Below are 60,948 nucleotides of genomic sequence, written 5' to 3' on the forward strand. Positions count from 1 at the left end.
GACAGGACTTGAGGGATCCTTCTGCAGGCCCAGTGTTGAGATGTGGGGTCTTCTGGCCGTTAAAAAAAAATAAATCTTTACTCAGGCTTCAGGTCCAAAGAAAAGGCTTGCATTTATTTGCACAAAAATAAAATGTACAGAACAAAAATGCTGATAATTCAGGGGATAGATTGCAGCTACCTTGGAACAAGCAGCTCCCCTGTGGTCAGATCAGACACTCTGACCTAGAGACAATCCATGTACACACAGGTGTCATTAAATACCCAACTATTTCCCTTGAGTTTTAAAGGGATACACCCCTGGGTTGCACCTTTAACAACAAACATCACACAAAGATATATTTCTTACTTAATATACATAATGCCACAATACAATATAATACACAATATAAAAATAAAAGGGGAGTTTACAATATACACAAAGTAACCAAAGTTAGAAATGCAAACATAAACCACATGGCTTCAGCTCAGCATCACCTGGCAGTAATCAGATGCAGCTATATAACCCCAGCTCACCCTCTGCTCAGGTTTTGCACACACAGGTAAGATCAGGTAATGCTGAGTGGTGGCTGCTGAACTGGTTTGTCTGGTGAAACAATAGTGGACAGAGACAAAGGTTTGCTGGCCAGCAGGAGGAGAAAAAGAAGAAAAGTTACAAACACACAGAGAAGACAAACAGTTCACCATTCACCCCTCAACATTCCTCCCTGCTTAAGTGGAAGCTTGCCCTTCCACAAAGTAGTTCTCTTGGACTTGGGTACCAAATCGGGATAAGTGATCGGCATTCTTATGCCGACTCCCTGGTTTGTACTGTACCAAGAACCGGTAAGGCTGTAAGCCCAAGTACCAACGTGTTAGACGAGCATTGTTACCCTTCATTGTATTCAACCAAAATAAAGGATGATGGTCAGAAATTAACACAAATTCTTTACCCAATAGATAATAACGTAGACTTTCTATGGCCCATTTTATGGCTAAACATTCCTTTTCTATTGTAGAATAGTTTAGTTCTCTGGGGAACAGTTTTCTGCTAATATACAGAATTGGATGTTCTTCTCCATCCTGCATTTGGCAGAGAACAGCCCCGATACCCCTTTCTGAGGCATCAACCTGGACTTGAAATGGCAGAGTAAAATTCGGGTTATTTAATACAGGTGCACTACACAATTTCTCTTTTAAAGTATTAAATGCTTTTTCACACTCAGGTGTCCATTCCACAAGGTTCTTTTTTGTTTTCTTTGTAAGATCACTTAAAGGGGCGGCTAAATCAGAAAAATTTGGAATAAATCGGCGGTAATAGCCAGCCAGCCCTAAAAATGACCTCACTTCCTTCTTTGTTTTTGGAGTTGGGGCATCCTTTACAGCTGTGATTTTTGAAATTTCTGGTTTAATTTTCCCACCACCTACAATGTATCCAAGATAAGAGGTTTCTTTCTGAGCTATGGTACATTTTGTTGGATTGATTGTAAGTCCAGCTTTAGCCAAGGCTGAGATGACATTTTCCAGATGCAAAAGATGAGACTTCCAATCAGAACTAAAGACAATGACATCATCAAGGTAAGCGGCACAGTATGAGGAGTGTGGTCTGATTACTGTATCCATTAGCCTTTGGAATGTAGCAGGGGCATTATGGAGGCCAAATGGCATACAGGTAAACTGAAACAAGCCCTGTGGGGTGGCAAAAGCTGTTTTTTCACGGGAATTACCTTCAAGTGGTATCTGCCAATAGCCCTTAGTCAGATCAAATGTAGATATATACTGGGCTTTTCCCAAGCTACTTATTAGGTCATCAATATGGGGCATAGGGTAGCTGTCAAATTTTGAGATCTGATTGAGTTTTCTAAAATCAATACAGAATCTAATGTCCCCATTTTTCTTGGGTACAACAACAATGGGGGAGCACCAAGGACTGCAGGATGGTTCAATGACCCCTAATTTTAGCATGTTTTGAACTTCCATGTCCATCACAGGCTTCAGTTTTTCAGGCACCCTGTAGGGTTTCTGACGTATTGGTTTGGCATCACCAGTGTCAATCACATGTTGGACTAACTTGGTGTGACCTGGTGTAGAGACAAAGGTGTGTTCATGCTTCTGCAACAAATGGTCTAAGTCTTTATTCTGGTCATCAGAAAGTTCACTTCCCCTCTGAATATCAGAGACATGAGAACTAACGGGGGACAGAATAGAATAAGCCTGATCAAGAAGATTTGGATGACATTCTGAAAGAATTGTACAGGCCACATTTGGTCTATCAACCCATTTTTTAAGTAGATTGGCATGGAAGATTTTCTTTTCCTGAACCCTGCCAGGCATAAAAATCTCATAATCTACTGGACCAGTTTGACGCAAGACATCAAAGGGTCCCTGCCACTTTGCTAGCAATTTGTTATCAGATGTTGGCAGTAACAGTAGAACCTTATCCCCGGGTATAAAACATTTATCTTTAGCATTTTTATCATACCATTGTTTCATGTGGGATTGTGCATCTGTAACATTGACCTTCACAAACTCTGCTAACTCGGCAAGTTTGTCCCTCATTGAGATGACATACTCCACTAAGGTTTTTTGGTCTGGGCTAGGGTTTTCCCAGTGTTCTTTGATCACATCCAGTGGTCCCCTTGGTCTTCTACCATAGAGTAACTCAAAGGGAGAAAAACCAGTGGATGCCTGTGGAACCTCTCTATAGGCAAACAAAACATATGGGAGCAACTGATCCCATTGTTTTGGATATTGTTCCACAAACTTGCAAAGCATTCTTTTAAGCGTCTGGTTGAAGCGCTCCACCAAGCCATCTGTTTGTGGATGATAGGGAGCAGTTCTTACTGCCTGGATTCCTAAAAGCTGATGGATTTGCTTCATTAAGTTGGACTGAAAATTTGAACCTTGGTCTGTTAGAATTGTGTGAGGAATACCCATCTGACTGAAAAACTTCATCAGTTCCTCTGCAATTCTTTTTGTGGTGATAGTTCTTAAGGGAATAGCCTCTGGATAGCGGGTCATGTAATCACTTATAACTAAAATATATTGGTTACCTTTTTTACTTTTTTCAAGAGGACCAACTATATCCAGAGCTATTCTTTCAAAGGGAGTATCAACCACAGGTACAGGGATCAGCTTACATTTTTTGTTACCTGGGGAAACAAACTGACATTCAGGACAAGAGTCACAAAAACTGGCAACATCTGCATGTACTTTAGGCCAAAAGAATCGAGTTAGTATCCTTGACAGTGTTTTATTCCTACCCAGGTGTCCAGATAGCGGTATACTATGAGATACTTTCAGAATTGACTCCCTGTATTCAGAGGGAACCACAAGTTGCCATACTTTTTCTTTTGTCTTTGGATGCTCACAAACCCTATACAAGAGGTCATTTTTTAAAGTGTACATAGGAAACTGTTTGGGTTCCCCTTCATTTTTAACCTGAGAAAATGCTGAAGCAAGGGTGCCATCTTGTTTTTGTTTAACGGACATATTTTCCCACTTTAGGGATCCTTTTTCTAAGAGAGAATGCGCAGACCGCCATTTCGCACGAGAAAGGCGCATTTCTCTCCTAGAAAGGTGACCTTTGCCACTACCATGGAAAACATCATCGTGCAATGGAAATATGTCACCCAGAGATTCTGCATCAGACACCTTTTTAACTTGAGACCTTGTGGTCACAGCAGAAGTTACACTGTCACTTTTAATCATGCTACAAAAACCAGGTAGGTCTTGGCCCAAAACCACAGGATATGGCAATTTTGGGACAATTCCCATTTCTAAAGACACTTCTACATCAGCTATTTGTATAGGTATCACAGTTTTAGGGTACATCTTTTTATCACCATGCACACAGGTTAGGAACAAATGACCTGTAGTATTAGCAGAGTCCACCAAGTCTGATCTTATCAGAGACTGCTGGCTCCCAGTATCAATCAGTGCAGTCACAGTCTGGGAGTTAACAGTAACAGGTTGTAAATAGTCTCTCACATGTCCAACACAATTTGCTGCAGACCCTTTAACTTTTTTGCTAGCTATATTGGTACAGTCTTTAGCATAATGTCCAGCTTTACCACAGGCAAAGCAAGTAAGGTCTTTATGCTGACCTTTAGATTTTACAGTCTCATGTTTTGGCTTATCAGTGATAGTATTGAAAGAAGGTCTTACCACACTTGGCTTCTGGACCAGTACTTTCCTTGCAAGCAGATAATTTTCAGCGAGTGTCACAGCTTGCTCACCACTATCAGGCTGATGTTCCTTTACCCATATTCGCATTGGTGTAGGAAGAACCTCCAGAAACTGTTCAAGGATGATGGTCTCCAACACCTGCTGGACAGTCTTGCCCTCTGGGGGAATCCACTTGGAACATAGTTCACTCAGCTGGGTGTAGGCCTCTCTAGGTCCATCTTTATCTTGGTAACTGTAGGTCCGGAATTTTTGGCGAAAGGTTTCTGTATGTATGTTGTATCGTCTTAAAATTGCAGTTTTGACTTTTTTATAATTTTCAGCGTCATCAGTCCTCATCTGGCTATATGCCTGCTGTGCTTTGCTGGTGAGGAATGGCACTAAATGAAGGACCCATTGATCTTCAGGCCACTTGTTTGCTTGAGCCACTCTTTCAAATACTTTTAGATATGACTCTATATCATCAGTCTCTGTTAGCTTGGTCAGCTTTAATTTTGTGGCAGGAGAAAGATTTTGCTGCATGGCTTGTAGTGCCTGGATAAACTGTTCATCTCTCCTTGCTCTTTCCACCTCTTGTTGCTTGATGTCAATTCTGCGTTGCTCCTCCTCCTTGTCTCGCCTCCATTGCTCTTTTTCACGGTAGAATTTTTCCTCCTCTTTTCTACGTTGATCACTTAACTCTTGGCGCTGGACCAACCATACAAGGAGTTCCTCCATGCTTTTTGGAGCAGTTGCACTCACTGGTGGATCAGTACCAGCTGCAGCGCCCTCCTCTGGAATCACAGGTTTGCATACCTCTGGCTGGGTGCTCTCCATCTCCAATACAGGAACTGCTTTTGCCTTTTGGCGAGATCCTTCTACCAGTTTGGGACGTGCAGATGCTTTAGCGCGCTGCGGTGGTCTAGCAGACTGCGTCGTTATAAACCTCCTGGTACGTCCTGCCATCAGCTGAGTAGTAAACTGTACTTAGTCCAGTACAAACAGCCATCCCACCGCTGCCACCATATGTTGAGATGTGGGGTCTTCTGGCCGTTAAAAAAAAATAAATCTTTACTCAGGCTTCAGGTCCAAAGAAAAGGCTTGCATTTATTTGCACAAAAATAAAATGTACAGAACAAAAATGCTGATAATTCAGGGGATAGATTGCAGCTACCTTGGAACAAGCAGCTCCCCTGTGGTCAGATCAGACACTCTGACCTAGAGACAATCCATGTACACACAGGTGTCATTAAATACCCAACTATTTCCCTTGAGTTTTAAAGGGATACACCCCTGGGTTGCACCTTTAACAACAAACATCACACAAAGATATATTTCTTACTTAATATACATAATGCCACAATACAATATAATACACAATATAAAAATAAAAGGGGAGTTTACAATATACACAAAGTAACCAAAGTTAGAAATGCAAACATAAACCACATGGCTTCAGCTCAGCATCACCTGGCAGTAATCAGATGCAGCTATATAACCCCAGCTCACCCTCTGCTCAGGTTTTGCACACACAGGTAAGATCAGGTAATGCTGAGTGGTGGCTGCTGAACTGGTTTGTCTGGTGAAACAATAGTGGACAGAGACAAAGGTTTGCTGGCCAGCAGGAGGAGAAAAAGAAGAAAAGTTACAAACACACAGAGAAGACAAACAGTTCACCATTCACCCCTCAACACCCAGGTAGCCCAAAACGTGAAACATCTTGGTCTACCTGAGACTGCAGGAAGAGAAGGTGAGGACAGGGTCAGATTATCATTGGAGCCATTGAAGCTCCTGCTCTTGGCCCCACAATTTTTCATTTTCAGGGAAGCTCCAATAGCAATCTGAATTTCCCAACCTTCTGTCAACGATATTGGTGTCCTCTTGACCGCTGAAAGTTGTGGTATAGCACGGAGCAAGAAGATTTTAATGCAATAATTGCTGTGTTGGCACTTTGCAATAAATAAGCCGGTCTGGTTTGCATTTGGGGCACTCGGTCTCTAAAAGGTTCGCCATCACTGCTATAGGGTTTAAACCTGCGACAGAGAAGGAAGTAATAAGTTACTGCCTAAATTGTTACATGGATACAAAAAATATGTGAGTTTTGGTTGTACTTGGTGTCTAAAAGGTTTGCCATCACTGATATAGGATAATCTACAATTAGGCCTACATGCCCGCTGTATGTTAATAGCCCAGCACATGCCCCTGGTATATATGTAGCCCAGGCCAGCACATTCCTCCAGTATATATGTACCGCAGCAGAATTAAAAAATAAAAATATGTATACTCACCTATCCGCACTCCCTGCAGGCTGCTTGTTGCTCCTGTGCTTCTTCTACTCCAGGACGCCAACAGCTTGATAATACCGCTTGGGTCACACAGAGGGAGCTGGCAATGATAACATGGCGCTGCCTGTGTCCAGTAATTAGCGGTATACGCATCTAAAAGATGCACATTACGCTAATTACTACTGGGGGCGGGATGGCGCCCCTTTGGTTTTGAGAATGGGATGGCACACTAGGTGATGGACTACACTCCCCTACTACTCGTCCCAGCAAATATTATTCAACTACATATGCAGATGGTATTCAAATTATTTTACCTGGTATTTTACCAGTGCATCAGGAATACATTAGATATTACTAATGTAACAAGTGGTCACCCAATATTCATCATGTCACTATATTCTGTGTTAATTACACCAAAAGTTGAAATAACATTTCTGTGAGGAGAGGGAGGAAACTGATGTTAATGTGTTACTTTGTTAAAGGAAACCTACCATTTAGAATGGCAGGGGTAAGCTGTAAGTACCGAGCACCAGCTCAGGGTGAGCTGGTGCCGGTACTTACTTTCGTTAGTGTTATAAACCGCGGTATCGCGGTTTTAACACTTTTTAAACTTTAGAGCAGAAGGGGCGACCGTGCGCGCGCAACATCTCCGCTATTTCCTATGGAGGCGCGCGCACGATCGTGCGTACGCAGCGCCGAAGCGTCTTCTGCTCTAAAGTTTAAAAAGTGTTAAAACCGCGATACCGCGGTTTATAACACTAACAAAAGTAAGTACCGGCACCAGCTCACCCTGAGCTGGTGCTCGGTACTTACAGCTTACCCCTGCCATTCTAAGTGGTAGGTTTCCTTTAAAGGGGTTGTCCACTTTCAGTAAATAAATCATTTTATTTGTGTAATGAAAAGTTATGCAATTTGTCAATATATTTTCTGCATCAATTCCTCATGGTTTTCTATATCTCTGCTTGCTTTGCTTCTAAAAAAAAGCGTCCCTATTTACTTCAAGTCGATAGAATCTGTCCATAGTGAAGTGATGGACGTGCAGATGCACGAGCCGTCATTATCACTGAGAGTAATGGGAGTTGTGTGACAATAACGTCTCGTGCACCTGTCTGTACATCACATCACCATGGACAGATTCTGTCCACTGGAAGTAAACTGAGAAGCTTTAAAAGCAAAGCAAGCAGAGATCTGGAAAACGCAGAGGAATTGATACAGAAAGTATATTGGAAAATTGTTAACCTTTACTTAGACAAACAATATCAATGATTTGCTGAAAGTGGACAACCCCTTTAAGTTTTTCAAGCAGTAGTCAGTAGTATATATCTCTAAACAGAACAGTATTGGCAGGAGGTAATTTGAATGGGTACGGTAAGTTTTAGCGAAACAGCACCTTCCTTGACACCATGTTAGTGTAATGAAAGAGCTCAGACACAAATAACGCTTCAGTCTAATGAAACATTTTTTTATTAGATATAAAACAGTTTCTTCCAGGATAGGATGACATTGTGAGCCAATTGTAATCAAGGTCAGATCCTCGACTCACATACAGACCAACCATTGTTTTGTGCTAACATATTCATCAGCATAGTACAGAGATTTTGGATCAATCACATTCCTCATTGTCCCAGTAAGGTTTCACAATTTAAAGTTTCATTTATCTTACTGCATTGCTATGTTTTCAGTGTAGAGGAGGAAGCCTAAGTACTTTTCTGGGAGGAAGCCCACACAAGATCCTAGCACTGAAAGGCAATAGGGCTGAGCACTAGTCACAATGTAGTAGGAATTACAATTACATTGTCATTTAACATTTCTGTATATAATTACCCCACTCTTTGCAGTTACTGTCAGCATGCTCAGTGTGATAATAAACTTTTTCAATAGGAGGAGTTGTCTACTAAAAAGGGGGTGTGGACATGTGGGAAATATTTTGTGTATCAAAAAAATAAGCTAAAAGCAGGTCTAAAAGTAGAACTCGACAGTCTTAAAGGGAACCTGTCACTGCTGTTTGAAAAAATTAAGTTGCGGGCAGGTTCCCATAGAGCACTTATAGCATAAGGGCAAGCTTTATTCGGTTAATAAAATCGCTGCTCCGAAAAGGGAAAAATTAACATTTATTCTGTGCCTGGTGGGTGGATACATGCGAGTCCCGCGGCTTGCTCACACCTCCTTGCCCTACGTCATCTGGCTGTCGGCTGAATTATAACATAAATGCCTACGGCGCATGTGCGGAAGCAGGAAGCTAAGCAGTAAAGCCACGCATGCGCCACAGGCATTTGTGTTATAAGACTAAAAAAGTTCTGTCTGGGGTTACAATGATAAAATATACAGTTCCGACTTACATACAAATTCAACTTAAGAACAAACCTACAGACCCTATCTTGTATGTAACCCGGGGGCTGCCTGTATGAGCATTTCCAGGATGAAGGTCTTTCTGAGTATAAAATTTAGTGAGTAGTTTGGGTGGCCATGGGCCCCCTGGAAGGCTTGGGCCCCAGGCTACCACCTAAACCGCCTATATTATAATCTACTATTAGAATGCATGGGGTATTTCATTGCTGGGGGAGGCTGCATGCAGCATTTTATTACTGAGGGAGGCTGCTGGTCATTTCAGTACTCGGTGAGGCTGAGACCAATAAATTTCCCATCCTAGGCTTATACTGGTCAATACGTTCCAGTTATTTGTGGTAAAATTAGAGAGTTTATACAGAGGATGGCTTATACTCGAGTATATACAGTAATTGGACAAAGTCAAGTACAGATGCAATAAATACCAATAGGATAACCCAATTCTACCATGAAAAATACCTATACAAACTAAGGCCTCATTCAGATGGCCATCTGATAGAGGGTCATGGCGGTACAGCAGTGGTACGGTGCAACATATTTGTGGCACTTATCTGCGCCATACACGGGAAAAGATAGAGCATGCTCTATCTGTCCCCGTGTCTGTGGCCGTGCACCGCTGTTTTCTATGGAGGGGGGAGGGGTCACCTCCTCCTCCCCAGTGCTGTGTTAATGTACTCTACTAATAATAATACCAATGTAAGTATACAGGATCAAAAAGTAAACAAAATCACATGGCTAATTCCATAAAAATACTTCAATCTTTATTTATAAATACCAAGGCAATCAATAAACAGTAAAACATATAAATCTAAAAACAACAAGAACAAAACGTGTGGTGGTGGTCAATTCATCAGATATATACAAGCATATTATAAGTACAAAGTGCAAAGACTCAACGGTACACAATATAATACAAATACTTCAGTAACTTTACCCACCCGGGCGTTGCATGATAAAGTACCAAAGTTCATTAATTAAAGACCAACCACAGAACCTTGAAGTAGGTTTCCCCGTCACTTCCTCCCAATCACAATATTGCTGTGGGTCTCAGCCTTTCCTAGTTACTCCACTACATACTATCTACTGTACATTGTGTTCAGCTACATAGCACATGGAGAGGAGTCCTGTGTAAGTGTCCCTTTAATTGCATAAATGTTCCTATTGTATGCAGATGAGGGGGAGGACACGGATGTGCAGCAGTTCTAGTAATGAAGAAACAGTTATTAGGACTGAGATGAGCCTTACCATAAGGTGTCCTCTAGGACTGTGTCTTCCCCATGCTGGGGCCCCACCTCCTGTCTCTGTGTATAAGGCTGGACTTCCTGGTGAAGCTTGAGAATTGGTAACATGATACAACTACTGCTACAAATTCTGCTCCTGCCTCTGCTGTTTACAAGAACAGGTACTGACCCATCTCCTATGTGAATAATTGTAGCCGGATTACAGCAGGTCATGTGTGGCTGTGTCAGACACAGCAGTTATCAATACATAGTTTATGTCATGCACACAGCTACCTTCCCAGGAGAGGAGTTGTAGTATGACAATAGCTAAAATGCTGCAGTTTGCAAGAAACTGGTTTTTGTTTTCTCACTAGACTCGGATAGAAAATCACAGATTGTAAGCTCTTCTGTACCAAATGGAAAATTTGATCAGTTACGTAATGGTTAAAATGTTGTTGGGAAAGTCACAATATTGGCTTCCTCTTATTGACTTTGCTTTAAGCCTCAGACTAACCCTTTCTGTCGCTGCCATGTTTACTTGGGGGAAATCCTATTTATTCCTCTCATGATAAGTTTGTACAGAGATGTAGAAGGGCTAATATAAAGATCATGCTGTAAGGGAAAAGGTCTTAAATGCATATTCATTATAAAGGCTGCCAGTGACCCTAAACTTAAACTAATACTGTAGAAGAATACATAAAGTATTACTCAAAATGAAGACACTCTGAAATACTTCCGCCTATGGAATTGCAGTTGGAAAACAAGTGTGAAAAACCAGTTTGCTAGAATGAACAATAATTATTCTGTTCCAGTTCCATTGCTGGTAGAAGCCAGACCAGGGTGCCCTCTGCTGACAGCTAGTGTCATAGTCAGACGAGAGAAATCAGGTCACTAATGTTCTTCATTTATTTGCTATAATCCCAGTTCTCCTTCAAATTAATGGAAAAAAAGAAATAAAACCATCAATTATTGGACTGATGGAATGTCATAACAACACTGATACAGTTTTGTTTTTTTCCAGATGCAACATTCAGATTCGCATCCTATTATGGAGACCACATGGTTCTGCAGCAAAAGCCATCGCAGGCGGTTGTTTGGGGGTTCGGAGAAGTGGGGGCTATGGTGACTGTGACACTTCTGCGAGGAATGGACACCATCTCAAAGACAGCAGTGATTGTAAAAGGTATAATATGAGAGCGCTGTGGTATATGGCACCGTTTCAATTTTAGGTATGAAAAGGGTTGGAAGGGTGGTGGAGGCCCCTGAATGCAACGTGGTGGGGGCCACCCCACAAATATTTTTCAATAAACTAAATGTTGCCAGTAATAAACATATACAGCCCCCATAAATGCACATATACAACCCACAGTAAAATAACAAAATAATAAAACTTTACTTACCTTCTCCCGGCGCAACCTCCTCCACATCGATCAGTCAGATGTCTGGCACAAACTGCGCCAGGACACTAACATCCTGTTCTCTCCTCTCTCTATTGCAGATCAGGAAGCATATTGTTCCCTCGCTTTGCCATAGAAACCAGTATTTGGGGGAATCCGTGTCAGCCTCCAGCTATGGCCCAGTTTCAATTCCTTGCACATAAATTGGCCATGAGACCTCCCCAATCGCTCACTCTATAATTCACCACTGGTTGGAGGGGGTCCTTTCAAGAGGAAAGTGGGGGAGACCCCTGGGCGAGTGCCCCGCGAGCCCTCCCAGACATATGACAAGTGCTAAAAATTTTCTGTAAAACTCTAATAGACTTTGGCTAACGTTGGCATCACAGAACAAGTTTCTGTTCCTTCTTTCCATTTAGGTGAAGGAAAACAGAAGCAAATTACTGATACTAAATGAAAGACTTCCAATAAGAATAGACTAGCAAGCATGGAAGGCTACTCTTATTTATATTGATGAAATAGTGCAAACTATGCAAATTAAAACTGTGGTGTGAACAGGACAGTGTAACAAGGGTACACTCATACTGCTTTTGTCACACTGAATTGCAGTCTCTAAAATCGGGCTGTTTTCAGTGGGTGTTACAGCATTGGGTCTTTAGATCTACAAGATCTAAACCTCTCCCTCAGGATTCAGATCATAATGGCCGCATTTTGAAAAACATGGCATTTTACTTCTTAAAATAGTGCAGCAATGATGCACAAGTGGTGTGTGGTATTGCATCTCCTCCCCATCCAATAAAGCTTAATTGTGATACAACACAAGTCCTATACACAAGTATGCTAATGTTTACTGAATATTCTGCCTGTCATTTTGGCCACCATAAGGTGATGTTGGTGTCTGGAAGGTGCTGCTGGACCCAATGGATTATGGAGGACCTTATCACTTGATTGCCCATCAGACCTTCAAGCAAGAAATTACAAGTATCCACCTGGATGACGTTCTGTTTGGTGATGTCTGGCTTTGTGGGGGACAAAGTAATATGGAGATGACCGTCTCCCAGGTATATGGCAAGTATTGATTATAAGCTCTTTAGTTATCCTTTGTCATACCTTTAATGTCATGTTCTATTTTTCAGATTTTCAATGCCAGTAAGGAGCTAGAACTTGCTTCACAATATCCATATGTCCGTCTGTTCACTGCGTCACTGGTGACATCCGATATAGAACTGCTGGACCTTGCCAAGGTGGATCTAGAATGGTCTATCCCAACACGCAGTAAGCATCTTCAAATTCAACTAAAAATGCCTTGTAGACAGGGGAACCAAATTCTGTGAATTATAATAAGCAGAAACTAAAAACATTAAGACCTAAAATCTAATCTCATGATATCTCACTGCTGGTTTGAGAAATCATTTTCCTTGTGTAATAGTTTGTTACATATAACTAGTACTTATTAGCTATATACAATTGTAGCATAAGTTGTCATACAAGTTATTGATATATATTGGGCTGTATCCTGGATGAACACAGCAAAGATGGATTGTATTCAGGGCATGCACACTAGATTTATGATGCCAAACCTGCCTCTCAGTGGGGCACATTTAGTGCGTAGAAAAGGACAAAAGTGCATCTTTTTGGTTAGTATAAATCGTGCATCTTTCTCGATCTCTCCCCGTTTCCTGCACATTCCACCGTGCCGAGTGTATGCACATTGGCTTGTGAGAGATATCTGAGGGCTATCTGTTGTCTAACATGTATATGAAGAGTATAACTAACCTTAGCAATGTAGTAAAACATAAATAATGTACACAAAACATGACCATTTTTTGCTGTAATCATGTATTTTTTGGGGGGCAGAAAACCTTGGAAATGGGGATTTCACATATTTTTCTGCGGTCTGCTGGATCTTTGGACGACATTTGGCACAAAAGTTGAAGTATCCAATAGGACTAGTGGAATCAGTGTGGGGAGGAACGCCGGTGGAAGCTTGGTCTTCAAAAACAGCTCTGTCCAATTGTGGGCTTTCTGAGTCTTCCAAAGAAAAAATCCAGAGGTGAGAGATATTTAGGTCAGACAGGAGGGATTATGTCACTTAACAAGTTACAAGTCATCAGCTACTGTGATTGTTTTCCAACCTTTCCCTTAAGAAAAAATTCCCATTTGTTGCCTTGCTAAACACTTGTTATCTATGTTTTTACAGCAGATTTGAGGTTACAGATACAGCCACTGGTCCGTGTCAATACACGGTGCTGTGGAATGCCATGATACACCCCCTCCTGAATATGACCATAAAGGGAGCCATATGGTATCAAGGTACAAAAAAGAGACTGTACAACTTACTATCTTCATCTCAAATACACGGTACCCTAACCTACCTGCCACATTTATTACACATTACACATTTTTTTACTCTGATGGGATATCTGATGGATACATTAAAACTCTGCTTTATCTGATTTTACATAATGACTTATGTGTCCTCTTGTATTTAGGGGAGGCAAATACTGGCTTGAACACTCACCTCTATAATTGTACATTCCCGACTCTCATCCAAGACTGGAGACGCTCTTTCCATGAAGGGTCGCTCGGGCAAACAGACCCCAACTTTCCCTTTGGCTTTGTGCAGGTATTTCAAAGGGCAGAGATTGTAGGGGGTGGGATGAAATGGTAAGGAACCTTACATTCTGGTTATTTTCCCAGCTCAGCACCTTCATGAAAACCCAACCACATGACAACTACCCAGAAATTAGATGGCATCAAACAGCTGACTATGGCTACGCTCCAAACCCTAAGATGCCCAATACATTCATGGCTGTAGCTATGGACCTGGGGGATGACGACTCCCCTTATGGATGGTAAAATAGTTTTAGTGTGTTATTATTTTGTACACCAAATGTTTCTGTCAGTTGCTCTGACAACCAGGACTGGCGTTAGGGGGCGGCAAACTGGGCATCTACCCAGGGCCCCCAGTCCAAATTGGGCCCCTTGCGTGTGGACTTTTGTGGGCAGAGGATATATTGCTCTTTTAATAACCCTTGGTTGAATGCCCGGGTGAAGATGCTTATCATCTATCTCCTGTCTATATCTGTCTCTATCATCTATTTATCCAGTTATCTATTTCCTATAATTTGTCTATTTCCTATCTATCTATCTGCCTTTGTCTATCTATTTATCTATATTTCTTATATCTACCTATGTATATATCTCCTATCTATTTATCCGTCAATCAATCTTCTCTCTCCCTTTACTGTATCTATGTAACTATCATATTTATCTATTTTCTATCATCTATTTATCTATCTATCTATATATAATCAACTTTGTTGGTAAACTACATACCAACATTTGTTGGTAAAGTGTTATCATTTTGCAGGGCGAAAGGAGCCTCTTACTGAATGTTACTGCTCATAAAATAGTTTTTATTTGGGGACCCTGCCCTGTAAACCCTCATTTTCTTGTATTATTGTCAATGTACCCTAAAAAACAGTGTATTATTATTCTGTTCTCCAAATGTGTCATTTTACTGTACTCCATGTTAGTTTCTATAGTTATCTGATTTGTTAATATGTTGGGTTTCCCCTCTTAGTGTTCACCCACGGGATAAGCACACAGTGGCATACAGACTGTATCTGGGGGCACAAGCCATTGCTTACGGTGATCAAAGTGTCCCTTTCCAGGGTCCATTTCCAGAAACTATTGACGTCTACTACAACTACTCATACATGAACATAACCTACAACGAAGAGCTACTTATCAACCATACCTGTGGCCAGATATTTGAGGTGACTTTTTTTGGTAGTGCAAAAAAACTGAACCACAAAACTCTCAGGCCATCACTTCTATGGCCATAGTGAGTTATTAATTATGGAAAATCAAAATCCTATCAGCAGGAGTGGATTATGTCAAAGGTCCTTGGCTGTAGAACATTGTGGGTCCCCCAGCAGCCTAGTTTCAAGGGTGTTCCCAATGATGAGATGATATATGCAGGCATACGCTTAGAATAGTTCTGGTTTGGTGCTGCTGTCAAACCTTTCATAAGGTCCTCAAAGGGTTCTTATATCCCCTGTTTCCCCTAAAATAAGACATCCCCCGAAAATAAGACCTAGTACAATTTTGTTCAGGCTTAGAAATATAAGGCTTCCCCTGAAAATAAGACCTAGTGGTAGTCATTGCAGCAGCGCCCCCCCCCCCCCCCCCAAGCCATCCATTAGTATTAATAAATCTTTTAGATGCTGCAGAAGGTTGTGACATGGGGAAGAACTCATGGAAGTAAATCCCTGGCTGTTGTGCTGGAAATGTGATACCAGCAGCCACCAGGATAAGAAGGGTCATTAATGGAAGGTGCTTTTACTAAACATGAGAGATTGAGGCCAATGATTCTAATAGAAATGGAGTCACAAGAAATACAGCAGGAAATTCAGAGTTTGAGGAGTTATAAGGATGTTAGAGAAGTTGTTTTTTTTGTTCAACGATAAATGTAAATTCTTGTGCATGGAAAAATAAGACCTCCCCTGAAAATAAGACCTAGTGCCTCTTCAGGAGCAAAAATTAATATAAGACACTGTCTTTTTTTCGGGGAAACAGGGTACATTCAGCAGGAGTCTAAATTGAGGGGTGCCAAGTGCAGGCAAACTGCTAGCCCAAGAGCATTAGGGCTAGCATTACAAATAGTGCCCTTACTGTTCAGAGAATGTTACTGGTTTTGCATTGGGGCCCAGCAAGTCGTAGTCACTACTCTGTAGTGCATTAACAAACTTTGCATGGATATGGGCCCACAGGATTATGGGGCTCCAAAAATGCCCATAATATAACATACTCTAATCTTCTACTGGCTACCATTGGGATTCTCCAACCACCCATTGTATATAGGAATGAACACTGATTCATTTTGCAGTTATGTTATGTGCCCTCCCACACAGTTATTATAATGAACTTATCAATTTTTCTTGACAGGTATTTTGCAGTGTTGGAATCAACATAAATGGAGAATCACACTATGCCTGGGTCCCGGCCCCAGCAAAGTCACCATCCTCTAAAGTAGTCACAGTCTTATTTAAAGGATGCAGTCACATCTCTGCAGTCCGGTATGCCTGGTATGATTGGCCCTGTGAATACAAAAAGTGTCCAATATATGGTATCCATAGCAGGCTACCAGCACCACTCTTTATTAAGTACTTTAAGTGATCTTTTTTTTTTTTTTTTTTACTTTTTTGAGGATCTCAGGGTATCAATTTTTCAAATTTCTTAAATTGCTGTTTTGCCTTTGCCTAGCGGCTTATTCGCACAAATACATTTTAAATATGTTTTTAGTATGGAACATACTACCCACTGCCCCATGTACCCATTGAGATGTGATGCTGGGGGTTCTTCTCCCTGTACTGCGTTTGGTCTTGTCCTAGGAATACATCCTTAATTTAGATGTGTAATGCAAAAAAAAAGCTTGATCAGACAATTTATTAAACATATTTTTGATTGTTTATCAAAGAATTGAATAAATGAAACACTGCATAAGAGAGGTGAAGCATGAGGTTCAACCAGATGTTAGCATTGTTTTTTGTTTTTTTTTAATAGCGTCTTATTTTGTCTTTTTAGAATATATGCACTAATGCCGCTACATGCTGTATGTGGTTTAATTTGTTTGTTTCTTTTAACTGAACTGAAAGTATTAAAAATGATTGCGAGAATCTACATATTTATGAAATCCGGGTATTAAAATTATTTTCAAGATGTGCCATTGTTACTTGATTATAAACAAAATACACTAAATGCCAACTCCAATATTTTCCATTTTTTATAAAAAAATCATTTTGCTGACATTTATATCTTATGTGCTTAGGTTATGTTTCCTCAGGATAAAATTGCAATGGATTATTTGCCCCAGACTTTCTAATATCTTATCTGTTGTAACGGTTGGTAAACATTTTCACAGCTGCTTACACTTACAGCATTGAAGAAAAACTCTTCCAGAGTAGCCAAACGAATTATAGCGCTTTACACACTGCATTGGTGTCTATGGCAAAGCAAGGAAGTAACACACTCCCTGCTCTGCCACAGAGTGCACAGGACATCAGCATCCTGGCTCTGACAGTGCAGTGGTGTTGCACACTGCAACGTCTTCATCAAATAAGTGATCAAAGAGGTGGAGGACGTGCCGGTTGAGCGAGGGAAGGTATGTACAGTTTTTTTTTTGTATTATTTCTGCACTGAAGACCTACTTAATAAATAAGCCTGGGGAGCTGGAGATGTTATATTACTGGGGGGGGGGGGCCTGTAAATGGTGTATTCCTGGGGAGTGGAGAAGGTGTATTACTGGGGAGCTGTAAATGGTATATTACTAGGGGGCTGGAGATGCTATATCACTGGGGAGCTGGAGATGGTATATTACTGGAGGGGTGGCTGGAGATGGTATATTACTGAGGGGTTGGAGATGGTATATTACTGAGGAGCTGGGGATAGTGTATTAGTGGGAGTCTGGAGATGGTACATTACTGGGAAACTGCAGATGGTATATTACTGGGGGGCTTGAGATGGTATATTACTGGGGGGGGCTGGAGATGGTATATTACTGGGGGTTGAAAAGATATATTACTGGGGGGCTGGAGAAGGTATTTTAGTGGGGAGATGAAGATGGTATATTACTGGGAAGCTGGGAATGGTATATTACAGGGGGCTGGAGATGATATATTACTGGGGAGCTGGAGATTGTAAATTACGCGGGGGGCTGAAGGAGCTGGGGATGTAATCATTTTTAAAACACTGCTTCATTTTGGACTCCTTTTTGTTAAATAATAAGACAGTGTAATTCATTATGTTAATTTGAGATTGTAACTACCAAGTTTTATGTTAAACTATCACTATAACCACTTAGAGAGCTGCAAATTTTTACTCATGTATACAGGAAGTCCCTTGTGTAAGAATTTATTCACTCCTCATACAATACAAGTATTGTATTGTATTGTATGGGGGGGCTGAATAAATGATAACACAAGGCGCACTGAGGTGCTGTGGCGACATAGCCAAAGCACCCCAGACTGGTTAGCAGAATTTTGCTAATATCTTTTTCCGACCTTATGATACTATTGTCTGGATCAACAAGATGGGGTGAAAATATATGTTTTATTTAAATGTGGAAAAAAGGTTTTGTCCCATTTTACATGATCTATGTATTGGGAGGTATGCAATCGTCCCAAAAAGCAAATTACCTTCTGTAACTGAAAGTCCCAAACTTTACTTACCTCTGCAATACTGCACTGGTTCATACAGTATATCTGCATTGCCAGCTCTGCCAAACTTCCAAGTGAATTGGAAAAAAAAAAGTTCTCCCCTACTACCACACAACCTTCAAACAATGGGGTGTGACAGTGGTCTGCAGTCCCTCTGTGGCACCTACCATGGCTCCAACCCTCCTCCACATCAGCCTCCACCCCTCAGGTGACATTTCTACATAATGGAGCACATTTACTTACCTGTCCGAGGAGTTCACCCAAAGTCCATTGTTCCGATGGTAATGCACTGTGCACCCGATATCCTGCATGTGTCGCTTCCCCGCTCAGGTCCACTGGAGTTCACCTTCTTCTTCCTGGTGCATTTAAGTGCTTGATCTTGCATTACAACACATGAAAGCCAGCGCAGCCGTGCCACAATCCGATCATGTGTGACACAATCCCGTTAAATTCCTGTCCCAGCGGCGCAAATCCCTAAAACGTAGGAAAACCCAACGAAAGTGCGGCCGCGGGACCTTAGTAAATAAGCCCCAACGTCTTGACAATCTGGCGAGGATTTCTTCGCTGGCAGGTATTCACATGCCCCCACAGTCCTCTCACACCATTCTTCCGCAACCCAGAATTTCTACCTGCCTGGGCCACAGACACATTCGTATGATAAAGACAATGTGATGACCTGAGAATGTATGGCATCCTTGTAGGATTGCCCCCATCTTTCAATGACTTGACAGGCATCTTGGTTAGAATTCCCACATTTGATTTCTTTCCTTAGAGCCACTGGGGGCAGAAATATTTTTTAAATCTTCTCTTAACACATTTGAAGGCTTCTTCTGGTACACCAACACTCCCCCACATGGAACATAGTATCTCCTAAATTTTCTCTCTTCTGATCCATTAGCCTCACACCTAAAACTTGCTATTTGTTACAAGTTGGGAACAAGATGAATCTACCCAATCTCAACAGAGGACTGACAGAAGACCGGGCTGTATAGCCATAAACTTTTCTCTGCTTGTGTCGACCAGGAGCGGAACTATAAGATATTCTCAAGATGGTATAGTGTTCCATCACTTCTTCACTCCATCTCTCCACCATTCCAGACACATGCACATTGTGAGATCACATGTGGTGACATGTGGAATATTTGCTGAGGATGTGATAAGATTTGTCCCTTTTGGGATCAGGGCTTCTCAGCTTTTCTTAGGTTGCCTTGTCGACGGCTCTCTTGAAATGCCATTGTTATCCATACCTTCAGGCTTAATCGGGACTCGGGAAACGTTACCTGCTGTGGTTCTGGCACATAACATACTTTAACAATAGATACAAATAATTCAGCAGCACTCCATGTAGTGAATGAAAAAATGATGGGTGTTTTTGTAATGATGGGTGCTGTGCCTATCTCTTGAAACAGCGGGAAAACTGGTCTTCATAGTGTGACTGGATGAGCAGGGGAAATTGAAATGTCTGGTTTGCATTTCAGCTGTATTGAAAATTGTACTGAATATTTTGTAGTGGTAAGTGATCATATTCTTTATTCATTTAGATTCTTCCAAATATTTGTGTTGATTTTCTATTTATACTTGAGAACACCAAACCTCTCACTGGACGGGCTATTTAAGAGCCGTGTGGGGTTGGCTGCCTGCACTGTGCCTGCACTACATCTGGGAGCAGGTCCAGTGTGGTGACTGGGGACAGCATCCCTGCCCCACTATGTTATTACGGTTGTTACAGTCTCTCTGCTCACTGAAATATATATAAATATCCATGTAATGGTGTGTGCAGAGCAGTTCCCCCTAGAATCTAGCATTTTTTAGTAAATAGAAGTCCTTGAGTTATACAGTTAAAATTACATTTAGATGTTGTTAACTGTTACCACACATCACTTAGCTTTTCCACACGCCAGAATGGCGTACAGTCCGAATGTGCACTGAACACTTTATGTGCAGAAATGTGTGTTGCGTATTTATACGGTGGTGTATACTTTATGAATACAAGAAGTTTGCACTGAAAAGAAAGTGCAAAGTCAGCCAGAAATCTGGCACAGGGGCTTTAATAAATGTGGACAAGTATCTGCCATGCCTGTCAGCTTTTGCCACAAAGAAACAGGGACAAAAGAAGCTGCCTGCACAGTCCTTAGCCCACCCCTTAGCATTCCCAAACAATATAATACCCACCTTAATGGCTCCCACAGTGTATAATGCCTCCTGTTCTGTGGTCACTCCCCAAATTGCATAATGCCCCCATTTAGACCTCATACTGTATACCCCTTAATGTTGCTGTCAACATATAATCCTTCCAGTAGCGACCTCACATATAATGTCCCCCTTCTTTCTGCCACCCCTTTCAGCAACCCACCCCATAATACACCTTTTTCTGTTGGCCTTTTAGTCCCCCACTTAGAGCCCCATTTTATTTACCTCCAATCCCCCAGTTACAATACCTTCCTTGTTCTATACCTCCCACACATTTCAGCCCTTCCTCAATTCCTCACCTTTCCCTGTTCCCCCGCAGCAGTGCTGCTTCCTACACTAACAAATGTTTGTGCGGCTCTGAAACTGCTGGATGTGAGGACATCCCCCCTGCCAGCACGTACTACACACAGCAGAGGGTCAATGAGGGCACATTTGCAATGAGCTCTATAAATCTGACTGCAACACCCCTTGGCTCATTGTACAGTAATGCAGAGAACAGCTATAGACAGACCCTGGTACATAAGGGGAACCCCGCTGCCATATAAGAAAACACCAGTAATCTGAATAGTAGGGGGCAGAGAGGGGTGTCACATTGGGGCCCCTGTACTACAAGTTCCCCCACATGGTCGTAGCAACATGGAGCCACATGTCCGTGTTCAGATCTGTCTGACATGATGTGCAGTGTTGTAAGCTACACATTTCACAATGGCGATTATTGTAGTGCTGCCCCTGTGTTCACATGGATAATGACAAGGCTTCTAAACCACACTTCTCTATATAGAATCATGTGGAAAACTCGCTCTCTGTAATTGTCAGGTCACCAGCTGGTCCCATATTTGCTGCACTGATCCTTCAGGGCTAAGGCTGTAGTTTACAGCTTGTGGTTAGTAAATTATAAGGCGCCAATAAAAAGGAACATTTTTTGGTATTTTTACTCATCTTGTAGTTTAAGGAAACTTATTTTTGGAAAAATTCTCATCGTATTTAAGCTCCTGGGAAAGCAACTGCTGTCAGTCAGGGCACTGGGTTTTTGCTGGGAAACAAAGTAAAATTTTAGAAGGGTTTCTTTTTATTATTATTTTATTTTAAATTTTGATGATTTTGTGGACTATTAGCCACCAACATGTCAATAGCAAACAGGGCAGCAGAGTACATGCTCTCAGATGCTTTATTACCAGAGGTCCCCCCAAATAAGAAAGGCCTCCGACTGGAGTTACCCCTGGATCGTATTATTAAGTTGGTCTCTGTTGGTCTACCGCTGTTACTTGTGTCAATGACGTTTGCTCGGGAACTTTCTACAGGTAAGGACAGCACTTGTATGCATAATATGTTTGTCTAGCTAAAGAAAGTTATACTATTTCTCCAGAGACACAACATATGTGACATCTTATGTAGGCACAGGTAATAGGGTTGGATATATTAGTAATAATGCATATTTAAAAACTATACATAACTAATTTTGAGATATTTATTAGATCTGTATATATAGATTAGAAGAAATCCCGTTATAAGTAAACACTGTAAGTATGGGGAGATGTAACAATACAGCAATACTCACCCTTTACCCTGAGTTCATAAAGACCCACAAGCTTTCTTGTCCTGTAACATTCCTCTGTTATTCCTACTGGAAATGTATGATTAATCGGACAATTGGGTCTAACTAGTTTGGGTTGGGTTGGGTTTCAGCATACTGTCAGGTCAGTGCTTTCAGAGCAATCAGAGTTTTGACAATGAGAATTTATGAATACATTTCCAGGAGAAGTGAAAGAATAACACAACATAAAGTTATAAGATGCTCCAGAATTAGTATTACATTTGAAATACTGAAAAAAAAAAAATTTGAGGAGTAGATCACAACACAATAACACATTTCTCTATATGGCGTGCGGATACATTGTCTGGTAGCTATTGAGCTATATAGAGAAAAAATCTTCCAAAAAGACTTCCATTTAACGACTATATTTTTTAATGCAATCTACAAGCTTCTTTGAATGATATGTCGAACATCAGAGAAGAAGAGCTGCCAACATCCAACAGGACAAGAAACACGAGGTCATACTGACTCCAGATCTCGTAGCAATGTTTAGTGAACAATGGAGAAAGCAAAATGTCACAAGGATTCTAAACATACATGACAATTGTCTTTATTTTTCTGGTTCAATCCCAGGAACTGGATTGAAAAAAAAGAGATGGAATCATGTAAACCCACCACCACACCAAAGATATGGAAATTTTATTCACTTTGCATGTGATGATCATTTCCCATTGCATCTTCAAATTTTATTTAATCAACAACCACTAATAGTTGTCACTAAATTGGAAGTCCCCATACAGAATAGTGTACAGAATTAAGTACACAAGTTAGATGAAAGTTTTCCTTTCTGTTTGAAGAGCTGTGTCCCTAGTTTTTTTTAATTTGAAATCGATGCATGATGGATCGGTTTCCTGTCATGCATCCTGTCTCTGCAGACAGATAGGTAAACTTTGATCTAACTTACCTTTTTTTTGGAAAAAGGCAGTTTTACTATAATTATTTGGCAATGTGTACACTATTCTCTATGGGGACATGCGGAGCCAGAAAAAGGGCTCCAGCTGACAGATTCCCTTTAATCACAAAACATTTCTTTTATTTCAGGGTCACAAATTCTCTGCTTCCCCCCAAGTAATTTTACTGAAAAACAAGTACAGTATGTGGACAAACACTGTTGGCATTCACTGACGCACCATGACTTCACCGCTGATGGGAAACTATCAACAACATCCTTGTGGATCCATAAGGTAAGATTCTTTCAAATTGGCATCTCTGACAACCAGATGATTTTCTGCTTCACCAATGAGGTCACATCCATTTGTCACATTCAAGTGAATGAGGCTGAGCTGCAATAATGAGCCCTTCGTGTTATACTACGTAGGGCGGGGAGCAGTGCTAATATCCGCAATGTGATCTCTACATATTCCTTTAATATACAGATGCCCACCACATAAGGGCCAGTTTACATCTCCATTATTTTATCAGTTATTGTGATCAAAAACCAGGTATGTAGATAACAAACAGATACGATTTACCCTTGTTCTGTGGGTTTGACCACTTCAATTGTATTTCACAATAACTGAGGTTATACCCTGTTCCTCAGAAGACAGTGCTATAATAATGGTGTATGCAATCCTACTGTGAACCCTCTGACATCAATGCTGAACATGTGGCTTATATTCAGCTCCAACTTCTGATTCCAATAGGTTTTCCCATTCACGCTGATGGCCATCGCTGTGATGATGTATATTCCAGTAGCACTATGGAGATACATTTCCAAATCTGCATTATACCCAGATCTTCTCTTTATTATTGATGAGCTTGATAAATCCTACAATCGATCCATTAAACTGGTGCAGCATTTATTGAAGACCCACAGGACCTGCCCTGACCCACAGCTGTTCTGGGAAGAGCTTAAAAGGTGCAGTGAGTATTTCACAGCCATCTCAATATAGCGCTAAGTAAATCTGCATATATACTTCTTTGAGGGCGCAGTTACATGTACCGCTTGCACATTTGATTGCTTAGCAATTGCACGCGTTTCACTTACCCAGGTAAGTGCCGGGACCCAAAATGTGCCTGCTTTATGTGTAGATTTTCTTATGGATTTTTCATAGAATTTTTTTTTGTATGTTCTGCATTTCAGTTTCTGAAAAACATTTCTGTAACCGTGTTAAATTTTTGACAGAAGGGCTTTAGACTAGTAAATACAGCTCTGGATGTTACTGCAGTAAAAGAGATGCTGAATTTCCCTCAGAACAATATTGTTTGAAAAAAAAACTGCCAAAAGGGACCCCCACACACAAACACTGTACCTTTATACAGATGGTCCCCTACTTAAGAACACCTGACTTACATACGACCCCTAGTTACAAACAGACCTCTGGATGTTGGCAATTTACTGTACTTTAGCCTTAGACTACAATAAAACGCTATAACAGTTATCACTGGTGTCTAAAATGAAGATTTATTGTTACTCCAGGTTCTAATGACAATCCAACATTTTTAAAATCCAATTGTCAGAGACCAAAAAAAAATTTGGCTGTGGTTACAATGATAAAGTATATAGTTCCGACTTACATACAAATTCAACTTAAGAACAAACCTACAGACCCTATCTTGTATGTAACCCGGGGACTGCCTGTACATGTTCCACGGATCCCTCTATCCATGGGATTAGAGCCACCATTTTTCTAAAAAAGACTTTTGATGTCCTCTGTCCCAGTGATGGAGGCGGGGAGCTCTATTATACACAGGGGAAGGAGAGGAAAGCCCCATAGCTTCTGAATAGGGTCCCCCCTTTATCCACTAATGCACTATAGTTAAAATACACACAGATGCCATATATAAACATACAGCATACATCACATACATATTATGCTGTACAATGTGCAGCATATGTAAATAATGGTGCACATCCGCCATTCTTTGGTGTGTCAGTTCAGATGACCGGGCCCTCTCACACAGAATCCACCAGATTCACATTTGACCCTTTTGAATGCCTCATTCTCTTGGACTGATCTGATCTTTTTGTTTCCAGTGCTCGGCATGTCCGATACTTTGAGTTTCCTCTGCTGGAGAAGTACTTGAGCTGCAAGCAACGGTCGCACTACATTGCATTCACCTATATACTGAGAAACCTCCTCCTCATACTTCTTATCATCCTCACCTGCTTTTACCTTGGATTCTTTCATCTCAATGTCTTCAACAAGGAGGAATTCACATGTCATGTGATGCCAGGATTCCTGGTGTCTGAACCATCTACCTCTGAATATGTCAAGTGTAAATTAGTGTCTCTGACCGTCTTTCAGGTGATCAGCGTGGTAAATGCGGTGGTTTACATGCTCCTCCTGCCCGTCATAATATTTAATATGAGCAAACTGTTCCATTGGGACAAGCAGTTCCTAAATGTCTACGAGATGCTGCCAGCCTTCGACCTCCTCACCAACAAAATGCTTGGCTGCCCCATCAATGACCTGAATATGACCATCATGTTCCTCCGTGCCAATATTTCTGAGCTGAAGTCCTTTGGCCGCCTCAGTGTCCTGTGCACGCTTAAGAAGACAACGCGGAATAATGAGAAGATTGACACGGTGGTGGATTTCATGACATTGTTGGTGGGAATGGATGAAGATTACGGAACCCCTGACTTTGCAACATGTGAGGAAAACATGACAGCTAGTGAAACGCAAACCATATCAAAACCAAACAACTTTGGTAAGAGCTACATTTACCTGAGTAAAAATATATAATATATGAAATTCTGTACATTTTTTAATGGATTTTGGCAGATAAAAGAGGGAGCAGATGTTTTGCTACCAGTCTGTGCACCAGAGATAGTGACGATTACAACTTCACTGTTGGATACAAGGTGTACAGAGCTCTTGAACTGGTTGCACAAATTGCGTCCAGCTCACAACCCCCTATAGTGCACAGTCGTGGTACAGTGGGTGACAAACGCAGACATCCGCATGAAAGGGGAACGAATTTTAGGACGTTTTACTCAAGAAAGAATGATATAGTAATTATTTTTATTTTTTTTTCAGAAATGGTAAAAAAAGAAGCAAGAAAATGAAGATCTTCCAATATGAGGCATGTTTTTATCTTCATGTTGTTTATTAAATTATTTATGGAGGGAGGAGATTATGTGGACTACTTGATGATAATAAGTCTTGGTAGTCTGATACGGGACTATCATTAATATTCCTCTTTTTCTTGAGGCTACTACCAGGGATGGGAAGATTCCACCATTTGACACAGCTGCCACTAAGATACCCAAGAAAGAATGTCCCTGTATAACACAAGTTATATTTAAAGGGGTAGCACAGCATGAAATAAAGCTGAATCATCGTATAAATGGGTCTCTCCATGAGATGTGTAATCCATATACATAACCTGTGCAATCCAATGTAAGTAAAGCTTATATTGTCACAAATATTTCATAAATCATTTACAGGTGAATACAAGAAACTTTACTGTTGACCTCATCAGCAAAATGTGCCCTTTTTTTTCCACTTGAGGTAACAGACTAGGCTGAACATGCATGTATAATTACCATAAATACTTGTGTATAAACTGGAGTTTTTCAGCACAAAAATGCTACAAAAGAGCTGCATACTCACCTTCTGATGCTTCTCTTCCTTCTTCTCTTTCCTTGTAGCAGAGCAGGCAGAGACGCGTCCATGCACACACTATGACATCATCACAGCGATGCTGCTGCTGCAGCAGCATCATCATCATCATAGGGCGAGCCGGCTGGCGGAGCACATGGAAGCGCCTCTGCCCGCTCTGCAGGGCATTGCATTATTTGGGAGACTGCAAGGCATTGCATGAATAGGGAGGCTGTGGGGCATTTCATTACTAGGGGAGGCTGTGACCAATGCATTTTTCACCCTAGGCTTATACTCAAGTCAATACATTTTCCCAGTTATTTGTGGTTAAAATTAGGGGTCTCAAAAAAATCATGTGAATGCACCCGGAGTCTACAATCTACACACATTGAACTACTGATTCCTGCAAAGTTTGGTGAACGGTTAAGAATGCTTCAGGGCGCGGTTACGCGCTGCATTTTCATAGCCTTTTGAAATGCATTACAACAGCCGAGGTGAGGCAATTTGCCCGATTACATTACTGTTAACATGTGTGTTAGCAAAACACATAAGACATAAACGCAACGTGTAAACGTGCCCTCAAACAGAAGGATCTCTGTGCCCACTGTGATTTCTGGTGAAGCTCTTTGGATACTGGTAATTTAGTCTCAGGCTGCGTTCACATTGTGTTTTGAAACGCAATACAACAGTTGAGGAGATTTGCCTGATTACGCGGCTTTTAACTTTGGGAATTAAAAAAACAGAATGTTGTGTGTTAGCATTGTATTACATTTTGGTTTATGTTAACTCAACGTAAACTTCTCTTCAAAACACAATTAAAACGCAACCAAAATGCAATATTTAAATGTGGCCTGCTGCATTCACATGTAACATCTGAATTGTGTTTTGAAACGCAATACAAAGGCTGCAGGGATGGGCTTATACCGATCACTTAGGCCGGTGGCCCACGTGGCGTTTTGAACCCGCTAAAAAAAGGATACGTTTTTGAAATCGCATCTGTTTTTCCCAATCATCATAATTGGGGGAAACCTGCCAAAAACTTTAACGTACTGCTTAAAAACAGCCCAAAAACGGGTTCAAAATGCCACGTGTGCCACCGACCATATGAATTCCCACTGAAATGCTTGCGATCGGAAAAAAGCACCAGGTGTTTTGTATGTAAACAATGCAAAACATGTGTTTGTTACCGATCACATTTGTTTCAGTAGAACCAAATACACAACCAGGCCAAGCCCCTCCTGGCAACCTCTGAGCTGCAGCCTTCACTTTCCTTGTACTTCATGCTAATGAGAAGTCCTTAAGGGTGGTGTCAGACATGGCGTTTTGAACCCGTTTTTAAGCAAGTTTTCAAAAACGGGTTCAAAATGCCACGTGACACCAACCTAAGTGTGAGGGCGCTTTCATACGATGCATTGAATCACATTTTTGACACATTCCAACATCTTCAGCCTTGATAACATGCTGAGGTTGCAGTGCATTGTAGCAGATGCAGTGGAAACGCAATGTAACCTTCGCATGTGATCAAGGCTGAAGCCTTTGCAATGCATCGAAAACGCATCAAAAAACGTGACACAATGCATCATGTGAATGCGTCCTGAGGACGATGCCAAACGTGGAGTTTTTGGTCCGCTTTAGAGCATGCGTTTTCAGTCAGGTTTAAAGTGTATCCATTTTTTTGACTGTTTACCATGCATTTGGCTGCTTAGAACCTTAATATTAATCAGGAAAACCTGTCAAAAACGGATGCGTTTAAAAAAATGCATGCATAAAAACTGACCAAACTCACCACGTGTGGCATCATCCGAGGCCGGTGACACAGTTTTGTCACGTTTCTGCTGCATTGCCGAACGCATTGAAAACGCATGCGTTTTTCAAATGTTTGCTTACGTTTGTGTTTTTTAAAACGCAATGCTTCATGTGCGTTAATTGCAGGCAGCTGTGTCTCTTGTAAACTAATTTGTAAAAACGCAGGGATCTTCTCCCCACTGTATCAGAACGCAACTGCTTTGAAAAACGCAATAAAAAAAGCACGTCAAAAAACGCAGACAAAAAAAAAAGGCAGGGGAGAAAACGCCAAGTTAAGACACTAACCTAAAACCCATTGAAAAAGCCAATATGCAAGGATGCAAAAACGCATTGAAAGAAAAAAAACGCCACGGGTGTCACCAGCCTGAGCAATCCTCTCTGTTTTCAGAAAATTTATAAAATGCAGTGTAAATGTGATGTTAACACATTTACACTGCACTTTGCAAATGCAAATAGTAATGCAAGAAGGCAAATGACCTCCCCTCAGCTGTTGTAATGCGTTTCAAATTGTAATTAGAAACGCAACACGTGACCCCGGACTTAACGGAACCGTTCCTTTCGATTGGCTTTTTAACACTTTTTTTCACTGATCAGTTTACAAACCTGTTCTTTTTGTGTTCACTGACAACAGTGGAAAAAAAGGGAAGTGTGAAAAGGCCCACTGAAAAGAAGGGGTCAGTAAGGCATCATAAGGCATTTACTTCATCTTCTATTTCTCAGTTAAATAAATAAAAAAACTTTAGATTAGATCAGATCATTACTGATGTCCAGTAAAAAATACTATGAATAGCACAATGTAACATAACTATGTATAACACAGATTGTACACGTGTCCCTACACGTGTAATAAATATGGGATACATTTACAGCAGTCACTCTGGAGACCCCGATGGACTGTACTGGTTGGTAGATGGAGACTTCAGATGCTGCATGCCCCTGGACAGCTGTGAAGGAGCCAGGAACATCTCCTGATAGGTGGAGATATAGTCATGTGCGGCGTGGATCTCCGGGAGATCTAATGTCGCTGATGCATAAAGAAAATGAGGCATACATTAGTGGTATATCTTTACAGATGCAGAATCAGTAGGTTTAAAACAGTTGACATTTAAAGGGATCAGTAGTAAATAGAGGAACAAATGGCAGCTATGCCAGACAGGAGCCTAACAATGCCCCCCGAATCCCCTTAGTTGAGAACTGCCACACAGGGGATAAATCAAAGTAGTCCGGGCAGGATCACAGCAGAATTGGCAATAACAACTGTGACCAGTCACCTCTAAAGATCCCCCCAGATGGGTAATGGAAGTAGTAACTAGAGTTTCTCCTAATAAAAGAGTAAATGTACTGGCACGTTTAAAAAGGTAGTAACAAGCCATGTCACATGATGCCATATAAGACTTCATTCACACTTCTGCATTTCATGCATGTGTCCTCCCTGTCCTCTTCATTCATGTAAACTCGGCCAAAAGTTAGGCCCCTTTCACACTTGCGTTGCAGATCACGTCAGAGTTTGATCAGGGAGCGATCAGGGTTTGGTCAGTGAAAAACTGACATTTTGCATCAGAGTGCAATCAGTTTTCAGTCATAGTTTGTTCAGAGTCTCAGTTTTTCATGCGCATTTTCAATGAAATTTCAATGCGTTTTTTGAAAGGACTCGGGATTGAGGTCTATCTCTTCTATGGCAATTGATGCCTGAAAAACGCATTGCACTTGCATTGGACTTGCATGTGTCTCAGAGTGCGATGCGTTTTTGATGCATCTCCATAGACTTGTATGGTGCGTTTTTCACCACGTGACTTGCAAAAGTAGAGCATGCTGAGATTTAAACATGCGTTAAAAAAAACCTCTAGTCTGATATAGCCCATTGATTACAATGGGTCAGAGTGCAATGCAAGTTCTGCACGTCAAACGCACGCGTGAAAACCACAAGCGTGGAAGGGGCCTAAGAGAAGCATTATGTAGGGCACGTTTTTCCAGATGTACCTCTCCTAGTAATTTGTCATTTTGGAGAAAATGTTTTCTTTATGCTTATTACCTTCTTGGTGCACCAGATTAGGACCATGTCTGCTAATGCACAGATTGCACAAAGTTACAATCCCTTGCATAAAGAAGACAAATGAATGGTATTGTTCAGTGCTTGGCAGCATCAAAAGAAGTAAACAGGTCCACAAACAGATATGACCTTACCATTGGTGCGCCAGGGAGATAATATTTAATATTTGTTTAACCTGTATTTTCTTCAAAAGTATAAATCACTGAGAAGCAGGAATTGTTTATCTAGCAGATGTTTAAAGTGCCAAAACAAATTAAAATGTAGCTTTTTTTTCATCTCCCAAATGTGAACAAAATGATATTGAGATAAATAGCGAGACTGATTAAAGCTAGATTGTGTTCTACAAGTAATTTCCCCTGAATCTTGTGTTTACCACCAGAACACTTGTATTTCATTCACAAGTACAGCCTCAGACATATGAAAAAGAGAGCAGAAAGGCCATTACCTGTTAGTACATTGTCTGGCTTAACATCTGTCATCGATTGTCTCTGAAAAGCCTCAAAGTTTATTGCCGGGCTATTCTCCGAGAGCTCCTGAGGTACAGGCCCATCTCCCGGCTTCCACACTTCAAACTTTACCCACTCGTAACTAGAATAAATAGATGGAAACAGGTATAGGTAACACATGAATTTAGCTGCAATGATGTCTCTATATGCACATTACATGACTCACCTTACACATTTACGAGCGCCTGGACAGCTCTGTATCAAATTCTGAATAGTGGGATGCGTAAACCCAAAAAAGTATTCTCCGGTGTTCTCCTGAGCAGTTATAATCTGTCCCCTTAGTAAGTAAAAATGAAAAGTAATACATTATGAGCAATCAGTGTAAAGGCTGCTTTGGATGCAACATGATCTAAATATCTCAGTTAGGAGGATAAGATGAGCCAGGATTATGGTCACTACCCTATCTATCACATGTTTTAAAAATACAGTGTGGGGAAGGGGGGGGGGGGATTTATTGTGGATTACATGCCAATTTGCTAGTATTGGGCGATTTAGACATCAAGACTGCACACAATAAATTCCCCACACTATTCATGAAGAATAAATTAGATGCCACGTATCTTCATAATACATCACATAAGGCAGGTTTATATGTACAGTAACTACATGGGGGGTATTTATTATTAGGCAGGCTGCAGTATGCCTAATGTTAAATCTCCCGCTATGAGTTTACTATAGTTACTCATCTTCTTTATACACCAAGCACATATCCTGAACTGAATTCACAATCATGCATACTGATGGATTAAAAATTTTGATCACAGATGTAGAGTAAAAGACATCATATTATTTTTGTACAATTCCTGGTGTAAATACTAGATTTCTACCGTAACAAACCACAGCAGTTCTCATGCTCCTGAAGACCGATATCAGGAAACCACCATTTTGAATGCAGTTCTGAATGTCACCTATCAAGCAAAGTATGACTGTACCTACCGCATGGCACATATGTTCTTTAGAAGAGTAGCATGACAATCTGCAGCAGAGCTCCCAACTATAGAATTCTGGGGATCATCTTCAGGCACAATCTCAAACTGTGACAAAGAGAGAAGATTGACTGGCACCAGGGAAAGTAAACTGCAGAAAAATCTGATTTCATGTTACTTGTAGTTATTTTATCTAAGATATTATGGAAGATCTCTCTCCCTGCAATGACTTTCTGTTGGACTTGAAGCAGAACTGCAGTGTAAAGCATGGTGCAGTGAGTGAGAAACAGGGGCAAACATTGCACCAATTCCAAATATTTTGTTTTAGTTATAAAAATAACTACATTGGTTGGAGCCACATCAAACAGCAATTGTTACCTGTGGGCCAGACCATCCATCTTTTATCTGACAAGTATACAGACACTTCTGGTCAGGGCTCCTCATACTGACATAGACTCTTGTGCTGCAGAATCCAACTGGATAAATAGCATCCTTGTCATGGAAATTACTGCGATTGGACACAATCTGTGAAGGAAATTTTAGCTTGTTTATTAGGCCAAAAAAGTGATGTAAAGAAGACACTGATAAAAACAAATATTTGCCAACTATAACCATTATTATTTTGTGACCATAACATCATGCAGCTAGGTAATGAGTTGCAATAACCGTTGACTGAAGGGCAGTATATCAGGAAATCTCTGGTAGCATTCCTCACCTCCCCAAGACTGTATACTGTCAAACCATCCAATACGATGGGGAATATAGGGCGACCACAAGGGTCCAGGAGAATGGGCTGCACCCATCTGCGCGTTGCTCCTTCACTAACTTTCTTCTTCTTAGATATTTTTTTAACAACTGCAAAAACAATAAACAAACATTTTAATAGAAATTAAGATGACCCAAATTTTTACCATTTTGTAAAGAAAATTGCGCATATCAGAAGATTGATTTCATTATAAACTCATGCTCAGTCCTGTTATCCAGTCCTGTTGGCTTAAAGACACCACAATGAATACAGTAGGAGGCAGAACTGAAGTGTTTCAAAACCAATGTCAATGTGGATAACACAGCAGAATTGGACCAAGGCATACATAGTGTTATGTGTTCCTTACATTCGGATTTGTTTTCTTTGCCCTTTTCCCTGCGGTCTTTCTTTATCTTTTTTCCTGCACTGTCCTCCGCCATGTTGGTCAAACTCATATCCAGGTTTCCATCACTCAGTCCAGACATGTCAAAGGGAAGAGATAAGCTGGAGCTGTGGGTCCCAGATGGATCATCCTCACTCAGTGCCTGGAGTTGCAGTAGCCTTTTTAATAAAAACCTAGAATATAAAATTATATAAACATCTGATAATCTAGAACAGACACATTACATTACTTGGGATAAGAGCCAAGCCACTAAAATTCTTCAAAAAGAAAAAGACACTCATCTGCAGACAAATGTTTTGAAGTTTTTGTTTCTCACAAGGAAAACCATATCCTTACTCCTTATGGAAGAGGAGAAAAGCTTTCTAACAGCAATGTCTAAATGCATCTTTTTCTTCTGGACAAAGATTAAATGGCTTTGTTCACATCCCAAAAGATTTACTTATATGGAGCTAGTTTCCAAATAGTGGCGATAGAAACACAGTTTTCCCCCTTTGTTCCCCCAACTGACCCATATACAGCAAGGAGTAAGGCCTTGTGCAGACAAACGCAAGGGGGGGCCATGGTCCCCATAGACATCTCTAGCACACATCTGTCACGATGCAGTGTGCACAGAAAAATATGGGACCAATCCTATATTTTACCATATTACAGCGCTAGATGCTCAGCTTTCAATGGAGAGGGGAGGGGTGAGGAGAGCTCACCCCTCCCCTCTCCATTGAAAGCCAAGCGCCTGGGAAAGCATCCAGGATACAGGAATTGTATCATGATCTATACATGCTGTTGTAATGGACAAATATATTTAACCCTCAGTTACCTTCTTTCTTCCTTTGCTCTGGTAAATTTGCTTTCAATCCGGGCGATTTCATCACACAGAGCTGCATTCTCCTGAAATACAAAGAGGATGGATAATTCAGAAACCATTACATATTTTCACCTATAGTGTCATCTATTGCAGGGGAAGTTGTAGTTTTACTTATATTGTTTATATATATTTTTTATTTTTTTTTGTGTGTGTGCGCATGTTGTTGCAGTGGAAAAAAAAATGGAGCACACAGAACATTTTTTTTTAATTCTTCAGATGATTTTGACCACCTAGATCAGTGATGGCAAACCTTTTAGACACAGAGTGCCCAAACTACAACCAAAACCTACTTTTATGTCGCAAAGTGCCAACATGACAATTTAAGCAGTAACCTATTGATTCCAACTGTATCATAAGTCTTAATCATATTGGTGTTCTAAGGACACCAATACAATAGAAAGAAAATTTGGATTGTAGCTTCCTTCCAGGGTCCCCTGAAAAGGAAGAATCAGGGGATCCAGAGCAGGAGCTCCAACCATAATCCATCTCTATCCATACCTCCCCGCTTCTTGTGTAGTCTTTGCAGCCAAGAAGGTGTTGCCAAGAATAGTTTTGGACCGAAGGAGGAAACCTTGAGTCATGTCTAGAAAATTTTGTGCTGTGGTGGACGCCTGGGTGCCCATAGAAAGGGCTCTGAGTGCCACCTCTGGCACCCGTGCCATAGGTTCGCCAACACTGACCTAGATAATTAAACGTAACCGGTCACCACACTAGTTCCCTAAACAGTACCTTCTTCTGTAATATGTTTAGGCCCTGAAGGTCTTTTTATAATATTTATTGGTTGCAGCATGAATGAAAAATTATCTTGTATTCTTTTGTATAACCCCACAACCTGCATGACGTGGGTGGGGTTACCTGACTGCAGGAGGCAGGGTTGCCTGACAACATCATACAAAAGAATACAAGAGGATTTTTCATTCATGCTGAAACCTAGAAATATGCTAAAACACCTCAAGGGGACATACCTATAACAGAAGAAGGTACTGTTCCTGGGCTTTGGGGGTTAGTGTGGTGACAGTTTCCCTTTAAAGTGTTTACAATGATTTTAGCGATTATTTAAATTGATTTTTTTTAAAAATGTATTTATTGGGCATCAGAATGCCTAGAAATCTTCAGAAGGCTCACAGCTGCCCTAGAAAGGAAACCATCACTTCATTTTCACTTTAAATAAGTGAAATAATAGACCAGATCAAAAAAAGCTCCTCTATTGTGTGTGGTATTGCAACTAAGCTCTATTAATCTGCATGAGGCAGAGCTGCAATACCGGAACAAGCCATAGGCAGGTGTGGCGCCGTGTTAGGGCTCATGCACACGACCGTCAGTGGGACATATGTACGGCCGCAAGCTTGCGGCCGTACATACACCCCCCATAGATGGCTATGACGCACGGGCTTGGTAGACGCAAAGAGATAGAGCATGCTTTATCTTTGTCCATATCGACGCCCGTGCAGCTACTATTTTCTATGGATAGGGGCGGGGGCGAGCAGCGCTCACCCCCTCCTCTCCAGCGCCGATGTGTGCCCGCCAGGCATACGTTAGTGTGCTTGAGCCCTTACTGTGTCTACCGTTTTCAACAGCACAGATTTAGTTCCCACCATTGTGTATACATGTACAGCAGGCGTATGTTACTATTACAACTCACATAAGGTTTCCATTGAGCAACGGGAGTTGCAAGCAGAAATCTAGCATAGGAGAAAGGGGGGCATAGGAATTGTTTTGTATATTACGGCCTCCCCTGCTGTTCTGCACTTATATGTCCTTCCAGAACAATCCATTTGATTATTTGCTACTCACAAAGATCATCGCCTTTGCCATTCTCCTTAACCGAAGACACTTGAGCCGGTATTTTTCTTTGTGACTTCTTTTCTTGGTCTTCATCTTAGCTTCGTGGTACAAGGAATGGGAAGTGAATGCAGGATTCATTCTTCTTCAAGGAATGAAATTGTCTATTAGATTCTTGTTATAAAACAGGTGAGCACATTAATAATAAGAATAACAGTGTTTTTTTTTAGTATTTATGCAGTAAATGTATAAGTATAAATATGAGTTTCCACACACAGATATTGGAGATAGAACGAGTAGCATCACTGGAGGTCTCTCACACACAGCACAGCTCTATCCAGCTTCCCAATATGAAACAACAGACAGGGCCTGCACTAGACGCTGCAGACACATCACACATGATCTCCTGTACTCACCCAGGTGGTGACTGCCACTGCTGGAGGTATCACAGGAGCCGCTCTGTACTGCCGTTCAGGTAGCTCTATGATACATATTAAAACCAAGGAATGGACAAGGACCTTTGATGATGTCATGATCACATGATCAGTCACATGAGTGGGAGGAGTCAGGACCACAGTTCTGCTAGAAAACTTCGAAGTTTCTGTTTTTTTAACCCCTTTACAACTGCCATAGGGCTATATATGTCATATGTGCACATACCCCGTGGCACTTAGAAACACTGTTCTGATATAATGTTAAAGGGGAGATTCTCTAGGACAAGAGATGTGACTATCTGGAGTGAGCCTCCTCCAGCCTAACAGCTGTAGGCAAAAGGTGGTAGGGGCTGCAGAAGACACTTTCAAAAGTACATGTACCCCTAACCTGGAAAGGGGGATGTACTTTACCACTTATTAAATAAAACTTTAATTGGAAAAATTGCCAGAAAAGCATTTTTTTTACATCAAGTTAAAGTCTCATATGTCATGAAAAAGAAAACAAAGTAAAAATTGTTATGTAAAAGAAAAGCAGAATTAACTTGGACTTCCAGGCACCAATTACCTTCAATCACAAAGGGGTTAATGGCTGTGCAGTAGTTTTCATATGTAGTGGTTTTAGGGCCGTAAAATCTTTATAAAATGGTTTTTGTGACACATAGTTAAAATTCAACAAAGGTTAAATTTGTTAAATTCCTGAGATCTTCTGATATGGAATGGGAGCACCAAAGGGGCGCAAGGTACCAAAAGAATTGTGGGAATAATTCTGTTTAAAATAGAAAATATTTATCAGATGTGGTCCTTAATTGACGCATTTTGGGTCACTGGGACCCTTTCTCAAAATATGGACAAATAAAAATACCCTATACAAAACAAATAAAAATATAATAATAATAATAAATATAAACAAAGGAAAACAGATAAATATAAACTATAGGAAGTAAAATTGTATGTAAAAATAAATATTTCAAATGGATATTATCAATAATAATTGGTAGGCATATAAGTGAGATTAACAACATATGACGAGCAAGGAAAGGAATGCCAGCTCACCTCCACCTTCAGTGTTGAGTACGGCACGGACCTCCCCTTCTGCCCGGGGGACATAAATAGCGCAGGAGAAAAAAAAAAATAAATAAAATAAAAAAATTTCACGGTCCAGCCAGGCTCCAAACACCAAATTTTCTTTATTTCATGGCAAGTACAAAAAGTTTTTTAAAATCCACTCGGACAGACATCAGTGCCTACGCGTTTCGGACATTAGCTATGTCCTTAGTCATGTCCTTAGTATAGTTTAGTTTATTTAATTTTTTTTTTTTTTTCTCCTGCGCTATATAAGTGAGATTACATAGTTTTCTTAAAAACTAGGAGTAAATTGTAAGAACATATATAAAAAAAGAATAAAACTGAGTAAATACTAAGAACTGTGTACAGACTGGTTACCAAATAACTATGCAAAAAAATATTATCAATGGTTCCTAAATAGATGTATGAAAAAATAAAATTTGCTACTGAGACAGTTAGGGAACACTCATTAAAAGACACTAAGCCTTCATTGAGACCAGCGGGAGACAGGCAGTGGTAATTTATAAATCCAGTACATTTACCGCGGTTTTAGTGTTTTAAAACATTGTGGGGTGATAGGGAGTAATGCTAAAATCTTTGTAATTACTCTCGTGGTGTGTCAATGCCTGTCGAGAGACACTATGAAGTGGAAAACCCTTGTTAAAGGGAACCCGTCATCAAAAATTGGCCTAATTAACCATTAACAGCATGTTGTCAAACAGCTTCAAGATTATGTTTATTTTATGGCCCAGCTTGGTGGCATCATCTAGAAAATCTACTTTGAGATGTTAATTGGATGTATAAAGTCAGGGAGGTGGGGGATTTAATGCTGAAGTCAAGCTTCCCTGCCTCTGAACACCTTCTCCCATGTGCTTGCCATTATTTTCTGGACTTCAGGAGAGCTGGTCGATGATGTCCCAGGACCATAAAAACAGTGAAGAGGGCATTCTAAGCAGGGGTGGACTGGGAATTTAAAGTGGCCCTGGAAAAAAACTAAAAGCGGCCCCATTCTGTGGGCGTACTGAAAACAAGTAGGTGTGGCCATGTGATGTGGGTAGAGTTACTAAGAGATTCATACTGCCTCCCTTTTACAGGAATAATGCTTATTTTTTAAAAGAACACAGCATATATATATACACACACACATATATACACTGCCCCTATGTATAAGAATATAAGTACTATAACACTGCCCCCTAGGTACAAGAATATAACTACTATAATACTGCTCCCTATTTACAAGAATATAACTTCTATAACACTGCCCCCTATGTATAAGAATAAAACTTCTATAATACTGCCCCCTATGTACAAGAATATAACTACTATAATACTGCCCCCTATGTATAAGAATAAAACTTCTATAATACTGCCCCCTATGTACAAGAATATAACTTCTATAATACTGCCCCCTATGTATAAGAATAAAACTTCTATAATACTGCCCCCTATGTACAAGAATAGAACTACTATAATACTGCCCCTATGTACAAGAATAGAATTACTATAATATTGCCCCCTGTGTACAAGAATATAACTACTATAATACTGCCCCCTATGTACAAGAATATAACTACTAGAATACTGCCCCCATGTACAGGTATATAACTACAATAATGCTACCCCCTATGTACAAATATATAACTACTAGAATACTGCCCGCTATGTACAAGAATATTAGTACTACTACTATGCCATATAACACCGACAGTTAGCCCCATGTATACAGCCAGCCCCCCCCAGTATACAGCCAGCCAATCCCCCACCCAGTATACAGCCAGCTAGCCCCCCAAGTATACAGCCATCCAATCCCTCCCGTAGTATACAGCCAGCCCCACCAGTATACAGACATCGTGTCGCCCAGTATAGAGCCAACCTGCCTGTGTCCCCTCAGTATACAGCCTGCCCTCAGTATACAACCAGCCTGCCCCCCCTTAGTATACAGGCAGCCCCCACCAGTATAGTCAGGCTTCCCCCTCCAGTATAAAGACAACCTGCCCCCATCAGCAAACAGCCATCTTGCCCCCCTTCAGTATACTGCCAGCCTGCCTGCCCCCCCTCAGTATACAGCCAGTCTCCCAGTATACAGCCAGCCAGCCCCCCCTCAATATACATACAGCCAGTCCCGCGCCCCCTGTCAGTATATAGACAGCCTGCCCCCCAGTATAGAGCCAACCTGCATCTCCCCCCTCCTCAGTATACAGTCTGCTCCCTGCCCGGCACATAAAAATAATAAACCCTGTACTCACCCTTTCTGAGGCTCCCCCAAAGCTCCGCAACTTTATCCTGTCAGGCCAGCAGTGACAGCTCCGTGCACCGGCCGCATGCAGAACATGACGCCGGCAAGTGGCTGACGTCACAGTCTGTGCGCCCTATCAGGATTCTACGGCTGTCATTAAGGGTACTGCTTCTGACGCAACGCCTTTTTACGGCGTTTTAGGGACATCGGGTCAGTATAGTGCCAGTGTCGGGCTGTGATATCACAGCCCAGACCCGGCACTAACACCCGGGATTGGAAAAACTCAGATCCCGAGTGTTTAACCCCTTACACGCCGCGGTCAAGCGTGACCGCAGTGTGTAAATGTCCCCACCATGGACCGGACGTCCCTAGTGTGCTTACCGGGGGATCTGATCCCTCCTGCCATAGCCCCAGGCTCCGGCTCTTGGTTGCTGGCTCTCCTTTACGCCAGGTTCCACCTCCTGGCAGGACCCGGCTGTATGTAACTGAGCACGCTTGGCATGCTCATGCTCAGTTACTTAGTGTAAAGGCTTGAACAAGCGATCGGATGATCGCTTGTTCAAGCCAAAAGGTGGAAAATGTAAAAAATTAAAAATAAAAAAAAAGATTAAGTCATGTTATAATAATTAAATAAATGAAATAAAAGTCCTATAATCTCCCCAGTTACACATAAAATGCAAATAAAGTATATAAACCAGAAAAAAGTACATATTTGATATCACCTCGTCTGTATTAATCTGTACAATAAATCTAAATCAATATTGAACCCGCTCTGTGAACGACGTTAAAAAAACACAAAAAATGTTCTAAAAAGTGACCAAAAATAGTTACTTTCCCTAGTATGATACGACTGAAAAGAACAACTCTTTATGCAAAAAATAAGCCCTCAACCAGATCTGACAACAGAAAAATACCCAAGTTATGGCCCTGAAAAGTTGTTGATAGTTTAAAAAAAAAAAAAAAAAGTGATTTCCTCCAATATTGGTTTTGCTCAGTAAAATTAGCAAAGATAAGAAAAACTATATAAATGAGGTATCACCGTAATTGTAGTGAACCAGAGAATAAGGATAAAATATTATTTTTACGTTACCGTGAGCGGGGGCGGGGTGGGGGTGGGGGGGGAGTGCTAAAAATCCAAAATAAAAATTTATGATTTTGTTTGTGTCCCCCTTGAAATAGTTAATAAAATTTCACAAATAAGCTTTAGAACCCCAAAAATAATTATCTATACATTGTATCTCATCCCGTAAATAATATGCCTGGCCGTGCGCCCATATACAGCAGTTTACCAGAAATTATTGCATAAATAAAAAAGGGGGAGGGGTCAAATGGATGCGGCTTCAAAGCATGGTTAAAGAGAACCCGTCATGCAAAATAACCCCCCTAAACTAAATATATTTTCATAACCTGCCATTAGAGAGCATTGCCTCTATCCCTTCATTGTCCCTCTACATGCCTGTAAACCTAAGCAATGAGGTCCTAAAGCTTTATGCAAATGACCTGTGAAATGTCCAATGAAGCATTAGCATATTCAAGCTGTCCACTCTATTCATGAGTGGGAGGTACAGCCACACCCCCAGTGCATGACTGACAGCCTGTATAATGATGTGAGGCTGTATAATGATGTGCTTCCTGGTGCTGGTGGCCACGCCCCCTGCAGCCTGTGTGTGTATGTGTGTGTGTGTTTAGGAGAGATACAGCAGCTCCAGGCAGCCATGTTACAGCAGCACATGTCAGATTCATGTGTAGCTGATGTCTGTGTCTCTCACCTGTGTATTAGGAGGATGCAGCATGTCAGCAGATGCAGTATAGACATAACTATGCTTTACTATACATTACACACAGACATGAGCAGGGGGAGGAGAGGGGAGGGGGAACAGGGGTGACATCACTGCCTCTGACCATGTGACCAGCCTCATTTACATGATAAAAAATAGATGATTTTACAATGAATAATGTATGAAATAACTAGATAAAGGCTGGGATGGGATCCTTGTGAGCTGCTCCAACAGGTAGCAGTGACAGGACAAGTGACACAGACCTGATGACAGGTGTCCTTTAAGTACTTATCATGGGGGACTTCAATTACCCAGATATTGACTGGGGGGCAGAAACCTGCAGGTCCTTCAAAGGTAGCAGGTTTTTGTCGACAACAAAAGACAATTACCTGTCGCAACTAGTCCTGGAGCCAACAATAGGGGGGTGCTCTGCTAGACCTTATCCTAACCAACAGACCTGACAGGGTATCAAAATTACAGTTTGGGGGTAACCTGGGTAATAGTGATCATAATATCATTGATTTTGTATTACACTTTACTAAGAGCGTTAGTGGAGGGGCAACGAACACTCTAAATTTCAGGAGGGCAAATTTTCAGCAACTAAGGGAAGACCTTATAGTCATAAACTGGGATAATGTTCTCAAAGACAAAAGCCCCTCCCAAAAATGGGAATTTTTCTCATATATTCTAGAAAAGTCCTGTGAGAAACACATACCATATGGGAAAAAGCATAAGAGGAACAAGAAAAAGCCTATGTGGCTAACTAGTCTTGTAAGGAGAGCAATAAGCGATAAGGCGTTTAAGACGTGAAGGTAGCTATGAGGCATTACAGGATTATAGAGAGAAAAATAAATCCTGTAAAAAGCAGAAATAGAGACAGAGAAATATTGCCAGGGAGATCAAAAATAATCCAAACTATTTTTCAAGTATATAAATGATAAGAAACTAAAAACGGAGAGTGTGGAAGGAGATGTGGAAAGGGCCAATCTACTGAATGTCTCCTTATCGACTGTCTTTACCCAGGAAAATCCCCTGGTGACACGATGAGGAATGATGTAAATTCTCTTTGGAATGCCAATATTTGAGGGGTTTGTTAGAGATGCTATCCTGGAGTATCTCACTGTACATAACCTTATAACCCAGCGTCAGCATGGGTTTATGAGAGATCGGTCCTGTCAGACTAATCTGATTGTTTTCTATGAGGAAGTAAGTTCCAGACTGGATCTGGGGGACGCTGTGGATGTTGTATATCTGGACTTTTCAAAGGCATTTGACACCGTGCCAAATAAAAGGTTGGTATATAAAATGAGACTGCTGGGACTAGGGGAAAATCTGTGTATTTGGGTAAGTAATTGGCTTAGTGATAGAAAACAGAGGGTCGTCATTAATGGCACATTCTCAGATTGGGTTGATGTCACCAGTGGAGTGCCACAGGGGTCAGTATTGGGGCCACTTCTTTTTAATATTTTTATTAATGACCTTGTAGTGGGTTTACACAGTCCACTTTCAATATTTGCAGATGATACTAAGCTGTGTAAAGTAATAAATACTGAGGTCGATAGTTTAGCATTACAGAGGGATTTGTGGAAGCTTGAGGAGTGGGCAGAGAAATGGTTGATGAGGTTTAATGCAGATAAATGTAAAGTTATGCACTTGGGCCATGGAAACAAATAGTATAATTATGTTCTAAACAGTCAATTACTTGGTAAAACTGGAGTTGAAAAGGACTTAAACTTAATTTTATTTAAACTTAATTTTAGTGACCAGAGCCATGCGGATGCTGCTAAAGCAAATAGACATAGTTTTGCCCTTATACAAATCCCTGGTCAGACCACACATGGAATATTGTGTACAGTTTTGGGCACCAGTGTATAAAAAGGACATAGTGGAACTGGAACGGGTGCAGAGGAGAGCAACTAAGATTATTAGGGGAATGGGGGGACTAGAATTTACTGATAGATAACAAAATTTGGGATTATTCAGTTTAGAAAAAAGACAACTGAAGGGAGACCTCATTACAATGTACAAATACCTGGGAATGTTCCCAACACACCTTACATTCAGGTTTGGACCGAAAGTAAGCTCCTTATGTTAACAGGACACACATGGGATCATTCTTTTTAAATGGACACATTAAGACATGTGAGCACCCCTGAGGAAGCCACTTAGGTGGTGATACATGTGGGGTTTTCACCCGCAACTCCCCCTATACTGACCTTTGCCACACAGGTAACATATGTTCTATTTTTTGGCTAGGACTAGCTCTTTGTTATCTCTCACTACAGCGTTTATTGTAGCTACGGGCTTATACTTAGGTGATTATCTGTAAAGGTCATCATGAGCTTACTGAGCTAATTGTACTAATCTTAAGCATAGCAGGAGAGGCTGTGTTGCGGTGTATAAGGTGGGCCAAACATCCATCATTCTTTTCCATCTACTTGGGTGAACGCAAGTATTATAAACTGGACAATGTGTCAGGATCTGTGATATAAGGGCATCTCTGCCATTGTCCCATCCTAGAATCCTCTAGTATTTATCTTTGTGTTGCTGTGGAGGCAAGGGGGGGGGGGGGTGATAGTTACGTGTACCACCAACTGGACTTCCCACTTAGCCTCCACATTGGAAAATTTAGAATTTTTAGGCCGACTAGCTTGTCCTGTGTTTCTGCCAACACTATTTCACATAGAGACAGTGGGCCAGGAAACTATTCCTTTATCAGCTGTTCCTGCCTAAACTTACCCTAGGTGGTAAGGAACAACTGGAAGATGTTCCCTCTCTGCACCAAAATGCAAAACACAGAGATGAAGACAAGACAAAAAAACACACGGAAAAATTGTCTTCAGAGCCGAGTCACAACAAAGGTGGTAAACATGGTACAAAATCACAGGGCCATGTATGGCAGCTATGCAGCCACTTAAAGGGAACCCGTCACCACTATTTTCACAAATACAGGTAGTGGCAGGTTCCCATAGAGCTCTAATAACTATCTGACACCCTGCTTTTAGCTAAAAATTGTTCCCCTCAGATCCCCATAAAATCAGAGTTATAATCTTGCCTGGTATCTATGCAGCTTTGGAGCTAGTCCACGGGGGCGTGGCCTAATGTCATGTGACCAGGGTGACATCATCAAAGGTCCTTGAGCTACTTAATATGAAAACTATACCCCATGTACATATCTGACCACATAAAACCATCACAGCAGCCTCCATGGACTTCTACTCCTCTCCATGCAGGCTGCTGTGATTTCATGTGATAAAATATGCTGTGATTTCATGACATATATGCTTAGTGTACAGCTCCTAATGCTACAAAAGCTATAGGACCTGCGATGATGTCACCCTGGTCACATGACATTATAGCAGCATACAGAGATAGGGATGGGGAGGAGCTGCTGGATTCAGCCCGAGGAGGCCACGCCCACCTGGACTACATGTAGCCATGCTTAGTTACCAGATAAAACTATAAAGTTGAATATATGGGAATCTCAGGGGCATAATTTTTAGCTACAAGCAGGGTGTCAAATAGTTATTAGAGCTCTATAGGAACCTGTCACTAGCTGTATTTGTGAAAATAGTGGTGACGGGTTCCCTTTAAGAGGGACATGGACACACCACAATCAATAAGTGTGCCTGTCACACATGGATGGATCTCCAGGCAGTTTATTAGCATGAGAGAAACAGACTGGAACATGGATGGTACTACAGAACCAGCTATCAGAACAAGCTATGACATCATAGCCATTTAACAATAATGGAAGCAAAATAAAAGGCACAATCAAACATGATAAACCAGGGACTTTTATTCATAGATCCATGCACCATAACTCTGGTAATCTTCTTATATTTGTTGTCCATGGTCTCTTTCTTTCTAAAATCAACTTTTAAATTATGCTAATGAGCCTGAGGGGCTATGGTGTGTGCGTTTCCATTACTCCTCAGTGATGTATTTTCACTTGTTGTTACAATGAGCAGAGCAGGCCTCCCCTCCCCCTGCACTTCCTGCTGCTGCTACATTACACAGGAAGAAGGAGAAGGGAGAGAGCAGGGGGATGACATGTTCTGCTCATTGTAACAACCAGTGAAAAGACATCACCGAGTGGCTCTAGAAACACCCACCAGAGCCCTTTAGGCTTATTAGCATATTAGGCAAGAAGCCATGGATAACTAATATAAGAAAATTACGACAGTCACAGTGCCTGGATCTATAAGTAAGTGCCCCTGGTGTAACATGCTTGATTTGATGGTAGATTTTAAACAAAACTTGACAATTGTACATGGATATTCCTGCTAACCTGTAAAGCTGAGTCCTCTGTGAGGATAATCCAAAAACCTGTACACGTGACAGATTCACGCATTTTACCTTACATCTAATATGTATGGGCAGCTTGAGCATCTTATTATTTTGTTGTCACAACAATTTCTGTCTCATATATGCTTGCAGTTCAGTATTGTCATAAGACACATTGGAGGAGATTTATCAAAAGTTTTAGAGAAAAACTATTGTAGTCGCGCAGGGAAACCAATCATGGCTCAGCTTTCATTTTCCCATAGTAGTCTATGAAATCTGAGCTCTGATTGGTTTCCAACAGCTTTGCACTCGGACACTTCCGCTAAATCCTCCCCTTGATTCCAATTCAACTTCCCATTACTTCGTGGATATACACCGGATGATAATACTGAAGTGGACAGCAAATTTGGATCTACAATATGACATCACTGGATTCTATGTACATTTAAGTTGCTCATATAGAATGCTCTTGGTAAATCTTTGGAAAGAAGCTTGGAAACAAAGCAGTTATTTAAAGAGCCATTCATGCTTGTGTTTAATCCTGCCCGGTTGAATCCTGCAAATGTCCCTCCTGCATTGGAATCACACACAAATGTTCCTCCTGTATTGGAATGACAGAAAAATGTCCCTCTTGAAATGGAATCATAGACAAATGTCCTTCCTGTCCCGAAGCCACTGACAAATGTGCCTCCTGCACTGGAATTATTGACAAATGTTCTTCATGCACTGGAGCTACTAACAGATGCCCCTCCTCCATTTGAGCCACTGACAAATCTCCCTCCTGCACTAGAGCCACCGATATATGTCCCTGTTGCATCGGAGCCACCGATATATGTCCCTGTTGCATCGGAGCCACTGATATATGTCCCTGTTGCATCTGAGCCACCGATATATGTCCCTGTTGCATCTGAGCCACCGATATATGTCCCTGTTGCATCTGAGCCACCGATATATGTCCCTGTTGCATAGGAGCCACCGATATATGTCCCTGTTGCATAGGAGCCACCGATATATGTCCCTGTTGCATCGGAGCCACCGATATATGTCCCTGTTGCACCGGAGTGATCGATATATGTCCCTCTTGAACTGGAGCCACCACCAAATGCCCTTCCTGCATTGGAATCAATGACAAATGCCTCTCTTGACTTGATGTTTGGGGCAAAACTTCATCCTGTACACAGGCTTCCAGTAAACCTTCATTACCCACAGACATCTCTGGAACATGTTGTTCATGTGCAGATCCTTCTACTGGAACTTCTGGGTTTCCCTCAGTAGCTGCTTTCCAGTTTCTCAATGAGACAGGGTGTGGGAGGCACAAAAATAGTCTGCAAAATTTATAGGCCTTTGGGGAGGCATAATATAGGTTCAAAGCGAATTCCTTCATGAGGTTGGAATACTGAGTGACACTGTGACGCCGGTAGCCATTTTTTAGGTGTTGTGTGAAGAGAACCTGAGTGAGGCCACTGCAGTGCTCTGCGATTACCTGCTCTGGGTCTCTTTCCATCATGTTGTTTTTCCGCAAATCAACCAGCGTCTTCTTCAGGCCCTTGATCTTCACACCTTGGCGCAAGACTTGTTTCTGTAAGGTTTTGATCTTTCTTCTCATTTTAACAACTTTTGGGTCAGCAACAGGAGTGGGAACATCATTCTCTTTGTCACCAGACATAGCAGAGTATGCATGGTCAACAGGGATGTAATCAGCCAAGTTCTCACAGGGAGGTCTGGAAGGCTCATGCCTACTCATCCGATTTACTACAACTGTCTTGTCTGGTAAACAAGACACAGAGTCCTGATTCTTACCTGATGCTTCTTCTGTTTGGTTAACAACTGGTTGTTTAGTTTTCACCCTCTGCCCCTTTATTACTTCATCTTCGACTTTCTGCTGATCACCATGGGTTTGTGTCTCCATATTTTCACCCCCAGTTTCTTCTTCCTGCTCACAATGGTCCACTGTTGTCAACTTCACAAACTGCCCTTTAACTGTCTGCTTCCTATTTGGTGTTTCCTCCCAATTCTTCTTGTCAATCATTGCTGTTGCTCGCTTTCCTTCTCCTACTTGCTTCTTGCTTTGTATTATCTCCACACACTTCATTACTTCCACTCTCTGCTTCTCATTTATTGCCTCCTCCTGCGCTACCTGCTCAACCCCCTCCTGCCGCTCTACCTGCTCAACCCCCTCCTGCCGCTCTACCTGCTCAACCCCCTCCTGCCGCTCTACCTGCTCAACCCCCTCCTGCCGCTCTACCTGCTCAACCCGCTCCTGCCGCTCTACCTGCTCAACCCCCTCCTGCCGCTCTACCTGCTCAACCCCCTCCTGCCGCTCTACCTGCTCAACCCCCTCCTGCCGCTCTACCTGCTCAACCCCCTCCTGCCGCTCTACCTGCTCAACCCCCTCCTGCCGCTCTACTTGCTCAACCCCCTCCTGCCGCTCTACCTGCTCAACCCCCTCCTGCCGCTCTACCTGCTCAACCCCCCCCTGCCGCTCTACCTGCTCAACCCCCCCCTGCCGCTCTACTTGCTCAAACCCCCCCTGCCGCTCTACCTGCTCAACCCCCCCCTGCCGCTCTACCTGCTCAACCCCCTCCTGCCGCTCTACCTGCTCAACCCCCTCCTGCCGCTCTACCTGCTCAACCCCCTCCTGCCGCTCTACCTGCTCAACCCCCTCCTGCCGCTCCACCTGCGATACCGCCTCCTGGTCCTCTACCTGCGATACCGCCTCCTGCTGCTCCACCTGCGATACCGCCTCCTGCCGCTCCACCTGCGATACCGCCTCCTGCTGCTCTACCTGCGATACCGCCTCCTGGTCCTCTACCTGCGATACCGCCTCCTGGTCCTCTACCTGCGATACCGCCTCCTGCTGCTCCACCTGCGATACCGCCTCCTGCTGCTCCACCTGCGATACCGCCTCCTGCTGCTCCACCTGCGATACCACCTCCTGCTGCTCCGCCTGCGATACCGCCTCCTGCTGCTCCGCCTGCGATACCACCTCCTGCTGCTCTACTTGCGATACCACCTCCTGCTGCTCTACTTGCGATACCACCTCCTGCTGCTCTACCTGCGATACCGCCTCCTGGTCCTCTACCTGCGATACCACCTCCTGCTGCTCCACCTGCGATACCTCCACTTGCTCCACTCCCTGTATTTCCATTATATGATCATTGACCTGTGCTTCTTCCTCTACCCTATTAGTTCGCTCCTCATGTCTTTCCTCCATTTGCACATCACTCTGTATTTCCATTTCCTCCTCATGGCTATAAGTCACAACAGACCCGCTTGGGGTCTCCTGTGTTGTAGTCTCGGAATTTAACTCCATGTTTTCCACATTGTCAATTGCCGCTTTCTTGGTATATTTTCTCTTTTTAGTCTTTCTCTTCCGTTGAATGGGATAAAGGGGAGTGGGCACTGCGTCCATGCGCAAGTATGGACAAGCTGCCCCAGGACGTATCATATAGTCTTTCTCTGTGAAGTGGTCGCTGCAGACTTTGCTGTGAATCGATGGTCTCCAATCATCTCTCTGGACAGCTTCAATCCACTTGGCAAGACGTTCTGGGTCTTTCATGGGAAACCTGCAAATTAAAATACACAGATTAAATCCTTTACATGATGTCTGTATTCTTTGCAGCAGTCTACTCAGCACATGTAGGATTGCAATGGCAGGTATCATCTATGCATATATCATCGTAGGATCCACCGCTAAGTAGAAGGGTCACAGCTTAATACCCCCTTCCCTCTACAATGACCTCTGCAGAAGTCACAGCAAACGTCTAAAAAACACAGGTAAAGTGACCACATACAGAAAATAAAATTAAAATCGACAAATCGGTACCTGTAGTGGTACCAGTGATCATTCAGGAAACCTGCAGTCTTCCTGTTATTACAATCTGTGAAAGGCTGTAAAGACTAAAAAGGCCTGAAACAAATCCTCTACATGTAAAGAATGTCGCCATTTACTTACAGAAAGCAGAGAGTTTTAAAGTACAACTGTAAAGAATAAAAACGGTTGCCTAACTATGACCTAAGCAAAAATAAGAAATTCTGCTAGCAGGGGTTTTACCTTGTCCAATCCAACCACCCCACTACCCAGGCTGCTCTCCGTCTATCTGTAACCATGGGAATCCGTACAGAACGGCAGAAGAGTTGGTGGAACTTGTTGGGAGGGGCAGTAGGAAAGGAGAGGAGTGATGTTACAAGCATGTGACACATACTCCAGGTGGTCCAATTATAAGCATGCTGTCCTGATTCATGTGAATGCCCTCAGTGCTCTGGCACAGGACCTTGAGTGATGCCACAAGGATGTGGCACATGCTTCAGGTCATCCAATTACAAACATGCTGTCTGGATCCATGTGAATACCCTCAGTGCTCTGGCCTCAGATGTCACAACTAGGAAGTGCTAGCCCCCTTCAGGAATAGCTGAATATGCTTAAATAAGACAGGCTGCTAGATATACCAAGCTGTATCTAAGGATAGGAAGAAGCCAGCAGCATGATACAGATATTGTTGGAATAGTTATCAAAGGCTCTCTATTTTTTGTCAATTTTACAGTAACTCTTTAAATTGGGGAGAAACTGGAATGCAAAGTCTGCATAACTTTCCATTATACTGGTTTACTGTCATCAACTGAACAGCCACATGTGATGAGTAAAGACACTTGAACTTGAAATTACCTGAAGAAGTGTTTCCCGCATCCCTTGTGCATGCGATTCTTGCACCCAAACATGGCGCACACCGTCATCTTTCCACTGCAGAGAAATGGTTGTAGATCTGGTAAATCTGTCACAGAACTAAAGGAAACCTACCATTTGATTTGTTGCATTATGAACCAAACATATCTTGAGAATGCTGTAGCTACACTGATGTACAAGCATATCTCGTTTAATCACTGAGCCGAGTAGTTTTACTGAGAAAACAATTATAAAATTCTGATAATAAGGCTTGGTGTTCTCCGTCAGCTCCATAGAGATTAATGGAGCAGGACAGTCATGCATTGCCGTCTGCACCACCAAGGATGAAGTCCGGCCTGATTCATGAAGATCGTGCGCCCGTGTTCCTGCATCCGTCGCTTCCCCGCCAAGGTCCGCTAGAGTTCCCCTTCTTCTTCCCTCTGCTTGTAAGTGCGTGTCTTGCGACACAATTCTAAATGTTAAATCCTGCGCGTTGTCCAAATCCATGGGGTTGTCCGACAGGCCGCCCCCTGATTTCTGTTGCATGCAAGCCGGCGCCGATGCGCCAAAATCCTATCGCGTGTGACACAATCCCTGGCGCGAGGCGACGCAAAATGGAAATCGTCGGGAAACCCGGCGAAAATGCTCTCCGCGGACCCTTAGTAAATGAGCCCCAATATGATCCATCTAGTTCTGTGTGGTCACTATATGGTTAGAATATCAGGGTACAGGCTTATATACACTTTCATCTATCTTCTGAACATTCACTAGTATCTGATAAATAGAAAGCGAAAGATCAGTGATGATGAGATCTATGAGATGCCTATTGCACACAATGACACAGTCAGCTCAGCTACATCATCTCTCCTACATCTGCTATTCCACAAACTTATCTGTCTGTAGCTTTGTACTCCTCACCTGCTCCCGACAGGAACTAGGTATAGTAAGTGTGATATGGCAAAGTATTACTAAAGTCAGTGTGATATGGGGGTACGGCAGAGTACAACTATAGTCAGTGTGATATGGGGGTACAAAACTATTACTATAGTCAGCGTGATATGCGGGTACAGCAGAGTATTACTATAGTCAGTGTGATATGGGAGTACAGCAGAGTATTACTATAGTCAGTGTGATATGGGGGTACGGCAGTGTATTACTATAGTCAGTGTGATATGGGGGTACAAAAGTATTACTATAGTCAGTGTGATATGGGGGTACGGCAGAGTATTACTATAGTCAGTGTGATATGGGAGTACAGCAGAGTATTACTATAGTCAGTGTGATATGGGGATAGGGCAGTGTATTACTATAGTCAGTGTGATATGGGGGTACAAGAGTATTACTATAGTCAGTGTGATATGGGGGTACGGCAGAGTATTACTATAGTCAGTGTGATATGGGGGTACGGCAGTGTATTACTATAGTCAGTGTGATATGGGGGCACAAGAGTATTACTATAGTCAGTGTGATATGGGGGTACAAGAGTATTACTATAGTCAGTGTGATATGGGGGTACAAGAGTATTACTATAGTCAGTGTGATATGGGGGTACAACAGAGTATTACTATAGTCAGTGTGATATGGGGGTACAGCAGAGTATTACTATAGTCAGTATGATATTGGGATACGGCAGAGTATTACTATAGTCAGTGTAATACGGGGGTACAGCAGAGTATTACTATAGTCAGTGTAATACGGGGGTACAGCAGAGTATTACTATAGTCAGTATGATATTGGGATACGGCAGAGTATTACCATAGACAGTGTGATATGGATGTAATGTAGTTACTATAGCAGTATTACTCTTGCTATAGTGCCATATGTTGATAACATGCTGTGTACAGTGTCTTAGTCTCGCACATACCAGGGGCGGTCAGTATAGCCAATCTACTTCCAGGTGCAATGTCTGTCTTCTTTAATATGTCCGCCGCCACCTCCTAGCGCTCTCTAGTGTTAGTTGTCGTGTGTGTCAGGTGACCACGCATTGAAATCTCGCGAGAATTCCTAGTCTCGGCGAAACCATCTAGAGTCCCGCCCTTCATAACCTCTCGCGAGATCGTCCGGGATCTCCCTCTTTCTCTTGCCACCGCCGCCATGGTAAGTAGTGGTTCCGCGGTGCGGGGGCCAGAACCGAGAGAATGAGGCTGGAGGGGATCGCTCTCTATGCGGGATGGAAGGGGGACTTTGTTATGGTGGATGAATGGAAGCCTGGGAAGATACTGCGTGCTGATGTGCGGATGTGATGACGTGTGGAGAGCGGCATGTGCTCGAGGCCTGGGGAGGGAGGAGGCCATGCTGCCTCATGGCCCGGCATCCTGCACATCCGCACTATTGCTGGACACGGCGGGCACTAGTACCGTGCGTGGAGGGAAAGTGTGAACTGTAGCTGAGAGCAGGAGGCCTAGGGGTGTAGGTGGAATGGAGGGTTGGAGCCGCTTGTCTATTATGGCAGTACTGCTATGTATGTATTGCGTACATAAGTGTTTATAGTGAACTCATAGTGTGAGGTTGGGGTACAACATCAGGACTGTTGGTGTAGTTATTCCTGTTTCTTGGGGTGTCTTATGGCTGCAGCTTTGTATGTAAGGTTATGCACAGTGTAATATTGGGGTACATCTGGGTATGTTGTGATCTAGCTATGTGTGTAATATGGGAGTTAAGCAGTTGCTATAGAAGTCCATCCACGTTTCTCTGTGCAGACTGTCTACATTTCTATACACTCTTTTCTGTCACTGTCGCAGTTGACAAGTGACTGTCCCCTCCTTTTCTCTGTACTTTGTTTAGTCTTTGACTTATGCTCATTTGCAGGATTCATCCCTCCTGCTTATGTGTAAATACAACTCCCAATATTCTCTCAGGGCATAATACCCTGTTTCCCTGGAAATGAGATGCCCCCTATTGTGACATGGACGCAGTAATAGTTTATTCATGATGAATGGTATCAGTGGAATAAATTTCCCTTTGTGCTTATTAATGCTAGAATGATGTCCTGATTTTAATCTGTAGCAGCTTTACATGCAGTCACATGACCTCCACAGGGGTTTCTGAATTGGTGAGCAAACATTTAGGGGCATTTTTCAGTGATCACAAATGTGCCCTTCTCTGGGGGATGAATGAGTATCTTTAATTACATACTCCCTTGGTTGGCTTGTCAATGCCCATCAACTGGTCACCACCATTAGTTGGAATGTAAGGTAGTACTAGGGAAATCGGAACACTCACTCACTCATCCCCCCCCCATTTCATAGTTGGCTATATTTAATTGCCTGGAATTATGTTTTCTAGATCCATAAGAGAAGTCACTGTGGCTGGCCCATGCTCTAGTGCTGGAGTTCTTGGATGGCTACACTTGTTCGCTTGTCCCTGGCTCAGTGACCTCTAATGCTGACAATATCAATATTATCGTATTGTGGTTCTAGTATTCAATTGTTCTGCTTTATTCAACAGCCATCCAAACTAAGGAAGACTAGGAAGCTCCGTGGACACGTCAGCCATGGCCACGGCCGTATAGGTAAGTCGTGACATCAGGGGCTGTACCTAACATTGCAGTACATCTGCTTTTAACTTTTGAAACTCTTGATGTGGAAATGTGATATCACTAAAAATGTTAAGTAAACAGAAGCAGTTTTTCCTGTAACATGAGCTGTGATTGGTTAAATGGTTGCGTCTTGTTTCCATATCTTTTATAGAGTAAAGGATATTGCACATAGTTTGTAGTCTCCTGTGTTATAGATGATAGTGGAATTTGTGGACCCCTGCTTAAATTATGAAAGCATCACTTGACCGAGGTTTTTATTTCGTATATATGATTTTTGTAGTGTTGCCTACAAGGAGCTGCTTTCTCACTTCCCACCTGGGAGTTTGCATACTTCTTACTGATGAAGGGGAGGGGGGCTTTGAGAAGACAGGAGATGGGTTTAATCTTTATCATTTCCTTTAATCCCCCGAGACTAGAGTCACATCCTGGTCAGACCATGGTCTTGGTGTGCTAGAGTCCTCGGAGAGAAATGGCTGTGCTTTATTCACTGGCGTGCTCTCGCTGTGGCACGGCCAGTCACCAGCTCAGTGACACTTACTGGGACAAAACTTATGTTCTTACAAATATGACTGGGTGACTTTGTGTTAAAAGGCTAGTCTTAGCCACTGAATAGCTTTCATACTGCAGATTGTTTCTTGGAACAATTTTCAACTCGTTCTTTGATGCCTGCCGATCCTATATCGGTAAACTGGATGCAGTTCAGTATTGTGTGCAGCTACCCTTAATTGTAAAATCTATGAACGCTGCTTGTTTTATATTGGTTGATAAAAAAATAAAGAACCTTTCTTGTAGGCAGTGCCACACATTTCCATTTCTTGACTGGCATTGCAGCTATGCTCAATAAACAGCCTATGGACATTGGTGGTCCTGTTTTTAGAAGTTTCCATTTTTTGTAATCCGACTACCCCTCTAATGGCCTGTTTGGATATAAGCGTAAAGCAATATTTCTTTTGGATGGTCTTATCAGAGATCTTTTTGGATGCCACTAATGTCTTGTGACCTAATTTTAGCAATAATCGCTATATAAATAAAGATTATTATTATTATTAACCTCAACGCTCAGCGTCCGATATACCGGACGCTGAGCTCAGTGACTTAACGCTCAGCGTCCGATATATCGGACGCTGAGCCGATGCCGGTTCAGCTCAAGATTTGAGCCGAACCGACATCGGGAAACAAGGGGTGCCAGCTGTGACTGATAGCCGGCACCCCAGTGTAACACCCGCGATCGGAGTTGTCTCACGCGACCGCGGCATCTAACATGCATCTGGGGGGTCTTTCCCCCACGATCGCAACCCCCCCCGAATCATTTTCAGGGGGGCACCGATCATTGCTACGGTATCACTGGGGTCCGATCTGGACCCCGGTGTTACCTGCAGGAACTGCCGGTAAGATGGCGTCTATGATGTCATCTTACTGGCAGAGTGCCACCCTATGCAAGTGCATAGGCTGACACTGATAATGCCCTGCAATACATAAGTATTGCAGGGTATTATTATGAACAAGCAATCAGATTATTGCTTGTTCATTTCCCATGGTGGAAAAAGTAAAAAAAAAAAAAAATTATTCAATAAAAAAATAAAGTAATAAATCACCAAAAATGCCCAAAAGCCCCAAAACATATAAAGAGACATATAACTGAAAAAAAAAGTCTAAATCATAACACAAACCCCACATATATAGTATCACCGCGTCCGTAACAACCCGTAGAATAAAAATAAATAATTATTGAACCCGCACGATGAACGCCGTAAAAGAAAACTGTTATAAACCCTCCAAAAATTATGATTTTTAACCTATTCAATCCCACAAAAAATGCTATAAAAAGTGATCAAAAAAACATATGTACTCTAGAATGATACTGGTGCAAAGTACAAAGTGTCCCGCAAAAAACAAGCCATCAACCAGCTCCGTAGCCAAAAAAGTAACAAAGTTACGCCACTTGGAAGATGGCAATACAAAAATGATAGATTTTTCCCCACAATAGGGTTTTATTTTACAAATTTAGTAAAACGCAAGAAAATATATTCGTGTCTGGTATCCCCGTTATCGTATCGACCCATAGAATGAAGATAATATGATTATTAGTCTATACGGTGAACACCACAAAAAAAAGTAAAAAAAACAGAGAATTGATGCTTTTCTACTCCTGCTCTCAAAAAGAAGTTCCTAAATTTTCAACAATAGGTGATACCAACCCCAAAATGGTAACATTGGAAAAAGCATCTCATCCCGCAAAAAAAATGGCAACACATGGCCCCAATAACGCAAAAGCGAAAATTTTACAGCCTTCAAAAGAGGCCAATGAGGAAAGTAAAATCCTAGGGTGCTCCTTCCCTTCTGCGCCTCACTGTGTGCCCATAAAACAAGTCACGGCCACATGTGGGGGGTCTCTGTACTCGGGAGAAATTGTAGAACAAATTGTATGGTGGGTTTTGTATTTTTATCTTTTGGAAATGTGTAAATTTTAGAGCTAAATGAACGTATAACCAGCACAATTTGACTATTCTAAATTTCGTCTCCATTTTGATGTAATTACTATGAAGATCTCAAGGGGTTAACAATCTTCGTAAAATCTGTTTCTGATAGCTTGAGGGGTGCAGATTTGAAATTGGGTTGATTATATAGGGGGGTTTTGATGTTAAATATGTAATTTTTCATTCAAAACTGTATTTATCCCCAAAATAGTCAATTCTGAAAATCCGGAAAAGCGATATTCGATTTGTAAGCCGCGTGACATCAAAATAAATTATCCAGACATTTCAAAAATGGTGAAAATGTAAAGTAGACATATGGGAAATGTTATTCAGCAATTTATTTAGGTGGTAAATCTATCTGCCTGAAAACGCAATGATTTCAAAAATGGCAAATTTTTCAGAAAATTCATCATATTTTCTTTTTTTTTTGTAAATAAACGCAAAACTTATCAGCCAAAATTTACCACTAAAATGAAGTACAACATGTGGGTAAAAAACAATCTCAGAATCGTTTTGATAAGTAACAGTGTTCAAAAGTTATAACCATATAAAGCGACGCATGTCAGAATCCAAAAAATGGGACTGAGCCTTAAGCTGTAAAATGGCTGCGTCCTTAAGGGGTTAATAATCTGAGGAAGTTGGATCTCCCAGTGATTTCTGATGGTTTTCTGTTTTTCTTTTCTCTTCTAGGTAAACACAGGAAGCATCCTGGTGGTCGTGGTAATGCTGGTGGTATGCATCACCACAGAATCAACTTTGATAAATAGTAAGTAGAGTATTTTTTTTGTCTGCCATAAATGCCCAAATGATTTTTTTTATGCTAGTGATGAGCAGTTGCCATCTTAGACTTGGGAGTGTGGCTCCATTGTTTAGGAATCCTTGTGTATAACTTGAATAGCCTTTTGTTGTTTTTCAATTTTCCCCTATATTGAGCCCCTCAAACATGGGCATATGTTCTCCCAGTGTAATATTTAAAGGGGGAACTATCGTTAGGTTTCACTAGTTTTATTCTTCTATAACATAACCTTGGGTCACTGACGTGTGTCTTTCTTTCTCCAGCCACCCTGGTTACTTCGGTAAGGTCGGTATGAGACATTACCACTTGAAAAGGAACCAACAGTTCTGCCCAACAATTAACCTGGACAAACTGTGGACCCTGGTTAGTGAACAGACCAGGCTGACCCATGCCAAGAACCCTGAAGGCCCAGCACCAATCATTGATGCTGTGCATGCAGTAAGTTGGAACTAAATGCAAATATGCAGCTATTAACAAAAGGCTTTTTTTGTACTGTGAGCAGATGCTGCTCCTGTCCTCGAGTATTATACCTTATATATGCCTCTATGAATACTGTACTGGGCTCTTACAAACTGATTTTTATTTTATTTTTTTTTTGTATAGGGTTACTACAAAGTTCTTGGAAAAGGCAAACTCCCCAAACAGCCCGTTATTGTAAAGGCAAAATTCTTCAGCCGCAGAGCAGAGGAGAAAATCAAAGGAGTTGGTGGAGCCTGTGTGCTAGTAGCATAAACTGTGCACAGAAAACAATTAAACTTCCATTCTTTACTTCTTGTGGTCAGTTGTATTTTTCTTGAAAAAAAAATACCCATTGCGCATGTTAACTGTAGGCAAAGTTGCAAACAGCAATTCATAGTCTTAACTGGGAGGTACTCAAATATATCCGCCTTCACTCAATGAACCACCAAAAGGAATGAGTACCTGCAAGATTAATATTTCCCCCTTGCCACAACAGCCCACACAGCAAGGGTTGTATGCAGAACGCAGTTACCTGGTCCCCATTTGGGCTGGAGGTGGTTTGACAGCGGTGGAGTGCTATGATTGTCTGGTGGTCGCTTTCGCCCACATGGTGTTGGGGGAGAGATGGGTCTGGAGCTACTGTCTGTGTGCATGAACCTCTGGGTTGATATCGTACAGCGCCTTCCAGGTCATCATGCAGCAGAACCGTAATTGGGCATGGTTCTCGGGGTTACAGCCAATAATACGGGCTGACGAAAGCAAGAGGTGTGGGTCTGGCACCAGAATTGGAAGGAATGCTGACAGGAGGGTGCACTGGTGGTTGCCCTGTGACCATCTCTCAAAATCTTGGTGTTATGTTTGCACCAGGAATTCATCCATAGTAGATGGCAGCAGGAGAGCCCACCTGTAGGAATTCTGCAAGATTTTCCTTATTTTATGGCTAAGTTCAGTTTGGTAATTGTTTTGTTTGGACATCTGTAGGTTCAAGGGAATGTTGAACCAAGGAAAGTGGTCAATAAGACTCCCTACAGAGTGCAGTGAGAGATGGACTTTGACTTGTGTAGCTTGTCTGCGAGAGAATGTGGCAGAAGAGTCTCCTAGCTGGCTGGATTCCTTAAAGATGGGGTTATAGGTACATCAAGAAGGCTACATGACTGTATATGGCAGCCTTGTTTGATTACCTTGGTCCCTCAGCAGTTTTCTAAGTCAGAAATCTGGTTTTGGATGAAGAGGAAGGCTAGATTGAGAACCATTATCTTCTGTATCAGGGGGAAGTGGACAGGAAGAAAGAGTCCCAGGAGGAATATGGGGCTTATTTTTCCCAGCTTCCCTAGACTCCCAAAAAGCTAATACAGAATGACACCAGGTTCCCTGTGGGGAGGGAAACTAACCCACTTACAGGTTGGGAGAAAATGTGTGGAAGCAAGTCCTCTACCCCAAGGTTCAGAGTCACCCAGGTTTCTCAGCAGGGAGCCTGCAGCCCAAGTTGTCAGAGGTACTGAGACAATTAAAGAGGAGGTATCCTCCATTGCCGTACATTTGCCCAAACCCCCCCAAGGAAAAAACTAGATACGTCCAATGCTCCTCCTCTGATCAGGATTCTAACTAACCTCTGTTCAAAACAAACTATTTGGGAGATTAAAACATGAAGTGAGTCTTTCCGGTAGTAGACACACTAAAAGATCTAGCCTTAGCGGAAAAATACACAGAAAAGGATATCGGTCCTAAGAAGTTTCTTAAGATTTATATTTAAAGAAAATGCCTTATGGGACCTTATACTGAAAGTAGTTGTCCAGGTCACAAAAGTGCCCCCCCCCCCCCCCCCATTTGAAGATATTGCACAACTTAAAGACCCCTTAGATTCGAAATCCGATGCTCTTTTCAAAAGAGCATGTGAAACCACCTCTTTAAATATAAAAACAAATATAGCTTCCACATCTGTTGCCAGGACCCTATTCTTTTTGGCTTTCCAAATTTGAATCTCATCTGGTAAACAAGACCCCTAGGGAGTCCTTCATAGTCTATGCCCCTCCTTAAATAAGCCACTGTATTTCTAGCTGATGCCTCTGCGGAGGCCTTAAGATTCTCGGCTAAGGGAAGCAGCCTTAGCCAATTCGGTTCGTAGAACTTTGTGGCTGAAACAATGGGGGGGGGGGCATGTTAAGTCTTAAGGCCATGCTATGTGGAATTCCCTTTCAGGGGGAGTTTGTATTTGGTAGCGAACTGGATTATATCCTTGAAAAGGCTGCAGATAATAAGCCACCATTCAGGGGAAAGACGGCTAGATGGAGTTACGCGAAAGTTGGGGCACCTCTTTAACCCTGACCAGAAACAGAAAAAACAATGACAATGTAACTAAATGGGAGGAAATCTCCTCATGTCCTTGGTTTCTTCAAATTATTCAATCAGGTTACAGGATAGAATTTCTCCACTTACTCCCCCACCCCCCAAAAAAATATTTTTTCTGATTTCCTCCAAATTCACAGTCAAAATCTCCAAATCTGAGCCAACATTCAGCAGCTATGTCATATGAATGTGATTGTTCCAGCGCAGGAGTCCGAAAGACTCAATTATTTTCTATGCACAATAGACCTCAAGGATGCGTACTATCACGTCCCCATTTTCAAACAAAACCATCAAAAATATCTGATTTGCTATTCAATCCCCGGAAGTAGAAATTCTTCACTCCCAATTCAGGGCACTGTCATTCGGAATTTTGTCTGCCCCACGTATATTCACCAAAATAATGGTGGAAGTGGTAGCCCACTTAAGGATGAGGAACATTGTGGTTTGCCATATCTAGAAATTTAATTGCCACAACAGAGGCAGAACTATGGGCTCACTTACAGATATCTCTGCTGCTACTTCAAGATTTAGGCTGGATAATCAAAATCCCACCTAACTCCACAGAAGACGAAGAGATTTCTAGGTGTAAGGTTAGATTCAGCAAAACAGTTCTTTTTTGCCCCAAGAGAAAGTTCTAAAATTGAAACAAGCTGTGAGTCTCTTTCCAAGAATGAATGTCTGCAACATCCGGGCAGCCCTAAGTCTTCTAGGACTCTTGACATCCTGCATCCAGTGTATGGCTTGGGCTCAGAATCATACGAGAATTGTGCTAGCTTGGACAGTCTGGATTTGGGACAAGAACCCACTACATCTGGATTTCAAGGTAAAATTTCCTCTAGTCAAGT

At 41.9% G+C, this 60,948-nt stretch overlaps 5 protein-coding genes and 1 non-coding gene across 10 annotated transcripts; 4 read left to right on the top strand and 2 right to left on the bottom strand.

Moving 5' to 3' along the window:
* Positions 1–9,979: 9,979 nt before the first annotated feature.
* SIAE (sialic acid acetylesterase) lies at positions 9,980–17,079 on the top strand. Of its 2 annotated transcripts, none has more exons than XM_072156627.1 (10): positions 9,980–10,175; positions 11,015–11,176; positions 12,273–12,448; positions 12,524–12,662; positions 13,245–13,440; positions 13,588–13,700; positions 13,880–14,013; positions 14,088–14,242; positions 14,974–15,169; positions 16,341–17,079. In XM_072156627.1, the coding sequence occupies exons 1-10, from the start codon at positions 10,121–10,123 to the stop codon at positions 16,569–16,571; spliced, it is 1,557 nt and encodes a 518-aa protein (XP_072012728.1). In that variant the 5' UTR covers positions 9,980–10,120; the 3' UTR covers positions 16,572–17,079. The 2 variants fall into 2 exon arrangements, with proteins under 2 accessions (XP_072012728.1, XP_072012729.1); XM_072156628.1 differs by having other exon boundaries at positions 13,591–13,700.
* A 4,753-nt stretch (positions 17,080–21,832) lies between these two features.
* Positions 21,833–26,813, top strand: PANX3 (pannexin 3). Of its 2 annotated transcripts, XM_072156631.1 has the most exons (5): positions 21,833–22,101; positions 23,436–23,578; positions 24,038–24,252; positions 25,372–26,048; positions 26,378–26,813. In XM_072156631.1, exons 1-5 carry the CDS (start codon positions 21,924–21,926, stop codon positions 26,404–26,406), a joined length of 1,242 nt encoding a protein of 413 aa, XP_072012732.1. In that variant the 5' UTR covers positions 21,833–21,923; the 3' UTR covers positions 26,407–26,813. The 2 variants fall into 2 exon arrangements, with proteins under 2 accessions (XP_072012732.1, XP_072012731.1); XM_072156630.1 differs by lacking the exon at positions 26,378–26,813 and having other exon boundaries at positions 25,372–26,113.
* Positions 26,814–28,799: 1,986 nt separating this feature from the next.
* TBRG1 (transforming growth factor beta regulator 1) lies at positions 28,800–36,613 on the bottom strand. 3 transcript variants are annotated; one of them, XM_072156633.1, is made up of 10 exons: positions 36,438–36,613; positions 36,034–36,163; positions 34,192–34,262; positions 33,342–33,550; positions 32,945–33,084; positions 32,608–32,754; positions 32,240–32,337; positions 31,470–31,580; positions 31,243–31,385; positions 28,800–29,771 (listed from the first exon to the last, which is right to left on the bottom strand). In XM_072156633.1, the coding sequence occupies exons 2-10, from the start codon at positions 36,160–36,162 to the stop codon at positions 29,620–29,622; spliced, it is 1,200 nt and encodes a 399-aa protein (XP_072012734.1). In that variant the 5' UTR covers position 36,163; positions 36,438–36,613; the 3' UTR covers positions 28,800–29,619. The 3 variants fall into 3 exon arrangements, with proteins under 3 accessions (XP_072012734.1, XP_072012733.1, XP_072012735.1); XM_072156632.1 differs by having other exon boundaries at positions 36,034–36,166; positions 36,438–36,612; XM_072156634.1 differs by lacking the exon at positions 36,438–36,613 and adding an exon at positions 36,298–36,421 and having other exon boundaries at positions 36,034–36,166.
* An 8,567-nt stretch (positions 36,614–45,180) lies between these two features.
* On the bottom strand, positions 45,181–52,508 carry LOC140065936 (uncharacterized). The gene is made up of 3 exons (XM_072113496.1): positions 52,352–52,508; positions 50,491–50,565; positions 45,181–49,390 (listed from the first exon to the last, which is right to left on the bottom strand). Exons 2-3 carry the CDS (start codon positions 50,556–50,558, stop codon positions 46,360–46,362), a joined length of 3,099 nt encoding a protein of 1,032 aa, XP_071969597.1. The 5' UTR covers positions 50,559–50,565; positions 52,352–52,508; the 3' UTR covers positions 45,181–46,359.
* RPL27A (ribosomal protein L27a) lies at positions 52,497–58,066 on the top strand. Its single transcript, XM_072156635.1, has 5 exons — positions 52,497–52,584; positions 53,935–53,998; positions 57,193–57,268; positions 57,562–57,736; positions 57,902–58,066. Exons 1-5 carry the CDS (start codon positions 52,582–52,584, stop codon positions 58,028–58,030), a joined length of 447 nt encoding a protein of 148 aa, XP_072012736.1. The 5' UTR covers positions 52,497–52,581; the 3' UTR covers positions 58,031–58,066.
* On the top strand, positions 54,431–54,561 carry LOC140066598 (small nucleolar RNA SNORA3/SNORA45 family). The gene has a single exon (XR_011848437.1). It is a non-coding gene; the product is annotated as a small nucleolar RNA SNORA3/SNORA45 family (small nucleolar RNA).
* Positions 58,067–60,948: the final 2,882 nt, after the last annotated feature.

The sequence above is a fragment of the Engystomops pustulosus genome, chromosome 6 (genome assembly GCF_040894005.1).
Source record: "Engystomops pustulosus chromosome 6, aEngPut4.maternal, whole genome shotgun sequence".
Lineage (NCBI taxonomy): Eukaryota > Metazoa > Chordata > Amphibia > Anura > Leptodactylidae > Engystomops > Engystomops pustulosus.

Bases quoted from the DNA above. Each gene is read 5' to 3' on its own strand.
- LOC140065936 (XM_072113496.1), bottom strand. From the start codon at position 50,558: ATGACGGTGTGCGCCATGTTTGGGTGCAAGAATCGCATGCACAAGGGA. The intron at 49,391-50,490 runs GTAATTTCAAGT...TTTAATTTGCAG, and splicing joins TGCGGGAAACACTTCTTCAG to GTTTCCCATGAAAGACCCAG.
- SIAE (XM_072156627.1), top strand. From the start codon at position 10,121: ATGATACAACTACTGCTACAAATTCTGCTCCTGCCTCTGCTGTTTACA. The intron at 10,176-11,014 runs GTACTGACCCAT...GTTTTTTTCCAG, and splicing joins TCTGCTGTTTACAAGAACAG to ATGCAACATTCAGATTCGCA. The intron at 13,701-13,879 runs GTACAAAAAAGA...TCTTGTATTTAG, and splicing joins GGGAGCCATATGGTATCAAG to GGGAGGCAAATACTGGCTTG.
- PANX3 (XM_072156630.1), top strand. From the start codon at position 21,924: ATGTCAATAGCAAACAGGGCAGCAGAGTACATGCTCTCAGATGCTTTA. The intron at 22,102-23,435 runs GTAAGGACAGCA...CTTTTATTTCAG, and splicing joins TGCTCGGGAACTTTCTACAG to GGTCACAAATTCTCTGCTTC. The intron at 24,253-25,371 runs GTGCAGTGAGTA...TTTTGTTTCCAG, and splicing joins TTCTGGGAAGAGCTTAAAAG to TGCTCGGCATGTCCGATACT.
- TBRG1 (XM_072156633.1), bottom strand. From the start codon at position 36,162: ATGAATCCTGCATTCACTTCCCATTCCTTGTACCACGAAGCTAAGATG. The intron at 32,338-32,607 runs GTAACAATTGCT...TCTTTGTCACAG, and splicing joins ATGGATGGTCTGGCCCACAG to TTTGAGATTGTGCCTGAAGA. The intron at 31,581-32,239 runs GTAGGTACAGTC...TTACTTACTAAG, and splicing joins AAGAACATATGTGCCATGCG to GGGACAGATTATAACTGCTC.
- RPL27A (XM_072156635.1), top strand. The intron at 57,269-57,561 runs GTAAGTAGAGTA...TTCTTTCTCCAG, and splicing joins AGAATCAACTTTGATAAATA to CCACCCTGGTTACTTCGGTA. The intron at 57,737-57,901 runs GTAAGTTGGAAC...TTTTTTGTATAG, and splicing joins TCATTGATGCTGTGCATGCA to GGTTACTACAAAGTTCTTGG.